The 54,115-nt window shown below is 30.6% G+C and overlaps 3 protein-coding genes across 3 annotated transcripts; 2 read left to right on the plus strand and 1 right to left on the minus strand.

The window, feature by feature from the left end:
• Positions 1-5,684: 5,684 nt before the first annotated feature.
• LOC130946056 (uncharacterized) lies at positions 5,685-7,429 on the plus strand. Its single transcript, XM_057874736.1, has 2 exons — positions 5,685-5,754; positions 7,104-7,429. The coding sequence occupies exons 1-2, from the start codon at positions 5,685-5,687 to the stop codon at positions 7,427-7,429; spliced, it is 396 nt and encodes a 131-aa protein (XP_057730719.1).
• Positions 7,430-13,621: 6,192 nt separating this feature from the next.
• On the minus strand, positions 13,622-17,742 carry LOC130943703 (WAT1-related protein At5g07050-like). The gene is made up of 7 exons (XM_057871703.1): positions 17,402-17,742; positions 17,042-17,104; positions 16,826-16,942; positions 16,231-16,495; positions 15,440-15,601; positions 14,743-14,894; positions 13,622-14,147 (listed from the first exon to the last, which is right to left on the minus strand). Exons 1-7 carry the CDS (start codon positions 17,608-17,610, stop codon positions 13,865-13,867), a joined length of 1,251 nt encoding a protein of 416 aa, XP_057727686.1. The 5' UTR covers positions 17,611-17,742; the 3' UTR covers positions 13,622-13,864.
• An 8,492-nt stretch (positions 17,743-26,234) lies between these two features.
• On the plus strand, positions 26,235-27,923 carry LOC130946057 (uncharacterized). The gene is made up of 3 exons (XM_057874737.1): positions 26,235-26,746; positions 26,922-27,435; positions 27,756-27,923. Exons 1-3 carry the CDS (start codon positions 26,235-26,237, stop codon positions 27,921-27,923), a joined length of 1,194 nt encoding a protein of 397 aa, XP_057730720.1.
• Positions 27,924-54,115: the final 26,192 nt, after the last annotated feature.

Raw genomic sequence — 54,115 nt, forward strand, 5'->3', positions numbered from 1 at the left:
AAAGCTACAATCAAATGTGATTCCATATAATATTTAAGTTCTAGGCATTAACATTTACAATGATATAAAATCTATTACCGAATTTCAGCTAAGAATAATGATAGAAAAACATGTTGTTTTCACTCTTCAAATTTTTTCGTGGAGAAATTCTTGATCAAAGTGCTACGCATAAGCAAGAAGTTTTTTATTATCAATATGACAACAATGACTAAAGACTTTACTAAATAGAAAAGTACAATTTCAAAGGCCAGTTGGTATTGGTCCATAGCCACTATTAACATAACTTGGTAATAAATACAATAATGTCAAATAAAAAATTTATTTGCATAAAAAAATTTTATTTGACATCTTGAGGTATAGATGACCGGATAAAAACAAACTTACATAAAATTTGTCTCAAAATCCTGTTAATTTTTTTTCATCAATTTTATTTCTTTCTCATGTTTCTTTTATAACACCTTAATTTCTTGTTATAATTTTTGAGCAACTTCATTAGTTAAAGTATCTGAAGTAAATTTACCAAAATATGATTTATTACCCCACAATCATTAAAATGTTGGATCAAGTCCTAAACTAAGTATATAACCACTTCTGTATGTCACTTCCGAACACTTAGAATAAATATCTCCTTCCGAAGCAACATCAACATTATTAGATTGTTTATTAGATATTTGGCCATTATTCAACTTCTTTTCAATTAGTTTCCATACAAGACCAATTTATTGCTCCCTTAAAATCCATTGTGATCTATTTTTCAATAAAACATCTTTAGTCTTGTATTGTCCTAAATACATACCTCTATGTCACATTTATGATTTATGATTTTTTTATTTTTTTTCAGTTAATCTTTTTACCAATCTTCTTCACAAATTGAGATAGAAATTTTCTTTTACAAAATACTCAAGCAATTTTTTAGTAAATCATATTAAATTAAATTATAATCTATTAAGAGCAATAAATTCTTACTCTCATAATTTTAGCTATTTATTTTTTTCTCTTTGTAATAACATCTTCAGTTATTTATGTTTAACGGCATTATTAAAAGAGTTCTAGTTAAAATACCACAAAAACTAACAAATTTTATGCCTTCTTTTTTAATAAGTTGGCTGGATTATTGAATTGCACATCGATTCTCTTCTCACTATGTATGTTCCAAATGTCGTTAAGATAGGTCCGCGAACTCTCTTTCTTTTTCGGTAACCTAACAAAAAATACAATTTTTCAGCAAAAAGAAATCTAAAAATATAATAATATTAAAATTAGAACTATAATAATATCACCTAATATAATAATATTAAAAATCTAAATCTACACAAAATAATATAAAAGTTTAGTCCACAAAATAATATTAAAAATACAAATAGTTTGACAAGGAGAGCAGTACAACAACAATGCATGCACCTAGAAAAAGGAAAAATCTTTATCATTTTCTTCCATTGAAGCACTTTCTAGATAAATTAAATCCTCCAAAACAAATAGTTTTTTAATTTGTTACTATTTTTTTCATTGCTTGTTATCATTCAATTTATACATTCTCAGCTAAATTGAAAAAGGCTAATTGTAAAGTGGTAATGCACTGATAAAAATAAACGAGCAAATAAGTAAAGTATTCAAATACAATATCATCTCTAGATAACAAGATCAGTAACTTTATTAAGCAAAATTTAGAAATTTATTACATAAAAAATGTTGAGTATCGCCAAAAAAAGAAATATATTTACCGTCCAAAAAATCAGGTGGTATAAACTTTGTCGGTAATCGGTTATCATCAGATGTTTTCATCCGACGATAATTACTGTTGAATTGTATAGCAGATTACTGACCTGAAAAATTATTTGGTTATCGACGAATATTTTCGACAATAATATTGGTGCCACAATATCTTATTTTCTGCATTATTACTATCTAATTACTCTCTCGGTAAATCCGACGATAATATCAATTTTTTTTAAAAAAAATATTGTGACGCAATCTTTTAATATTTTCTTTTCAATTTTAATTTTTTATTTAAATTTATTTTTCACATAATTAGTGGTCAATTTATAAATAATAGAAACCAATTATGTAATATTAGATATCAAATGTTCAAATAAATTAAAAGTCAAATAAATCTAATAAATACAATGAAACAGTAAAACAAAACCCTAATCACTAAAGATCTCGGTAGTCGTCGTTGTCATTCCCGTGGTCCTATTGAGGCGGCGGAGAAGACGGTGATGTCTATGTCCCACCAGCAGGGTTGATGCCAGCAGCGTGCATCTGAGCCTGATACACTTCCATCTGAGCCTCCATCCGCTGAAGCCGCTCCAGCTATTCCCTCTACTCAGGGACGGACCTAGCCACTGAAGAAGGGGGGCACTTGCCCCCACTAGGTTTAAAAAAATTATATAAATTAATATATTTATTTTAATGTAATTTAGTTTTGTCCCACAAAAATTTATAAAATTTTATTTTGAGATTTATGTTAAAAGTATTTTTTATTAAATTTAACGTATAACAATATTTATTTTGTTAAATTTGATTTAATATCAAAATTAAAAATAAATAAATAAATTAACTAAATAAAAAAATTAATAAACAGTGATAATATAATTTTTTAAATTCAATCAACTCGTTAATTACTAAACTAAATCTCTATTTTTTTAAATATAAATAAAAATTATCAATATTTTTTGTCTTAAAAATTAGTTGAGATAAGAAAAAATAATATTTATCTATTAATTAATATTCTTTATTTTAAAATGATATAATATTTTTTAATTTTATCTTTTAAATAATCTTGCTTATAATAATTATTTTAGATTAAAAAGTATCTTATGTTATAAATATTATAAAAAATAAACTTCCTAATTCAATGTGAGGTAATTAATATTTAAAAATTATAATGAGTAATAGAACAATTGTTTAAAAGCATGAAAGTTAATTTTAATATATTAAAATATGTATATTTTTTACATAGTTATTTGATTATATTTATTCTTTTAGATAATTATTTACGCGATGATGAATGTAAAAGATATTTTTAAATTACAATACATAATTAAATAGTTGTATAAATTTTTTAATCTAACAGTATATAAAAATTAAATTAAAAAATATATAAAAAAATTAATTATTTCAAAAAGAAAGAGAGAAAAATAATTGTAAATTAAGTTTTCATTATTTGATATAAACTTATTTTTCATATATAGGTTTTTTTATGGTATTTATATATAATTATAGTTTCAAATTATAAATGCTAGTGTATTAATAGGCGCTAATGTGTCAATTGGTTCAATCTTTTATTATTAAATGTATATAAAAATACACAAAAATAAAATTAGTTATGATGAAAAATTATTTATAATTTAATTAAAATATTTTAAGTTTAAATTTTAGAAATAAAAATATTTTTTTATAAATTATATATAATAAATAGTATTTTAAGAATGAAAGTATTCACTAACTCTTTTTAAATTTTATATCTCTATTATATTTTTAATATAATTAATAATGTTCGACGAAAGTTATTTTAAGATATATATTTTTGCCCCCACTCTTAAAATTTTCTGGGTCCGTCACTGCCTCTACTCCAGCCTAAGGTCATTTGTGTCTGTCACGCATGTGAGAATCTCCTAATACCTCTCCCGAGTCACAGTCAACTCTTGAGCCTGTTCGTGAAGGCTGCGGGCCTCAAATAAATGCCTTCCTCGAGATCGACAGCTCGACTGGTGGTAGAGCGGACAATGGCCTCAACGTGGAAGTATGGAGGCTGCTGGCAAAAAATGAAGCCAGCCCGTATACGCTGTTCTTGTGTAGCCCTGAGATGGTCTCGTGCCAAACCGCATCGGGATTAACGACTGAAGTCGCAGATCCATTGGTGTTCTTCCCACTTTGTTGAGAGTGTTGAGTCGCGACGTCTAGTCTCTGCATGTAGGACTCTTGTAATTATGGTTAGGATGATAGCTGTATAGTTAATCTCTAATTTTATATCACAAGATCAGATGTTTACTCACATAATGATCCTGAGACCGTTGATCAACAAATCTCTCTTTGTTCTCCTTCAAAGTGTGGGTGTACTTGAAGGTCTCTGCCAATATTGCATCGCGATCCAACGACTTCAACTACATATGTTAGACTAAAACAAGTTATTAAGTTGCCTACTAATGATATGTCAAACAAATTAACTAAGTTAATAACAAAATTAGAGAAGTTACATACCAGCCTGGCCTTAGTTTTCATGAAGGTTGCTGAGCTGCCAGTATACTTAAACGACTTGGCTGATACCCTCAATACTAATTTATACTATACTAGTGGGATGATGAAGAATCAATTCTAGACGCTCAAAATTAGTTGTATCATTCTGGATTATGGTTTGTTTTCTATATTACGAAAATTTTATAAATTGATTTATGCTTTCAAAATCAAATATACTAGAAGCGAAAAATAAATAAATACCATCTGTATTTTTGTCAGAGGTTATATTGATTTGAATTATTTATAATATAAATAACTTTATTTCAAAATTTCAAAGTCAGTTGTAATTTGAGTCACTTTGAACTACTAAAACTTTTCAATACTCTTTTTTTAATAAGGGTATTTTGTTCCACAATATGAGAGAGTACACAAATAATGAGTTTTTGTATTTAACCAAGGTTTAAAAAATTTGGACAATTCTTAAAAGAAGAAATTATTTTGAAAAAAAACTAAAAAAAAACAACAGAGAAGAAGAAGAAAAAAATCTTATCGAACACTCTGAAAATACGAAATAGCAGTGAAGAAGAGAGATTTCAATCTCAGCTCAGGTCAGCTACCAACATAATAAGTAAGAAAATATATTTTAAAATATATTTATGTATAATAGAAACTTGATAGCTGAATAGATTTGATGAACTATTAATCTATTGGTGATAAAGTTAGTGTCCTTGGAGGTCTTGCTCAACACGAACACAACATCATCAAATTTCAAAACAAAATCTAATTACGTAACAGAATTGATTTCATCCACTGGCTTAGAAGGATTATGTAACAGAATTGATTTCATCACTAGTAAAAGTGAAGGTTAGAGTTAATCATCATAAAAACTTTTTCAAGAATGAACAGAGCATTTCACTATTGTAGAGGTACCATCAGTGCCAACTAGAAAAAAATATACAATATATTAGTTAGCCATAGTTATTTGATAATGATATATAAATGGCATACCTTGTTTTGTTCCTTAATAGTTGGTATAGCAAAATAAAAATGATACTAAAACTACAGAAGAAAAATTGTAGCAATCTTAACAATAAATAAGGGCCTTCAAAAAAGTACAATAATTTGCTACAGAAAAAGATAAAACCAAAAATGAAAATTCGGGTTTCTGAATATTCAAACCAAACAATTAATTGAGAAAAAAAATTCAACTGCTGTAATTAAAATTATAGGAATCGACAATGTACAAATTACAAACTAAGTCATTGTTACCTACAATTCGACAAGTACCAGTACAAATAAAAAAAAAATATGTTGAAAGGGAAAAGTAGCGATTGTTACCTACTTCAAATGACGGCCATGGAGGGCAAGTTGAGTGATGGCAACAACAACAAAATTTTGCTGAATTTCAGAATTAGCAAAAATATAAAATAAAAAAAATAAAGGGAGAACATCTACCGGCGGCGGTGTAAGCAACAGAAGTGTAGTGTTGCGAAGGTGAGAAATTGCCAATGGCAGAGCGAAAAAGAAAAGAGCCAAATGCAGTGACAGCGTCGTTCGCGAAGGAGGCGTTGCTACCAGGTTTGGAGATACGTTGGTGGAGGAGGTGCCTTTGCTCGATCTGAACTGCGGTGGTGAGGGAGGCAGCAACGGCTACGGTTAGCTGTTTCAGCGGTGAGCTTAAGCTTTCTTTGAATCTTCGAGACCTAGCTTTCTCTGAATCCCTTATGACATGTGGTTTAGGTTACACTCCCTCCTTATCTCACTTGACAATTGTTATAAAAAAAATTATTTTAATAAAAATAATACTAACCATAACTCTATGGCCACTAAAAATTTTTCACTAAAAAAGATTTTTCTTGTCTTTATTAGAGGCAATAATAACAATTGCCACTATAATATAATTTTAATAAGAATAATACTAGGCATAATTTTATGGCCATTAAAAATTTTTTACTAAAAAGAAATTTTCTTGTATTTATTAGTGACAATAATAATAATTACCATTATAATATATAATAATAATAACAAATATATAATTGCCGCAAAAACATAACTTTAATTAAGAAATTAGTGACCATTATGTTATTGCCATTAAAATTTGTTGCTAAAACATATTTTTCTTGTAGTGGATAAGGATTGAACTTATTCAGTTGGACGTGACTGAAAGAATGAAATATCTCTGTGTTGCCGTCCATAAGTCACACCCGCAACAAGTTCTCCGTTTTGAATTGATGGATTAAATATGAGAACACAATAGGAAAGAGAAGGAAGCTTGAAAACAATGAGAGCAAGCACGAGAAACACAGAATGTGGCATGCTCGGAGCCCAGAGGTGGAGGTCGAAACGGAAGACGAGGACTGTAGTAATGATGATGAAGAATGAAACTTGGTAAGTATGGTTTTGGTCCCTAACATTGAGGATCAGAATCGAAACCGTTCCCGATGTAATTTTTTATTTAGAATCATCCTTAACGTTTTTTTCGTATTAAAATCGTCTTTTTTAATAAAATTTTTTCTAAATGACAAAAATGCCCCTTTTTTCCTAATTCACTCCACCAGTTCAGTCTTCTTCTTCTTCTCCACCGGGTCACTCTTCTTCTCCATTAACAAAATTCAAAACTACAAATCTTTTTTCTTTCATTAACAAAATTTAAAACTACAAATCATTAAATACAATTAACAACAATAACAACAATCACAAATCCTTACAAAATTAGAAATTGCGATAAACAACATCAAATTCTTCAAATCCAACCACAACAACCACATTCAGAATTAAAGAAAAAACAAAAAGAATAAAAAAGCAACAGCATCCAGAAGCAATCCAGAAACAACATCTGAAGCAATCCAACAACAACAACAATAGATTCAGATTAAAAAAAATAGAAAATGAAAAAGCAACAACAATCCAAAACAAATCAAATTCAGAAATTAAAACAAGAACTCAAGCAGAAGCAGATGCAGAAAGTACTCAAGCAGAAGCAAAAAGTAGAAGACGAAGCAGAAGATGCAGAAGCAGAGCAGACCCAGAAGATGCAGAAGCAAACCCAGAAGATGTAGAAGCAGAAGAAGCAGAAACAGAGATTGAAGCAAGAAGTAGAGACGGCGAGGAGCAGCGGCGAGGTGGCGTGAAGCAGTGGCGAGAACGTGTCAGTGAGGAGCAGCGGAGCGGAAGCCGAGGCTCTCTCCCTGGCAGAACCACCGTACCGGAGCAGCGGAGTGGTCGAATCGGCGGCGACGGCTCAGCGGCGTAGTCTCCCAAGGACGACGCGACAGTGGCGGCGGCGAGCCCTAGCGGCGTGGTCTCCTTTTCCTCTTCTCTTCTCCCCCGTCGCAGCCCCTCTCTCCTTTCTTTCGGCGACGGCGACGACAGCTCCAAGTTTCGCCGGCGCTCCCCCCTTCCCCTTCCCCCTCCCCCTCTTCCCTTCCCCTTTCCCCTTTCCCTGCCTTCCCCTCCCCTCCCCCTTCGTATACCCTTTTCTTCCCCTTCCCCCCACGCGTTTTCTTTTTTTCTTTTTTTAAATTTTATAACTTTTATTATTAAAATAGGAATAGGGGTAGTTTAGGAATAACATAAAAATTTTTATTAAAAAGGACAATTTTAATACGAAAAAAAATGTTAAGGATGATTCTAAATAAAAAATTACATCGAGGACGGTTTCAATTCTGAGCCTCAACATTAGGAACCAAAACCATACTTACCCCTTTTATTTTGCTTGTGGTTAGTTATTTTCTTTCTTTTTCTTCTTTTTATTTGGTTCTTTTTTCTTTCTTTCTTTTTCTTTGTACCTGGTTTTCTATTTTTTTTTTTATTTATCTTAGTTGTTTAAAACTTGTGTACTTGTTCCTCCAGTAATTTGCTTGTTTAAAGAGAGTTTTCTAAATGAAAGAAATTGAAAAAAAAATCAACATGAAAGTAGTGGTTCTTAGAAGTGTGGTCACATTTAATAGACCGAAGGTATATGAGTGAATCTTGCAAAAAAAGGAGATAGAATCCCCAAAAACTAAGTTCTAAAGGAATATTATGAGAATCCAACCTCCAACCCTTTAAAGAGAAAAGAAGGTGAAAAGATCGAAAAAATAGAAAAGCAATAAGGCTCTAAGTATCGACGACTAGAGCCCAATTATGTGTCTGTGATGCTTATGTATCAAGGAGAGACTTAGGTAAGTAAATCTGAGGGGTGCATCATTACCCGATAACTTGAGCCAACTGACTTGGAATTATCGATTGAAAATCTATATTAAGAGTTTCCTTCAGACAAAACATTTAGAGTCCAAAGAGGCTCTGAATATCTATGTCTGGATGAATGATTTTCTAATTATGTGCTTGTGATGTTGATTGTGTCGAGGAGAGGCTTGAATGATTAGATTCGATGGGTGTTTTATCACATGATAACCGAGCTAACTGACTCGAGATTATCGATTGAAAACCTATATTAAAAAGTCGCCTTGAGACAAAATACTTAGAGTAAAAACTTCAAGTGTCTTCTCCGGATAAAAGAAATTGCTATGCCTTTTTAAAAAAGTGAACTGCTTCAAAGGTCATAAAATAAAAGATTCTCATAATATAATCTAGATTTGAATTTTTGAATATTCTTAATTCTTGCATCAAGATTCATCAAGATAATAAATGTGTACATGTGATCATAAAGATGATTATAAACCCCACTTACTTTCACTTGGATTTAAATTCACAAACTCTTCAATTCTTATCATTAAGATCATCTTTGTTTACTTTTCTTTTTGCTTGAGGACAAGTCAAATTTTAAATTTGATGTTGTGATGCCGTGACATTTTTAGTAGCTTTTGGATATCTTTTTAGTAGTTTTTTTATATTTTAATCAAAATTCTTATGTTTTCGATGAAATTTTCGTATCTAATCATATGTTTGGAGTTGTTTTAAAATTATTGTATTTTCAGGATTTGTTTTTAAAATAATTAGAATAAAAAAATTAACAAAAAAAATATAAAGTGAACTCCCAGGAAAAAAAGAGAAGTTCACACTAGACTTTAAAGATCTGAAGTCTAGCACTATCCATCCAAGCCTAGCGCCCAAAGCTGGTGCCAAGCGCCTTCGACAAGGCTGAAGGTTGTGGTAGGCTTAGAGAAGGGGGGGTTGAATCTATACCTTCCTTTTAAGTTGCTGTTATGACCCTTTTAAAACAAATTTGCAATTTTGATTCTGTTTGAACTCAGCAGCGGAAATTTATGAGACAATTTATTTTTGTCTCATGAATATCAGAAAACAGAACACAGCAGAGAAAAGAAAAGCTAACACCAGCAAGTATCCTGGTTCGGTTGCCTTGTGCTATGCAACCTACATCCAGTCTCCTCCACAACTATGGAAGAATTTCACTATAGTTAAAAGTATTACATACACCAATAACACAGGATTGACCCAATCCTTTCATACTCAAGTTCTAACCTAACTTGACATTGGCTATGCTAATACCTAACTATACCTCTTAGTGCTAACCCAACTAAGAAAGGGATACCTTTCAGGTACAAGATACAAGACACTTAACCAACCTAAAGAAATCAGAAAATAACTCTAGGCTTTTCTCTCAAGTGTATCTCTCAGCCTTTTTTCACTCATGGCTTTTTCTCAAGCTTTCTCACAATGCCTTTTCTCTCAAGAAATTACAGAAAGATAAGCTTAGAAAATTACATTTCAATCAGTAAAACATGAAGGAGATTGACTTCATCAACAGCCTCTGTGCTATGCGAAAAACCAGATTAGCAAGCCTCTGATTCAGTTCTTCATACTGGCGGAATGCACCTTTGATTAGGTTACACTGTCCAGTTAGTTGAACTTCTTCAAAGTGCTCTCTCAGAACAAACACCTCAGGTTCACTGGTTTTCTCTCCTTGATTCAGGATGAACAACAAGCTACTCTTTATCTCCTAGCATGTTCCTTGGTTCTTCCTCCAAGGTCAACATCTTGAGCCTTGAGCTTCACCAACCACAGATTCACTTTTTCTCCTTAATCATCAAAGTATAACCTTTCCTTCTGACTTTTCCAACTTGACCGAAAGCCACAAAGGAGTAACCGAAATTGTTTTCCAATGGTCAACCAAATCTGAACCCTTGAACACCAACTTGGTCCCCAAGTTTTGATTAAGACCGTAGATACACAGCAGAATAGGGCAGAGAGCAACTTTCCCTTCAAAGCCATTTTCGGATAGAGCAGAGAGTAGGGAAGAAAGGATGAAGATCTGATGCATGCAAGATGATATGGTTTACCTTTCTTAAGCTTGATTTAGCTTGGGATTTCTGTTTTAGCTTCTGTGCTTCAAGCTTCAACTCTCTCTCTCTTGCTTCTTTGGTTAATGGCTTATGGAAGAAGCTTTTCTTCTCTTTCTCTTTCTTGCTTTTTCTGAAATCTTGATGTGACTTGATTAGAAGGAAGAAGAACGTTGCTTTTAGTTAAGCAAGAAAGAGGGAATTTCAATTCTGAAACTAGTTCGGGCTTGGATCGGGTATTATTATGCATGGCCCGATTTAATTTCTTTGGTTTCTTCCTTTGCTTTTGCTTGGGCTCTTTATTTTGCTTTCAGCCCAATATTCTTTGCTGAATGCCTTTTATTCTATTTGGGCTATTAACATTTGGCCTGCAACAATAAACAATTAGTTAATAAGTAGATATAATTAATCAACACTAATTATTTATTTTGCTCAAAAATAATGTTTGTCATCATTAATTAATTTAGTTAATTTCTTAACTCAACAAAGGCCTAAGGCCAAGTACCCAATTTCCTAAGCTGGCACCCAACCCCAGAAAAGTCCAATACATTGGGCGCCCAACGCTAAATTCCAGAGTCCAACTTCAAGTAATTTTTCACTCCCAGTGGCCCAAAATTACATTCAAATTAGGCGCCAATCACTCAAGCCCAGCGCCAAGACCATGAGCCTCTCTCAGAAAGCTCTAATTCAACCCGAATACTCAAGATTCGAATGATTAGTTAGTATTAACTTCGTCTAGAAAGATGAGATTTGGTTTTAAGATTTAGTTTTGGATTAAATTTGAATTATTGTTTTAGCTATCTTATCATTTCAAAGATAAAATTAGACTTTGTTTTTTAATTTGAATTCTAGATAGGACTTAAGATATAAATAAGTGAACACATGGTTCACTGGGACGAAAAACTAGATTCATCTAACATCTCATTAGTTTTAGTTTGCTTTCTTCTTTATCAAGAGTAACTAAACCTAGCTCTTTTATTAAGGGTTTAGGAGCTTTGTTTGATTTTTTATGGATTGGTAATCTAATTGTTTCGATTTATGCATTTATAACTTTTTCAAGTTTGGGTCTCATTCTTCATCTTTAATGGTTAGAAGTATTGAAAAATATTCTAATTCTGTCTTGGATTCTATTATTACTTTAGAAAATTTAATATCAGAATTAGTTTGAAACTCTTTCTCAAAATTTTTAATTTGACTAGGAATAATATTTTAAAAGTTGTGCGGCGTTAAATCGAAATTGTGCTTAACCTCTTTTCTTGGTTAGTTAACCAAGAAATTGGCGATTAACTAAGTTAAGAGAAATTGAATTGCCAAGAAATTGGAATTCGATTATATATGATTTGTTGTGAAAATATTTTTGCATGAATCAAAGTGAAGAAACATGAGAATTTTCTTTTCTGAAAGTTAAACATCTCTAAAACCTTTAACATTCTTTGTTCACGATTTTCTTTCTTCAAATTTATAAACATTCATTCACACAAAACACTCTTTTTTATTGTTCTCCATCTACTCAAGATTCACATCCTTCTTCTTCTTGCAAAGATTCAATCGATCTAATTAAAAGATTCAATTAAAAATTGCTTGATTCAATCCTTTAATCCTTACGAGAACGATATCCACTCACCTTAGTATTACTTGGTTCGAGCTATCAAGTTTTTGGCTCATCACTCCTCACCAATAGTTGTCCCCAACAACCATCATTGTCCTTCCAAACATTATTGTGCACTGTGCCACTGCCAATTAGAGCATCTCCAATAGGTGATTCCCATTCAACTTTTTTCTGACACTTTGAGAAACTTACCGTTGAAGAAGCAGAAAAACAAGTTTTCTCATGGAGTTCAAAGTAGAGGAGTCCTTGCTCAGAGGGACTCAAGGACAACCAATGATAACTTGCCACATGGCAAGTTACCTTTTAAATAAATAATTAAATGAAATTATAATTAAATAAATAATTATATTAAATAATTAAATTATAATAAATATTATATTAAATAATTAAATAATATTTAAGTTAATAATAATTATAATAATTAATTAAATTAAATAATTATAATTTTATTTAATTAATAATTTATAATAATTATTTAAATAATAATTAATTAAGTAATTAAATTATAATTAATTTATTAATAATTATAATAATTAATTAGATTAAATAATTAATTTTTTAATTAATAATTTATATTAATTATTTATATCATAATTAATATTTATATTATTATATTAAATTAGTCGTTGTAAAACTAACCGTTATAAAATTAGCCATTATTATGTGTAACTCCGCATTATATATTGTATATTATTATTATATATGAATTTATTTAATATTAATCTCTTTTAATAGTGAATTATTTTTAAATTTATAAATTTAAATTATATTATTGAAAAAATTAATTACATTAATTTCAAATATTTTAATTAATTAATTAAGTGGGACCACAATAGGAACTAAAGTTAGTTCCTCCTAATGAAAAAGAAAGAGATGTTTTGAGTTCCTATTTACTGTTTATGACGCAAAAATTAATGTGGAGTTACTTTTTATGATAGGTGGACCATAAACAAAAACTAGGATGAGTTTTCTATTAGAAATGGTCTTAGGTTCTCTACATTCCATCTCTCTTCTGTCGTCAACTTCTCCTCACTGTTCTCTTTTTCCCTCTGTTGTCACCGTTGCTGCCACCACTGTGCCACCGTGTCCAAGTTGTCGTCTCCACCATTGCATGCTCTTTTTACTCTACTTGCCAAGTACGTCATCCTTTTCCTTATTTTCCTTCCTCTTCCTTTTTTTTTTAATGAAAATTCTAAACCTAAATCCTTTTTATGGTGGTAGCCACCTCTATCGCTATTCTCATCATTGTCACTGACAGTAAATTCGACGAAAATAATATTACTGTCATATTCTAATAAGAAATTCAATGATTTTGAGTGGATCTTTTGAAGTGTATATATACTAAGTTACTCACATTTCCAATAACATTTAATTTATAATAATTACATATTCTCAAAAAACTTAAAATGAATGGAATGTCACATACGAGTATATACCGGGAAAAGTGGTACCACTAACTATAATGGACTCTGAATCAGGGTTCAGCTATTGTGCCACAATAATCACATAATCAAAGAGTAGATAGATAATTAAAGGTGGAAATTAACTAAAAAATAAACAAAGATCGAGAAGGAGAAATTAAAAACATGATTCTCTTATACATATCGATTAGTTGGAATCTCACAAGAGTCATATAATTATTTGTTGATACAAATAATAACAAAACCAACAACGTAACATCCTTTTTACATACAATAATCCTTGGTAAAAGGAAAATTAAAATTGCTACAAGTAAGGTAACAAAGTTGTTGGTAATTTTTTCCTGGGCTGATGAGAAATAAAAAAAAAGGGTTAACATTTCCTACTCAACATTTTTTTTAACTTTAATTTTAAGCCTTTATTTATTTGTCTCTTGGTTAGTCATGCTTATTACAACCGAAGAGGAGTGCTTCTCCTTGTTGACTTCTTCTTTGTGATCAAAATTTTCTTGGGTGCAATGATCTACTGTGGCATCATTATTTTTTGAGTCTTCATTTCCAAAATTTTGAGCACTACCTTTTGTAACAGGCAAATGTATATCATTATCATCATGATGTCCCATTTTGGTTTCTATTTGTTCTTTGTGCTTTCCCCATAGAACAGAGTATAAGCCTATTACAATCAAGATGGAACCAACCACACTGCATCCATAAAATAATTAAATAAATAAATAAATGATGACAAATTCAAAGGCTGCAATGAGAGAAATTGTTGTTGTTTTGATTTTGATATATAAAGCAAAAGGTTGATTACTAAATACTAAAATTATCTTTTCAATGAATTAGTATGATTTATATACTAGAATACATTTTTTAAAAAGTACTGACAATGAACCATGTTAGAGTTCTTCCTTTTTTTTCTCTTTATTTAAAAAAAAAAAGTTTAATTATATTGGGAATACCGTTGATATACTATATGCATGCATTGAATATAAGTTTTATTAGAAAAATAATAAATTTCCATATATTAAAAGCGTTTGGAAAAAGTTTAACTATTGGTAATATTTTAAAAACACTCACAAATTATATTAAATTTTTAATTGTGTATATTTATGCAATGAGCTAATAATCTAGAAAGCATAGTGCATATGTACTTTGCATATATGCTTATATGAACTAGCTAGTGCATGCATATATAATAAGCTAGAAGATTATATTCAAGAATAGAATTTCTTTTTATTATTTTATTATATGTTTCAATCAGCAATTAATATAATTCAATTAATTAATTAATTACCCTCCAAGATAAATTTGCTCAGCAAGGATGAAGGAGCCCATGATGGCAACAATGATCATCATAAGAGGGCTAAAGGCAGTTGCAAAGACGGGTCCCTTCTTCTTAATTACCAACCCTTGTACATAGTATGATATACTTGATGTCACAATACCCTAATAAATATATTCAAAGAATAAAAGATATATATTAGGCCTTTCAGGAAACCCATTAATCTTTTATAATATAGTTGATGATGAGAATGAATATGCCTAAAATAAAAAAAAATAAAAATCCATATATAATTAATCAATTCATTATATATTAGTATAATATTTTGTAAGCCAATTAACAAACTCAACCATCAATTCACAGATATTAATTTAAATAAAATATATTTTTTGTCTTTAATATTTATAATATTTTTAAAATTATTCTTAATATTTAATTTTTTTAGTTTTGTCTTAAACGTATTTAATTTGTATCAAAATTATTTTTGAATATTAATTTTATTTAAAATTTTAAAAATAAAATTAAAAACATTCAAAGATAATTTTAATATAAATTAAAAATATTAAAAATAAAATTAAATAAATCGAAAATATTAAGAATAAAATTGAAAAAAATTAAACGTGCAAGTATTAATTTTATCTTCTAAATGGCTAAATCTTAAGTTTATGAAATTTAAATTGAAAATAAGATTTGCGCTTATTATTCTTACAGCATATGCTGCAGCAAGTAAGTTCATGTCCCAGCCAATTCTCCAAACAGAAGGATTGTGTTCCATAACAAAAGTAACTGCAGTAGCTTGAAGAGTTCCTATGAAGCAGATAAGTGATGTTAGGCTTAGTTGGTGATTCTTGTACGTTTGTATAGCTTTGGCCTGTCCAATAACATCCAACATAAATGTTAATAAATATGCATGTGCACCAAAAAAAAAAAAAACCTTTAAAAAGTATTATTGGTACATTATTTTCCATTTTAAAGTTATGTTTAGGTGACTCTCATGACTCATTTATAATATTCACTTTTTTTTTTTAAATTGTGTCTTTTATTTAAAAGTTGCGTTTATATTCATCTTCTATCTCAATAGAGATGGATATTTTTTTTTTCACTTTCAATAAATAAAAAAAATACAGAAATTCTAAATTAAGTTTTTATATCTGTTGTTTTTGTATTTCTATTGACAATATTTATATTAACTCAATTCTTTTAGTTTAGTAATTTAATAACATACCATAAATGTTTGATAACAAAAATAAATTAATTAAAATTTATCGTAGTTAGTATTTATTAATTATTATAACAATTAATGAATGGTAAATAAAATAAATTTTGACTATTTTTTTGTCTTTCTAATATTACTAACAACTTATTTTATTCTATACTTTTAAGTTTTAAACATTGACGACTATATAATTGATGACTAAAAATAATAAATTCTGATAATTCTCTAACATTTCTCTTTTTATAAAAATGAGTATAATATTTTTTATTTCAATGACGTCTTACTTGTAGAACAAAGAGGGAAGCCCAGGCAAGGGTAGCAATGATGAGGAAAGTGCATCCTAAGAACCAATCTCTTTCGGAGGAACCTTTGGAGGTTGTTGATGATGAAGAATTGGCGTTGTTGTGATGAGTTTCTCTATGTTTGGCCCATACCAATTCCATGATAGGTCCTTTGTATAATGTCATCAACATCGCCCCACCAACTGTCACTAATGTTCCCACTACCTTAGCTTGACATCTCACTTTCTTCATGTCTATCTTTTCCATCCTTTAATTCATTTTCATATACATAATCAATAATATATAACACAATCCAAAGCAATACTCAGTATTAAGCACAATTTAATTTTGATGTATTGGTACTATAAATGGTTGTTATGTTATTAAAGATATAATTATTTATATTTTTTTATCAATTTAAATTTTTAAGAAGAGTAAATTATAACAGTAAAATTATATTTATTTGTTTAGATGATTATTTATATAATTAAATAATTATTTTTAATAATATAATATTATATAATTGAATATATACGTGCAAAATTGTTAATAATTAAGAAACAAATAAATAAAAGGTTTTGGTTAATTTAATTATTACCGGCATATAACTGCCATAACGAAAGTCATGGCCGGAAGCATGTTGCTCATTGCACATGAAAAGGTTGGGGATGTAAGCTTCAACCCAGCATAGTAAAAATTTTGATCAATCACTGGCCTGTTATGTTGTTAAACAAATACAATTATAAATTCATGATCTAATAGAAAATAATATTTGTCATGATACATATATAGACATTAAAATTAATGGACTAACCCAAGCAGAGCTAGAATGAAAAGTTGCATGAAAACTGAGAATGTTATCTTTGGTTGACCTTTCCTGAAAAATTGAAACAATAATAACGACTAACAACAATTAGTAATAATTAAGAAATAACACACATATATATTATTTTTATTATAATAAAAAAAAAATCATTTTGATTATTGAAAGATGGCGATTTTGACAAAATAAAACTAGAAAATATAAATAATAAAATAATTTTAAAAATATGTTCTGTTTGACGAACTGAACCAAATATCTAGTTAATTTATCTAATAATAATAATAATAATAATAATAATAATAATAATAATAATAATAATAATAAAGAAGGTAGGAATTAAGATATTATTACCTTTCAAAAATAAAGGCAAATGGGGCAATGCTAGCAGCTGCAAAGGCATGGCGATAAGCAACAAGAACATAGTGGCTCATGCCTTGATTAAGAGAAAGCTTAGTAATAACATTCATGCCAGCATATCCAAATTGTAATGACATCATTGCAAAATACGGTTTTGAGCTCTCTATCAATTTTCCACAACTTCCAACCTTTTCACTCCCCATTTTTCTTCTTCTTTCTTCTTAATTACAAGAATAATAAGAAGAGAAATAAAAGGAGTAGTGTTAGGAAGAACACACGATTACTATTGAACAAGAATATAACAAGTTTTGGTGTTTCTTCCTAAGACTTAACATGCCATGCCTCCTACTATTTATATATGCCTTTGGATTGAATAGTCCACGTCATATGCATGTTCACGTCTCTCAACCTTTGGTGGGGTGATTAGGGACATCTTTTTAATGGGGGGCACCTCAACATGTTAATGTTTACTTAGAAAAATACGAAACGAGGTTATTAAAGGTTATAACATTGGAATGGAAGGTGATATCTAATAATTAAGCATTATTAAATAATAATCTTTTTGCTAGAGAATAAAACAGCCAAATCAATAATAATAATGATCATCATGCTTTAGCTAAATGATGCCTTGTCAGCATTAAATAATATATGTTGCTACCTATATATATATAATTATACTTAAGAGATCAAATATTCTTCACTACCATATAAATAATGCATAATCATGCATCCTTATTGAAATATCATATATGAACTCAAATTATATATATTCTTGTCTTGTTATTAGTGTGATACATCACTTGGACATGAGAGACATTATAACTTTAGAAAAAATTGATATATTATATATATATCAACTGATATATATATATATATATATATATATATATATATATAAACATTTCAAGTGCACCGGAAATACCGGTGCATCAATTGTTTTAACCGTTGATCTGAATTATAAAAAATATATATAATATATATTAATTAAAATCAACGATTAAAACAACTGGTATACAAGTACTCCCCGATACACTTAAAATATTTCCTATACGATGAACTAAACAATCAACTACATTTAATATTTTCTCAGTATAATTTTTAATATTCATAAGAATTCTTTTCTGTCTTATCATGCATCTAAAGAGATCCCACTTCTTTGACTGAGGATTGATCTCATAATGCAAGTTGATTTCAAAACATAAAAAATATTTTGTTAATAATTGTAAGAGATATATTTTTTAAATAATTATAAGAGATATAATCGTTTAATTGTTCCTTTAGCTACTTATTAATTTAAGTTTTCAGAACAAATAATTTCATAATAGATTATTAAAATTTTATGACTAAAAAATTTAGAGTTTATTTTTTTATTTTAATAAAAAAATAAATTAAGTATAATACAGATAAAAAGAAAAAATTTTATACAAAATTTAGATAAATCCTTAAAAAAGAGGTTCTTGTGTTAAAAAATATATTAAGATATATAATTTATTTTTTTAAATATATTTTATCTTTTAACTTAAATATTTGAAATAAATAATTTCATAAAAAAATAATGGATATAACTTTTAAAGTAAACATGATTATATTGGTCCGAAGATCCTCCAATGAATTGTCCCTCTTTGGGATAACAACAATGGCGAGGTAATCACATAGAACAAATTGTTGATATGGATTCCAAATTTCCATTATTATATTGATCTCAAATCGCCATCAAACGGCCAAATGAAGTTTTAGTATTTAATTATTGAGAAAGGATTGGAAGTGCTAAATAATTTTCTCAATTATTTTTTTATTTTAAAATATTTTTTTTAATTTTATACTTTTAAAAATATTTTTTATTTTTGTTTCTTTTAAGTATTAAGAGCATTATATTTTAGGCACACCATTATTAAGACTCTCAGTCATTTAATTATATGTTAAATTGGTACGCTTAGCTTGGTTTCTATATAAAGAAATATAAAAAACGGTAATATTAGGGAGATAAAAAAAAAGTCAAAATTTGCCTTATTTTAAATTTATTAATTGTCGCGTCATTAATTGTTGCGACAATTAATGAATGTAAAATAAAGTAAATTCTAATTGTTTTTGGTTGATTTTCTTTTTGTTACTAAACATTTCTATATCAAAAATATAGACATGGCAATTGTGACAATAAAAAAAGAAAGATAATAATTATTTTAATAAAATATTTTGTATGAAAATTAATTAAATTGTCAAAAAATATATTTAGAGGTATTCTCATTGACATTTGGTAATTATTAAACTAATTGCTCAATGGTAAAGTAATTATTAAAAAGCATTATTTACAATATATTTTGATATTTAGTAATTACGTTGGTAAAAAATATAATATATGAACAAAAGTATTGACAAATAGTTTTTGATAATTAATGACCTACAGTATAATATTGCTTAATAATTTTTTGGTATTGTAATAAGAATGGGACGGAGATGTCCATTCTCATGCAGTATTCATATTTTTAAAAAAGGAATAATAATTAATGAATGTTAAAATTGATTCCCCTCATACATATATAAATAGAGGTATTTGCCTCTGAAAAAAAAAACAAATAATAAATCAAAAATCAATTCTCTCTTTTCTTTAAGCAATATTTCTCTTTCTCATTTTATATATATATATATATATATATTCCTCTCTTATATTATATATTACATCATATAATATTAAGTGAATAGATAAATTTCTTATATTATAATGAAATACGAACATATTTATATTTTTATATTTATATTTATTTCTCTTATTTATTTATTTATTTTACAACATTTGGCAATAATATACAGAATTATTCTTTGTCAATACTAAATATACTCTTTTTCTTTAAGAATTAATAAACATACTAAATATTCCACTAGAATAGTAATTTGTAGTAATCATTAGAGTTTTTGTTACTTGTGATTAGATATATGGAAAAGTAATCATTAGAATTTCATTATTTTAGTAATCTTTTTTTTTTTTTAATTCAGCAGAATTCTCTGACTCAAAATCATGTTAAAATGATTTGAAATCATCAGTTTGGACTTTGTACTTTACAACCGATGGCGTGATTTTTTGCCTAACTATAAACATGCACTTAAAATAGCTTTTTTTAGATATTATAGGTTAAAAAAAAAAAGTGTTAATACCCTAATTCACCAAGATATCCGATCCTTCATCATTATTGTCCTTAAAATATTAGTATGAAAGAGAATACTCAATCTATCCTTTCACAAGTCAAGTCGTAGGTTGTTTGTATGTAAATTTTGTATAATTTTTTATTTATTTTATGTTAATTTTTTATAAAAAGAAAAAATAAATTAATAAAAATCTAATTCTAAATATCGTGATCATAAAAATTTAGATATAATGTTATATATAAAATTACATATTTTAAAAAGAATAAATAATAAAAGAGAATCTTGAATAGTATAAATATTTATATATCTAACAAGTATAATTATGAGTTTATTAGTTATTATTTTCTATAAAAAGAGTTTTTTTTTTAGCTAAATATATATTTAATAAAGCGTATACAGGGGCAAACCTAGGTAGTAAAGTCTCGGTGAATTTGCCCCATTAAATTTTGGAAAATAATAATAATAAGTATATAAGTATATATTTATGTATATAATATCCTCATAATAATAATAATAATAATAATAATAATAATAATAATAATAATAATAATAATAATAATAATAATGTATTTTTTCACATTTAAAGGAATTTTTATTTATGTGTAATAAAAATTATGTTATTTCATATCAATGCGATGATAAAAACTTTTGTATTATATAAATTTAATTTATTGACATTAAAAAAATCAAATATGCTCAAATAAAAAACAAAACAAATAAATAATATAGTTCAATTACTAATTATCTAAAACTAATCATTGTTTCTCAAATATAAATAAGACTATTAGTATATTTAGTAATTTTTAAAACTTATTTAATTTAATTTAATTTTGGTTTTACATATAATAATTATTTTTTATCGAAAATTTTTTACCATAAATATTATAGTGCGTTACAACTTTGTAATTAAACAGCAGAAAGTTGTTGACTATTTTTTTAATAGAAAGAGATCAGAGATATTATCTATACCTATATATAAACAGCATTATAATAATTATTTGATTTAAAATTTTGTATATTTTTTTTGTTTCTTTCATATAATTATATAGTTAAAGAATAAAAGTTGGTCCATTTATTAAATTATATTCTTAATATTTTTTACTGTATTATAATTTTTTTATATTATATAAAAAAAATCAATAAAATGTAATTTAATCAATACAGAATACGTGTTTGATAAAATGCTAGTATTAATAATAAATATATTATGTAACATTGCTAAATCTCAAAACATACAAGAAGTAAATATTTTTAAAATAATATATTTTTTATATGTTAATTAAATTACTAAAAATTTTATTAATATATTTTAAATTATAGATATCTAAATATATTTATGTTAATTTTTTATTAATGTTTTTTATTATTTTTGTTTTTATTAAAATTTTTTTGGATTTGTCAACGTATGTATAATTCTCTTATAATTATTACACGGCATAAGAATTAAACTTCATTACATTATTATGAGATAAAAAGGATTGGTGCTAACCATTTGATGAAATAATAGATGGAAATAGAGTGAGGAAAGAGTAGTAGATAGTGAAATAATAAGAGAGATAATAGAGCATGGAATAATGGAGTGCGCTCTACGGTGTCTCTGTAGAGGCATCTGACTCATCCCAATTGTGCAAATTGAAAGTGGATTTAGTAATCACCCAAATCCTATAAAACACACCAACTTTGTTCTACATGATAAGGGGAAAAAAAAGAGTCTAAAAGGAAAAAGAAAATGAAAAATGAAAAAGGAAAAATTAAAAGACGTTGATGGACTGTCGGGTAGAGATATTTTAAAAAGCATTGATTTAAAAGAAATAGCAAATACAATTTGAAATTTTCTATTGCTTTTGATCGTTATTTATAGTATACCAAAGCATTTTTCCAATCATCACCAGTTCAATAATATGTAATTAAAGTAGTCCATGCCTAATTTACGTGTTTCATTGTTTCTCTTCTAACAAATAAATACATCTAGTTCCACGGAAACTGTGTTTGCAGGATGAAATTAATTAGCACCCTAAAATAACATACTATTAGAGATAGATATAACCATTTATATATTTTTTATGGGAAAGTATGAGGAGCCAATAAAATATTTATACAATGTGTACAATGGAGGTTTATAGAGTATTAGAGATATAATCATTAGTGTTACATTTTCCCATCAGCTGAACCTTTTGGGATGAGTGGTATCATGACATGGTATTAAAACGCTAGATCCGAAAGGTCAAGAGTTCGATCTTTGGTTAATTTTTCGAGAAGATGTTTATTATCCCTTGTACTCGGATAGTTATTCTAAATAGTATAGGATCTATTTTTTATTAATTTAAAATTTTTAAAATGTAATTTCATGACACATACAATTTTATTTTTGTTATATCTACCTGCATTGTTAAATATCTCCATGATACAAATAATTATTATTCATAATCTAGAAAAATTTAGTTGACAACAATTGCTTTAAATTGCATTGCATTTGAAGATAGATCAAACCATTATTTATATATTGGAGATCTAGGCACTTTTCTTTATTGAAAATTAAAATAAAACCTTAAAAAGGTATCTAAATGTGTCGACGTATGTCAATTCCCAAATTCCAAACAAGTGAAATTGGCCTCAAGATCAGTTGAGGTGGTTTGAATACTCACTTTCTGTAACAGACTTTTTACTATGAGTTTTGCTGGGATTTTTACACAAGAAAAAGATCTGAAAAAGAAAAATACTAAGAAAGTCAAAAAACGCAAAGAAGTTTATCTCAATCAACCCAGTGATATTATGGAGATAGCTCCAAGTGATCAGGAGGGAGTGGAAATCACTCCCAAGGTCTCCTACAGAGACTCCTTACTCAGTTTATTCGGTATCGATATAAATATCGTTAATGAGCCTATTGCGATAATTGATGATGAAGATGAATTCGATCCGGAAGACAGGTGGTACAAGGACGAAATTGGTTCCTTAAAAAAGGAGAAACCTTTCTATCCATGCTCGGTGATCCCAGTGACCCAAGAAGAATTCGCAGAATGATGCAAAGCGTGCATGGAAAGCTGCGCTCATTGTGAGAGTTTTGGGCAAAAGAATCAGCTTAGGATTCATGGAGCAAAGAGTGAGAAAAGACTGGTTAAAAAAGATAAGTTAAATGTTATTGATATGGATTGTGACTATTTTTTCGTTTATTTTTTTTTTAATAGGATTACTACTCTCATATGCTTTTAGAAGGACCCTGGATGATTGCGGGACACTATCTTATTGTTCAGAGATGGAGACCTTTCTTCCTTAAATCGGAGAAAGAAGTTAGAACGATTGCTGCTTGAATAAGAATTCCAAATCTTCCGATTGGGCTCTATAATCCTAAATTTCTTTAGAGGGTAGAATCTACTATTGGTTCTATGTTGAAGATTGATAAAACAATATCGATGCATTCTCGTGGCAAATTCGTCCGAAATTTTATAGAAATTAATCTGTCTAAACAGCTTGTTCTCCGTATATCCGTGTTAGAATGCATTCTGAAAATCGAATACAAAAGTCTCCATATGATATGCTTTAGATGTGAAAAATATGGTCATAAGTCAGAAGTTTGTTCTGAGATGCTGGATTCCAATGAGAACTACCGCGTTAAGGAGGTCACCAGAGGAGGTGGAAGCGTGAACCAGAACGTTAGCCAAGTCACAGGAGGGGCACATCACGAGTTAAGAAAATCAGGAAAGATACCATAATCAGCAAAATAATCAAGATCCACCTAATTTTGGGTCTTGGATGATAGTGAGAAGACAGACTAGAAGAAAAATAGATAAGGAAGAAGCCAATACTAAGGGATTCTCCAACGAAAAATATATCGAGGCTAATATGGAAAAGAAAGATCCTGATCTTGATCACGCTTTAGAGAAAGGATCCCTCTTCAGCATCCTCCAGGAGGACCAAATTATGAATGTCACGGAAGTTACGTCACATGTGTCTAATGGTTCAAGACCTCAAGTGAACCCATGCAAGATGGGCCTGAGATTACTCAGTAGCGAGATGCCCAGGAAAAGCCCATTTATAAAAAGAGAGTACTAAGAATTGGTGCTAGGAAGAATCCTCAAGGCAGCAAAAAGGCTACACAATTAAACTGGGCCCAAATGTGCAAGGTAGAATTAACAAACAAAAAAACAAACAGATTTTAGAGCCCATATCCATCGTTGGGAGGCAAAATCATATCCAGTCCCAAACTAGACGCTCAAAGGAGAAGAACGAGGAGGATACAACGATGGAAAGTGTAGTGATGGATATGATGCGGAAGATGCAACGAACAGTATGATGCCTTCAAAGCCGGGAACGTTAGCTACTACCTTGCGTGATGTTAGCGATGGTCAATTTATGCTTGGCGTAGGCTCCTTCTCTAATTTTGTCTTCGCTAAAACGAGCAAGAGAGCTACAGCTCCTGCGGACAAGCCACTGGACTCGGGCATAGTTGACAGCAATAGTGGGAGATGGGTACTAGTCATGTTCGGTCTGAGCAAGGTTTGGGTTCCTCGGGAGAGAAAGCCTTGTGTTGAGCTCAGTTCCATTTGGATGTTTATCCGCCCCCTTTTTTTATTTTTCCTTATGAATCTTATATCATAGAATTATCGGAGAGCTGGTAGAAGGACGTTTTTGGCACTGACTAGGGATTTAAAGAAAGAATATAATCTTGGGATGCTTATACTTCTTGAAACACATTGAAGTGGTGATAGAGGTAGAAACATTTGGGACAGGTTAGGGTTTGATAGCTACTACTCTAAAGAAGATAGAGGTCATTCAGGAGGGATCTGGTGCTTATGGGATTCAAATTTCTGGAAGGTTGAGGTTATCAGCCATAACTTTCAACTTGTGCATCTCAAAGTTGCTTTTCAGGATTCCAACCCCTAGTATATTATTGCTATTTATGGTAGTCCTAATAAGATTAATAGGAGAAGTCTCTAGAACAATCTTCGAGGGCTCAGTGCTCAAAGATAATTGCCTTGGTGTGTTCTCGAAGATTTTAATGCTATCCTTCATGATGTTAAGAGAAAAGGGGGTAGCACTAGCCAGAATAGAGGTGCTTGTAAGGATTTTTAGTCTTGTATCTCTGAGCAATCTTGTTGAAAGAATAGATAGGGCCTTGAGCAATTTAAACTGGTAGATCTCCTTCCCAGAGGCTTGTGTTAGTCACCTGGCCATGATGAAATTTGATCATACATCCTTGTACTTTTAGTTGCGGCCTAACCAACCCATTAATAGAAGAAGATGTCTGTTTAGATTCACTACTGATTGGCTTACCCACCCAAAGTTTGGTGATCTAGTCAATAATAATTGGAAGATGGTGAGCTCATGGTCAAATTGTCTTAATGAGTTTACAAACTCCCTCATAATCTAGAACTATGCGGTGTTTGATAATATTATGAAATAGAAAAATAGAATTTTGAGAAGACTTCAAGGTATTGCTCTGTTCTTGAACAATAACATTAATCTCTTGAAAAATAGCCAAATTCAGCTGTGGGGTGAGTATGAAGAGATTCTCACTCAAGAAAAACAACTCTGGTACCGAAAATCTCGACGCAAAAGAATTGAGTTCGGGAATAAAAACACTAAATATTTTCACGGGACGACCTTGGCTAGAAGAAGAAGAAATAAAGTTCATGTTCTTTAAAATGACGTTGGTATTTGGGTTTTTGACTCTAATCTGTTACATGATATGGCTAATTCCTTCTATTATAATTTATATCATAATGACCTTCCTGATATTCCTTATGTTATTAATCAAATGTTTTCTCCCTTAAGTCTTGATGAGCTAAATTTGATTGGGTGTAATGTGAGCCCCATGAAAGTCAGAGAGTCTCTGCTTAGTATGTATGGGCTAAAAGCCCCAAAAAAGGATGACATCCAAGCTATCTCTTATCAGAATCAATGGGATAGAGTCGGCCCTGATTTGTGCAACTTGGTAGAAAAGATTTTTATGAACCCTGAAGAGATCGGTAAGGTTAATGAAACTCTGATATCCAAAGTTGAACCTATTACATCCTTGACACATATGCGTCCCATCAGTTTATGTAACATTTCTTATAAAGTGGTTACTAAGGATTTGGCTAGGAGATTGAGGAGGGTTATGGAAAAACTTGTTGCACCAACTCAATGTAACTTTGTTTCTGGAAGACAGACTTCTGATAATATTATTATAACTCAAGAAAGTTATCCACTTGATGAGAAGTAAGAAAGGAAAAAAGGGGTGGATGGCTATTAAGATCGATTTGGAAAAGACTTACGACAGACTAAAATGGAGCTTCATCAAAGATACCCTCCAGGATATTGGTATACCGCCCCCCATTATTGACCTGATCATGTGTGCCATTTCCACTGTGAAGATGTGTATTCTTTGAAACAGAGATATGTTAGATGAGTTCTCTCTGTCTAGAGGTATCCAACAAGGTGATCCTATCTCTCCTTATATTTTTGTTTTATGCATGGAACTCCTTTCACAGCTCATTGGTGCTGTGCTGAAAAACAACTATTGGAAACCTATCAATCTTAGCAAGGATGGTCCTCAACTCTCCCACCTCTCCTTTGCTAATGATCTGATCCTTTTCTCTGAAGCTAGTATGGAACAAGCTGAGATTATTAGCATGGTTTTGGATGCTTTTTGCCAAAGTCCTGGAAAGAAGGTAAATAATGAGAAGACCCGTATCTTTTTCTTTACAAATGTGGGGAATATTGTGAGGTATGAGATTAGTGAAGCCCTCTGGTTCACCCATACCGATGATCTTGAAAAATATCTTGGTATCCCCCTGATTCACTCCAAAGTTTCGAAAGAGGCATATAGTGGTATTATAAACAATCTCAACTCTCGGCTGAATGGGTGGAAGGCTGCCACCTTATTGCTAGCAGGAAGACCAACCTTGGTGAGATCTATCCTTTCTTTTATTCTGAGTTATACTATACAAATTGCTTTTTTTTCCTGTTTCTACTTGCAATTTGATTAATAAAAAATACAGGAATTTTCTTTGAGGAGAGACAGAGTAAGTTAAAAAGATCCACCTCATCAGTTAGAGGCGTATTGGGAACAACAAAGAATAAGGAGGCCTATGCATTAGATATGCTAGAGATACTAACCATGCATTTATGATGAAGATGGGATGGGTACTCATTGAAAAGAAAGATTTCCTTTGGGCTAGAGTTCTCCAGGCTAAATATAACTATAAAAGTGACATTTTGCCTACAGTTACATGAAGAAGGGAAGATTCCAACATGTGAAAAGGAATATGCTCCTCTTGGGATGATGTGGAACACAATTCTTTTTGGAACATTGATGCTGGCTCCAAAATCAGATTTTGGGTTCACCAGTGTGTACCTAAAGCTGGCCAGCTTGAGAATTCTGCTACCTAGGTAATTAATAAAGATGAAAATGAGTCATTTCTAACAGACTTCTTATTGGTTTTAGGTGAGTGAGACAAGAAAAACCGTTGGAAAAACTCCCTGAAACATTGGTTAAACAAATTATGGTGATTTTCCTTCCCTTTCCTTGAAAAGAAACGGACAGAATTGGATAGGCCTGCTATTCTAATGAAGCCTTAAATCTCAAATCCGCTTATGAAGCCACAAGAATTAACCAGGAGCCACTTGAGCACATCTTCAATATTAGCCTGAGATGTCGTGGTCCAGAAAGAATTTGATCCTTTATTTGGTTAGTAGCTCAAGAAGACATTGTCACTAATGTTAAGAGACACAGGAGAAACCTTTTAAATGATGTTTGTTGCCCCTGGTGTAATAATATGGATGAAACAGTGTTGTATGTGCTTTAAGATTTCTAATTTGCCAAGACGGTTTGGAACCACCTTTTGTATCAAGCCCATGTCAGAGATTTTTTTAGCCTCAGCCTCAATTGGTTATGTGAAAATCTTTTTGCAAATTTAAACTGGCCTTGTTGGTTTGGTGTGACGATTTTGTCTCTTTGGTTTTGCAGGAATACTGTTATTTTTTAATGAAAATTCACTCACCCAAGCGCTGTGCTCTCAAACATCAAAATCAGAAGCATTGAGATTGATAAAGTGAATAAGAGGAATTTATTGAGGACAAAGAAACACGCACCTGACAAGCTGATTTCTTGGGTTCCTCCGTCCTAAAACTACATCAAGTTGAATGTGGATGGTAATTTTTTCATGCAAATAGATAGGGCAGCTTGTGGGGGGATGTTCAAAAGCAATGTTGGTAGATTTATGAAGGAATATTCTTGCAATCTTAGAAGTTGAACCATTATGCATGCTGAGCTATGGAGTATTGTTAAAGGCCTTCAGATAGCTGTTGAAAATGACTATAAAAGGCTTATCCTTGAAACAGATTCTGCTACGGCTATCCGCTTTATCAAGGAAGGAGTCCTTATATCACAACCTTGTAAAAGTCTATTGGATGATATCAGAATTCTTGAAAGAAGACTTGAGCAAATTGAGTTGACTCACACCCATTGAAAAGCAAATTTCATTGTTGATTCTCTGGAGAAAAAGGGTCAGAATCTTCCTCTTGGTTCCCACATCTTTGATATGTCAATACTTGATATAAGGACTATTCTTGTTGAAGATTGTAGAGGATTACTTAGAAGAAGAGGCTTTTCATAGCCTTGTTTTGTTGTCTTTGGTTCTTTTTATTTCTGGTTTGTGTTTTTTTTGTTGCTTTGGGGTCCTTGAACCCCTTCATTCACCAAAAAAAAAACTCACTTTCTATTTTGAGGGAGGAAGAAATTAAAGAGGAAGAGAATTAAAGCTCAAAGATTGATTACTAGATAAATAAGGGAAGATGTTTTTTTTCCAAAGGTAAAATGATATTTATTTATTAAAGGAAAATAAAAAAAATTGTGGCTTCACATTAGACAACCATACATTAGTGTAAAAAGAGTTTTCTAAGCAATTTACAAATCTTTAACGAAACATAACTAAACACACATATTTAGTTACATTTCTCTTCTGGACCTCCTCCATCAATTCATGCGCTGAAGTGATAATCAAATATGGTGAAGTGCTTTTGTTCTCAAAGACAAAAAGGTTTCTCATGGTCCAAATTTTTCATAGAATAATCGCTGCAAGTGGAGAACTTTTTCTCCAATGATGGCTTTGTCGAGCTCCTTCCATGAACTGGTTCCATCGCACCTGGAATTTCTCTGAGCTGTTTTACGCCAGGTAAGCTCCCAGATATGACTTTTTGTCAAGTTTCTTGTGACCTTGGACAATCAATTAAATAGTGATTTACGTTTTTCTCCAAATTGTTGCATCTAGGGCAGATTTCTAGGATTGCTGGCAGCCTTTCATGAAGTCGACGACGAATTAGGATGCCGTCATGAAGGGATTTCCACAGGAATATCTTAATCTTCGGTGGACATTGAAGTTCCCACAACAAATTACAGAGCCTCTTTTTCTTGTACAGTTCGGGTAATTGGCTAATTGGAGAATGCACCATTTGAAAAGCTATTTTGTAGCCAAAAACCACCATGAACCTGCCATCCCTCTCACTTCCCTAGGTAATCCAATCTTCTCCGACTTCCATAATAGCAATTTGTAAGGTTTCTGATGCAATTTCTGGATTAAAATGACTTCTAATTATATCCTCTTTTCACTGTCTATTATGAATGAGATGATTAACCCAAATCAAATTTGAGTTTGTAATTATTTGTTGTTGTTCGGATATTGACTTCATATTTTTGGCCACCAATCCTCTACAATTCTAATTTGACCGCCTCACCCCACTTGCCAATGAATACCTTGTTTGATAATTTTTCTTTCTTTTAGTAGGCTTCTCCAAGCCCAAGAAGAAAATTTAAAATATTTACTTCTGTAAATTCTGCTGATTAGAGAATTAGGTTTTATGATAATTCTCCAGTCTTGTTTAACCAACATGGCTAAATTAAAGACTTTCAAGTCTTTAAAGCCTAAGACTACATACTTCTTTTCTCTATAAATTATATCCCATCTAATCCATTGTAATTTTCTTTCCGAGCCCCTTTGCCTCCACTAAAACTTTATCATATTTTTCTAAATCTCGTCTAGTAGTGTATTCGAGAGCTTAAAATAGCTCAAAATGTAGATTGGAACTGCCGCAACTACTGCTTTAATTAATACTTCTCTTCGACTAACGAATAATAATGATTGCTTCTAAGCCTACAGTTTCTTATCAACTTTCTCCTTTATAAAATTAAAGGTCTGAGTTATCGATCTATTAATCACTACTGGCAGTCCTAAATACTTAGTTTGTCTGCCCACGTGCGAAATCTGAAGCAAATGAGAAAAAAAATCTCTGGTCAAACTAGGAATGTTCTTACTATAAAAAATAGACAACTTAGAGGAATTAATTGTCTGTTCACTAATATTACCATAGCACTCCAGAATCTCTATCAACTTGTGGCATTCTACCTCATTTGCCTTGTAAAAGAGAATGGAATCACCTGCAAAGAATAAGTGGCTGACTATAGGACATCTACCATTGAGTATTTAACTTGAGGTTTCTCTCCCCTATTCTCCTCTATGGAGCAGATGGAAAAGTCTTTCTGCACAAAGTAGAAAAAGGTTGGGGAAGAGAAGATCACCTTGTCGCAATCCCCTATATGGTTTGAAAAAATCATATGATTGTCTATCTACAAGAACAGGGTAGGACACCGTGGTAACACACTACTTAATCCAGTATACCCATTTATTGCAAAAATCAAGCTTCTTCATAATCTTCCAAATAAAAGACCATTCAACTCTGTTGTAATCCTTACTCATATCGAGCTTTACTGCCGTCTCGTAGTCTCCATAATTCTTGCTTTTCAGAAAATGCATAAATTCATGAACAATTAGGATGTTATCATTAATCAGGTACCCTTTAATAAAGGCGCTCTGATTATTACTAATAATTTTATCCAACATATCCTGCATTCTATGAACAAGAATCTTAGAAATAATTTTGTAGAAAATACTACTAAGGCTATTCGGACAACCCTGGGATATGGATTTTATATTTGGCACCTTTTGGATTAGGCACATATGAGTATGATCATTGCTCATAGCATCCTTCCTCCTACGAAAAATATCTTTAAGGCAGTATTAAGATCATCTTTAATTATCTCCTAAAAGTATTAGTAAAATCTAGCAGTGAATCCATCATCACCTGGAGGCTGAGAATGCATTGATAGAAAATATTGCTTTTTTTATTTCTTTCTCTGTAACTCTTTTAGTAAGTCTTTGATATATTTTTTCATCCACCTTCGCCTCCAAATCCTCTAGTCCGATCGTGGCTGGTCTGGGGTTTGAAGTTGTGAACAAATTTCGGAAGTACTCAATAGCAATTTGAGCTCTACCCTCAGTGTCTGATCTGAAATTTTCATCACTATCTTGCAGCCTATAAATTTTATTTTTTCAATTCCGAGTTTGAGTTTTGGCATGGAAAATTTTGAAATTTTGGTCATCCCATTTCAACCATTTAATTCTAGATTTTTCTCTTCAATATCTCTTCTCTTTTAAATAGGCCTCGAATAACTCCTCCTCTAATTGAAGAATTTTTGTTCTGTCCGCTCCTGTACCTTTCAGTTTCTCTTGGTCTACTTGACTTTTCAATTCTGAAATTTTCTTTTGAGAGTTGCTAGAACTGGATTTTTGTCATTTTACTAGTCTATGTCTACATTTCTTCAATTTTAAAAAGAATTTGAACATTGGAGAGCCTTCAAATTATGAGTGCCATGCTTCTTCCACAATATGCCGAACCTCCTCACTATCACACCACCTTTCTTGGAATCGAAACTTTCTCTTAGTTTTATGTACCTCTCTATCTGCCATTAATAATAGCAGACAGTGATCAAATCCAGAGTCTTCTAGGTAAAGAATTGATGCTCTCGAGTAATCTGATTGAAATTGGAGAGAAGAGAGGCATCCATCTATCCTTTCCAGAATGAGATTCTTCCCATATTGTCGATTACTCCAAGTGAACTTCTTTCTTTCATATCCCAAATCCACTAACTTTTCATCATTAATAAAATTGTTAAAAGTCTCAATTGATGCAGCTGATTTCGGGCATCCCCCTTCCTTTTCAAGATAAACGGATATGGTATTAAAATCTCCTATCACGAGAAAGTAGAGAATTGCTTACCTCTTAATATCTATGATTATTTGATACTTATCTGAGCGAATGCTTTCGGCGCAGTGTAAATGAACTGCCATTACTTTCCATCATTTTTTATTGGCAATGTCTAACCAATCAAAATGGATAAAAAGATTCATCACTGAACCGCACTGAAATTCTTCTATCCTCCTTCCAAGTCAGTGCTAAGTCTCTAAAAATTTCTCTTGGATTGACACAGTAAACCTACTGATATCCAACTTTGGTACATTGACTAGTTACATTTAAGATAATATTTTTGTTTCGCATAAAACATTATCTCGAAAAAATGGGATCTACAGATCTCTTATATCTTGTGAACTGTCAAAAAATTTTTTATATCCTAACAGTTTCTCATCATTATATTCATAATTTATGAATTCTTGAGTGCTAATGGTAAGGTAACACCCTATTTTTTTAGCAGTGCTACCTTCACCCTCTTTTAAACATATCTTCTTTTTTATTAGAAATTTAATTGATGATATTATCATATAATATATATACACTACAACAATAGTGGCATATATAGTGGCGGTTTTTTTACCGTAACATAAATTAATATAACATAATTCAATTGAGGATATTATCGCAACAAAAGATTAATTTTAGGCATGACTAATTCAGAGATAAAATTGAGAGATAAAACCAGAATAAGAAACTTTAAATAATTGATGTGTAATCATACATACTTAAATTTCATTTATAAAAGATTTCATAATAATTATCCCCAAGCTAAGCATACTGTGTGTTAAACTTAAATATATCTTCTTCATTTTAAATATATATGGAATTTATGTTACATATACAACAAAAAAAATAACATCAATTAGTAATATATAGAAGTAATAACAGATAAGGATGAAAATATTTTGGATGTCACTGCTACCACCACTTTTGTTTTCTTTTCAAATTAAACATATGCTAACATTTTTATGGGTTTAACTAATATATATTTTAAAAATATATAATAAATTTATTATTAGTAAAAAAAATTAAATATTTTTATTTAATAAATATAAAATAAATATATTAAAATTTAAATTTTTTATATTTTTAATAATTTTTTTTTAATTTGTAAACTTAAAATATACTTTTAGAATATAAGATAGATTAACCTAACCTTTTATAATATCAATGATTGATGGTGTTCTTTCATGCACCAAACATATAAAGCAGTTTTTTTTTTCTATCTTGTGATTCTAAAGAAAAATGCTGATAAAGATGTGCTTAATTAGGACCTCTTAAAGAAGAAAGAAGACAGTTTCTTCTGAGTAATGCTATACAACATAGAAAAAGTATTAAATTAACAAAAAGGATTGTTAGCTAAAGCCTATAGATCAGAGGAACGTTTGGCACAAGTACACTACCTTAAATTAAAAAATAAATCTTTACTTAGTTGTTTTTTTTTTTGTGAACTGATCAGAGCAGAGATGTTTATGTGTTTGCATATGCCAAAAAGAAATATAAAAAATAAAAAAATAGAATTCCCAAAAGAAATTAAACTCGTGGAACCCTAATAAGATAATTTCAAGTGAAAAACGCCATGAATAAATGGGTATCTAATCAGTAATCATAATCACCGGCCATTATTTATTATTTGTCCCATGATAAAAAAGCTGGATTAATATTTATCTACCAAAGAATTAAGAGAATATGCGTGCGTGCAAGACACGGATGATTATTCTCTTTAAGTTTGGCAAATGAAGAAGAAAAGAGAGAAAAGGAAAGAAAAACTACAGTCTGAAAGCACAAGCTAGATCAGCATGAAATTCCAAATAAATTGTAAGAATAAGAGTGATATAGATGCTCTTTTTGGGTACCCATCATCATGCTTCATCACGTGTTATTGGAAACTGTATATATTGGGAATAGGTAGTTTGACTATGACCTAATCTTTTAATCCACCTTACTGGATTAATAAATAAATCGGTTCCGCTACGTTACCAACAGCATATCTGCCAACTTCTACCAACTCTTATTTATAATTGTGTTTTATGGAAGTATGTTCGTGGATGTGTCTAATAAAAATGTCTTTTTTATAACTGTGTTTAATAGAAGTATCTTTATAGATATATTTTCTGGATGTGTCTCTTTATATATGTATTTAAAATATATTAATTATTAGACACATCTACGAATACACTTCTATAAAACAAAAATATAAATAAGAGTTGGCAGAAGTTGGAAGATAACATGTTGGTACCCTATACTTTTCCTAAATAAATAGACATTACTGGATTTTAATCCACCTGTTACCTCATTACTATCAAGAATGAACCAAAGCTAATGTTACAAAACAATACAAATGTTCCAACAGAAACGAGACAAGCAAAGATAAAAATTAGAAGCTACTATCTATTACAAAGTCATCATTCACATTGATAGCAATTTACTTTCAATAATATAAAAAAATTATATTATTTTCATTGAATATTTTTAGACTATTATTCTAATTTAGATTGCAACTCCGCCTATCTTACACTTGCGGTACATAGCCGGTCCCAAACCCGGATAAAGGAGGAGGGTTGTGTTAGGTCTTCGGCAACCAACATAAAAACATAGCCGAACCCCCATGACATGAACCAAAGACATTATTGCGTTAAAGCTAGGTCGTTGCCCGGAAGCAACGCGTCGTATGGCTCGAGTACGGTGTCAAAGCAAGAGCCGCTGCATCGGTACCCGGATGTAGTGTTAAATGAGCAAGGGTTCTCGCGTTTTCGTGAACGGACGAGGGTAAATAAGCTAGTTCACAAAGTAAAAGGTAAAGGTCGAAGCGACAGAAGGTTGAGATTTGGGACATGGAACATAGGCACTCTAACAGGAAAGTCCATGGAGGTGGGACACCATGACAAGGAGGAAGATTAACATTATGTGCCTACAAGAAACGAAATGGGTTGGTGCAAAGGCTAGGGAGTTGGATACTTCTGGTTTCAAACTTTGGTATATAGGAAAGGTGAAGAATAGGAATGGAGTTGGAATAATTGTGGATAAGCAGTGGAAGAGGGACGTAGTGGATGTCAAGAGGGTGGGAGATCGGATCATCTCTATCAAACTTGTGGTGGAGGGAGGTGCTTTCCATGTGATTAGCGCCTATGCACCGCAAGTGGGTTCGGACGAACAACACAAGATAAGGTTTTGGGAGGAACTAGAGAGTTTGGTTCAAGGCATACCTTTGGGAGATAAGATTTTCTTAGGAGGAGATTTAAATGGCCATGTTGGGAGAGAAGTGACTGGATATGGGAGTATTCACGGAGGCCATGGTTCGGGGTGATCAATGCCGAGGGTAAAACTATTTTGGACTTTTCTTCAACATTTGATCTTCTCATCGCAAATACATGTTTTAAAAAGAGAGACGAACATCTTATAACCTATAAGAGTGGCATGACAAGCTCTCAAATCGACTTCTTCTTGTTGAGGAGAGTTGACCGGAAATTTTGCATTAACTGTAAAATCATTCCGAGAGAGAGTTTGACAACACAACATAGGGTGCTCGTCATGGATTTTCGCGTTGAGCAAAAGTTGAAGAAAATATATTATACGAAGAACCCAAGGACGAGGTGGTGGCGGATGAAAGGTGAGGAACAGAGAAACTTCCTAAGACAGGTAGGAGAAGAGGCAAAGTGGGAGGGGAACGGAAGCGCGAAAGAGATGTGGAGGGAGATGGCAGAAGTTATTAGAAGAACAGCAAAAGAAAGTTTTGGTGAATCTAAAGGAATAGGACCAAGAGACAAGGAGTCCTTGTGGTGGAATGCGAGTATACAAGAAAAGATAAAGATAAAAAGGGAATGCTTTAAAGAGTGGTCTTTATGCCGCAATGCAGATAATTGGGAAAAATATAAGGCGGCTAAGAAAGAGACAAAAGTGGCTGTAAGTGAAGCAAAAACAAGAGCATATGAGGGTCTCTACCAGTCTTTGGGCACAAAGAATATAGAATCGCAAAAGTATAAGAATCGCAAAGGTAAGAAAGAGAAAGATGGAGAGGTTGGCTAAAGGATAAGGTGGAAGAGTTACTTCTACGAGTTATTTAATGAGGGACAGAAGACTCTTCCGAGCCTTGGTCGATTATGCACATGGGAAGAAGATCAAAACTTTGACTACTATCGAAGGATTCGAGACTTCGAGGTAAAAGAGGCTTTAAAGCAGATGAAAAATGGCAGGACAGTAGGACCTGATAATATCCCGATTGAGGTTTGGAAAGGTCTTGGAGAAAAATGCATCAACTGGTTAACCAAGCTTTTTAATGAGATTTTAAGGTCAAAGAAGATGCCTGATGAGTGGAGAAAGAGCACATTGGTACCTATCTACAAGAATAAAGGGGATATACAAAGTTGTGGAAATTATAGAGGGATTAAGCTTATGAGTCATACTATGAAGTTATGGGAAAGGGTGATAGAAAGGAGGTTGAGAAAAGAGACACAAGTAACAGAGAATCAATTTGGATTTATGCCAGGAAGATCTACCACTGAAGCGATATACCAATTAAGAAGGATGATGGAGAGGTATCGTAGTAGTAAAAGGGACCTACATATGGTGTTTATTGATTTGGAAAAAGCGTATGATAGGGTACCAAGGGAGGTCTTATGGAAGGTTTTAGAAAAGAGGAGAGTAAGGATCGCATATATTCGGGCAATTAAGGACATGTATGATGGGGCCACAACTAGTGTGAAGACTCAAGGTGGTGTGACGGAAGAATTCCCTATTGGTATAGGATTACACCAGGGATCATCCTTAAGCCCATACCTTTTCACATTAGTCCTGGAAGTACTCACAGAGCACATCCAAGAGCCTGTGCCATGGTGCATGCTTTTTGCCGATGATATCGTCCTTATGGGAGAGTCAAGGGAAGACCTAAATAAGAAGTTGGAATTATGGAGAGAAGCCTTAGAAGTGTATGGTCTGCGCATAAGACGTAGCAAGACGGCATATATGGAATGCAAGTTCAGTTCGGGAAGGGAAAACCCCAATATAGAGGTGAAGGTTGGAGAAAACATCCTAGAAAAGGTTAAGAGTTTTAAGTATCTTGGGTGCATCATACAGGATAATGGAGAGATTGAACAGGATGTAAATCATAGGATCCAAGCAGGTTGGTCAAAATGGCGGAGTGCATCTGGTTTTATATGCGACAAAAAGTGCCTTTAAAACTTAAAGGTAAATTCTATCGCACCGCTATAAGACCGGCTATGCTGTATGGTACGGAGTGTTGGGCGGCTAAAGGGGAGCACGAATATAAGCTGAGTGTGGCAGAGATGAAGATGTTGAGATGGATGAGTGGTCACACGCGATTGGATAAAATAAGGAATGAAGATATAAGGGAGAGAGTTGGAGTAGCACCCATTGTGGAAAAGATGGTTGAATCGCGTCTCAGGTGGTTTGGACATGTGAGAAGAAGACCGATAGAACATCCAGTCAGGAGGGTGGATGAGATGGAAGATGGACAAAGGGCGAAAGGCAGAGGAAGACCTAAGAAGACTATCCATGAGGTGGTCAAACGAGATCTACATGTAAACGGTCTCTCTGTAGACATGATACATGACAGAGCACAATGGCATCATTTGATTCATGTAGCCGACCCCACTTAGTGGGACAAGGCTTTATTGTTGTTGTTGTATTCTAATTTAGATTGCATTACAATACAATCTAAACACTTTAAATATTATCTTTTTAAAATTTTTGAGGATTACAAGGTGATTCAAATTGAATTCCAACTCAATCTAATAACTTTACATATTGTATTGACTTTCTTAAACAAGATTCAAATTTGATACTCCACTAATTTAAGAATTTTAGATATTATCTCAAATCTTCTCAAGCTAAAATTAAACGTGACTCAATTGGACATTCCATCAATCAAGAACTTTAGATATTTTAATGAATTTATTAGACAAGACTCAGATTAGACAATAACCTAACCTAAAAATCTTTAATATTATTTTCTCAAGCCTTTTTAGATTAAATTTTAACTCAAATTAGATACTTACAAACTTAAGAATTTTAGATACTCTTCTAACATTCTAAGGTAAGACTATGATTAAATTGCAGTTGAACTTAAAAATATTAGATATTCTTTCTTAATTTTTCTCAGACTAAGGATCACTAAATGATTAAATAATTGTGGAGTTTAAAGACTCACAATATAAACTAGCAAGAAAGAGGTTTCCAACTCCTATAGCTAAGATGAAAAAATTTAAGTAAATAGACAAAATTACATATGAAAGAGTTTAGATTGGACAAATGTACACTCCAATCATTTAAAGTACTCAATGTCCACACAAAAGATTGATATCAATAAACAGAAATGACATGCCATTAGTGGGGCTCTAGTTCCATTAAATTTAGTGCTTATGGTAATGTAGTGTGATAAGGTGAACTCTTTAGTGAGATTTAAATAAAAATAAGCTAATTTAAGAAATTAAAAAAGAAAATTAAAAACCCTAAAGAGTATTAATTAGGTGTTTTAATTTTTGAAGAAATTCTATCTTTTATCCTAAACTGTAGTGGATTATAAATCCGAGGGATGAAAGATGAAACTCAGTCTAAGTCTGAGATAAATCGAAACTATCCTATCGAAAGAATAACTTTAGTGATATTGGTGGATCTTTCATTGGAGGTGCGACGAAGAGACACAAGAAGAAACACTTTTAATGGTAGCAAATGCTACCATGGCATGGATATTGTGCTGTTAAAGTCACGAATGATGGAAAATCCAAATAGATGGTTCTTATAGTACCTACATTATAAGGTATGTGTACACTAATTATTGTGTCTCTGCTGTTAATAGAAGTCTTGGTTAATGCTGATTCATTCTTCTCTTTTCCAATCTTATATAGAGCAGAAATCAAAGATGAGATGTGACTATTTTATTTGGATTGATAAATTTGAAAAAGAGTATAAAAAGAAGGCCATTTTTTATAAGGACTTATTACACCAGTCATAATCATGGGAAGACAATGTAAATATCAGTGAAGGGAGGAACATGGATGACTTCAATATAAAAGTGATGTGGAAATTGATTGTTAGGATGAATTTAGAAATTAGTAACCTAAGGACATTGATAATTAGTTTGTACATTGGTGTTGGAATGTTGGTTTTGATGAGTGTATATAACTTGTTAAAGTGATGTATTATGATTGTTGTTATATAACTCGATTTACTCTCAGATTTAGACTGAGCTTCACCTCTCATCTCGCAATTTTGCAAGCCACTGTAATTGGGAGGTAAGAGATAGAATTCTTTCAAAAACTATGACACCCAATACTCTTTAAGTTTTTTATTATTTTTTTCAATTTCTTAAATTGGTTTATTTCCACCTAAATCTCACTAAAGAGTCCAATTTGTCATGCTACATAACTATAAAACTCTGAATTTTCAAAAATTAAATAACAAGTTATTTTACGATTTATTATATTTTTCAAGATTATATTTTCAGAAATTTTATATATAAGTCAGATAATTTTTTATTTATAATTTGAAGTTTTGGTAATTAAAAAATAATGAAAATTCTATATAGTATATTTTGAATATTTAAATTTTGAATTCTATTTTATGAATAAAATAAAATTAATTTCATTATTTTTAATTCTTGAATTAGAGTATTTATTTGAGAATAAATTATCATTTGATGAATAGATAGTATTTTTTTAAAGATAATTTTGTTAAATTAAAATTGATTTTCAATTTCTACTCTATATTCTAATTTTATTAAAAATATCTACACTGCGATTATCCCTAATTTTATTACCAAACAAACCCTAATTTGACACTACCCTAATCCTAACCCATTCCCTAATCGCCACCCCCTTACCCTCATCCTCTTACGAACACAACACACACACGCACGTTAAGATGGAGAAGATGAAGAAAAAAGGGAGAAGAGAAAGGAGAGGGAGATGGCCCCGATGGGTGTCACTGCCACCGACGCCGCCGTCGTGTTACCGAGAGGAGGAGATCCGTGGGCCTAGATCGCTGAAAGGGGAGAATTGTTGTCGAGCACTGCCGTCGCCTGTGGGGCAGTCCCTGTCAAGCCCAAGTCTAGAGGAGAGAAATACCGTTGTCGCCGTCAGACCAATAGAGAAGGAGAGAGAGCTCTCGCAGTGAGAAAGGGAGGCCGTTTGCGTCCCGTTGATGCCGCTGTAGGGTCGCCGTCGTCGACGCCTCGTCCCCATCGCCGAGCTGCATGTCGTCATCACCGTCATAAGCCGTTGCCATCGCCGGCGAACCCGAGAAGAGAGAGAGAACGCAATGGTGAAGAGGGAAATGTGTGGTGGTTTCTCTCACCATTGTTGCAGTCGCCGGAGCCATCAGGAGCCGTTGCCATTGTTATTTGAGGTTAACCGGAAGAGTGGAGGTGACGGTGGCGCTGATGCATGCGATAACAAGCAACTGTGTTGGAGCCGAAGTTTTCTGCAGCTGTTTTGCTCGTCGGAAGTCATCAACGAGGCTGCAGCTGCTCGGTTCCTTGGTTCTTCTCTAAGTATAGTAAGTTGTTTTGTTATGAAAATCCTTTTATTTGCTGTTCTGTTATATGTTGCTGAGATTTTTGTGGCGTTATTGTAATAGGGTTGAGTTTCAGTTATGTGAAAATAGATTAAGTGAAAAAATATTAAGATGAGAGATTAAGGGTAAGTAAACTTGTGAGAAAAATACTTCTATTAATGACAAATTAGCAATACAAAAACTAAAGATAAGAAATAGATGTGGAAAACAAGTGTTGAGACCTTTACTCATGTCACAAGAGGATGAATTAGCTCTTTTAGAGTGAATAATGGTTAATTAATCTTGTTGTCGGGTTCTTTGGTGGAACACCCAAATGCCAATTTTATGAATTTTTGTTTGAAGTTGATGAACAAAATAAAGAATAATAAAAAAAATAAGAGGAGAGAAAAAAAAGGTAGGAGCTCTTTGATTTTTCAGGAAAAAAAAAAGTTTCACGAGAGAAGTGAGTTGAGCTCCTTTTATAGTGTAAAGCCATTTTGAGGGGAGTACATTGTCTAATGGTTATAATGTAATATTTAGTTTATCCCTTTTATCCCAAAGCTTGTTACTAAATAGAGTAGTTAGTAAAAAATATTTTTAGATGTTCTTATCATTTCAAGCCTTTTTCACCAAGAATTGGTGTAAAGAGGAAGTTGATCCCCAAAAATTAAGTTAAAATTCTGAACACTGTTCTAGGTGTCCGTGGCGAGGAAGTTTCGGGTAAAAGGGTGCTAATGACATGTGATATTAGTAAAGGAACATCTATTTTAGTTTCTTTTTAATTAAATGACATTCTCTACATTTCAAATTTAATCAATCTACTTTCACCAATTTAGTTCCCAATTAAAAAAAATTCAACTACTCAAAATACTTTTTAGATTTTATCTTTTTACCAACATCTCTAAAAAAATTTTGACTCTTTTTTTACCATGTTTTTCAATCATATTAAAATTATTTTTATATAAAAATTCATATTTTTAGGCACAATAAAAAAAACAAGCATTATAGATATACCTACATTTTAAGAATGAATGATATCAAAAGATAAAAGGTGAAAAGTACAAGATACAAAATAATAATAATAATAATAATAATAATAATAATAATAATAATAATAATATATATTATTATTATTATTATTATTATTATTATTATTATTATTATTATTATTTTATTCTTCAGATAGTATTTTAAAAAAATGTGAAAATATTTTAAAATTGGATCCGATTTCTCTAAAATTATATATTGTCATTTTATAGAAAAAAAAAATATATATTATTAATCACTTTTGGATTAAGATAGTGGAACTCACAAATAATAAATATTACAAATTTAAAAATGATTAAAATATCATGTTACTACTTTACTAGTATTGTTACTTTAGAGGATCTTTTTTCTTTGAAATCACCTCCTAAATTAAATTTATCTTGTTTTGATAAAAAAATCTCTCTAATATCATAAATAAAATTTTTATAAAATTAATTTTTGTTATTATTTAATATATTTTTTAACAAAAATTGTATTATTCTAAAATAATTTTATTAGGGATCAAAATGTTTTTTTTTTATAATAATCACCTTATCCTTAAAAAAAAATACACAAAAATTGAATTACTAGGTGTTTACCCATTATTTGGACCTACTTGCCACTCTTAGTAATTTTTGTACGTACACATTTCACACGCGAAAATGCGAAAACATATAGTATGTTTATATAATTCTCGTATACTTTAATACAAAACAATAAGATACAAATCTCTACTCCAAAAAGAAAAGTAATGTACACAAATAAAGTGCTATGGAAACGGAGTTAATCCTCGAGCAAAACCTTTAGTTGGCTAATATTATTGAAGGACAATATATATAAAATTCTGTTGCTATATATAAAACAACAACAATATTTAAAAAATAATAAAAAATTTTAAAAAGTTAAAATTATTTTATTTAATATTATTAATAATATATAATTTTAAATATAATAAATATATAATTATAAATATTAAATTAAATAAGATAATTTTAATTATAATCTCTCTAACAATATCTTAAAATAATATAGGACAAAAGAATTAATATTTAAGTGGTCAATGATAAGAAATATTGGGTTGTATGCAGGGAGCCAGGGACGGATTTAAAAAAAGACAAGTAGTGGCCTTAGTGCTCCCCAAAAATTTTAAAATCTTGTAATAATGAATGTGATGTATAAAATGAAGCTCATAATAATGTAGTGACATTAAAGGGGCTTAATTAGTATATAATATGATAGAACTTCGTTGCGGAGATAATAAAAAATTTTGACAATGTGTATAATAAATTTTAAATTTGGTTCAATATAAGAAAAAAAATTCAATTAATTATTTTAAAAAATTAACCATCCTAACCCTAATTTACTAATAGAATTTATCCAAACATTCTCTCCTTTAACGTCTATTACCCCATCTTCATCAATCATTTTACCTTTTCGGCGTTATTAAACAACTGTCAACGTAATTATTAAAATAATCATCCCACTAGTGAAATGACCATCCAACATTTATTAATTGTATTTATTTAAACTGAATCAAATAAAATAACTATCCAATTAAAAATTAAAATAACCATCTATATATCTAGTGAATTGAATATCCAACATCTAAATTTGTCGGTTGATGTATATACTTTAAAGACATAAGAAAAGTGAAATCCAAAATAGCCAAGTTAGCCGCGCAAGAAAGGGCATTTTTGAAGTGGGCTACGTTTACATGTACAAAAACGGGAGCATCATGGACTAAACTAATAATTGCTTGCACAATTATTGTTGTGCTATCCTACGTTGATCTTGGACCTATACTTATGTAGGAGGAGACGACGTGGTTGAAGGCGGCGGCGGCCATGGCGGTCTTGGGCTGCGTGACGGACGCAACTTGTGCGAAGAGAGTGTCTCTATTTACGATCTTGCATGGACGTATGAAAACAACGCACTTGTGTGTCCCCTCTACGCATTGAGAGGGAGAAACCGCTGGCGCAGGGAGGGGCTGCACGACTGGCGCGATGTGGGACTGCGAGAACGACGCAAACTGCTGGGCGTTCATAGTGCATACGACGGCGTGAACTATGGGCAACGACGGCTGGTGGTTGTGACGGCGTGGCACCGATGAGAGAGGAAGAGATTGGACGAGAAGGCAGTCACATCAGATGGGAGAGAAAGAGGCCATTTTGAGATTTACGTAACTGTTGCAAATTTTTATTTATTTTGAAATTCAAATTGATAATTATTAAAAATTAATGATTTGTTTATCATTTGATATTAATTTTAATTTTACTCCTATTATACATATTGTACACTAAATTTATTGGTTTCATACATTATCTAATATAATAGGGTTCAAATCTATACCCATGCATTTGTATTATTTATTTTATTTTATTTGATTGTTTATATTTTTATTATTTTTTCTCTTAATTTTTATATTTATTATATAAAAATAATTTATTTATAAGAACATCAATATCTAATTGAATGTTAAAAAATCTATATATATGATAGTACATAAAAGTAAATCTATTAAAATAGTATATTTTATATATTTATTTAAGAATATATTTTAAATTCATATAATAAAATTATTAGAGAAATTGATCATATTATTTATCCCGTATTTTTTACGATATAAAATATAAAAATATAATTTTCTATCACTTTAATATTTAATAAAATAAATTAATTAATAAAAAATTTTAAACATAAATATTTTTATATTTTATTAAATTCAAAATATAAAAAATTATAAAGATTGAAAATGAAATCTTTTTTTTATTTAACAAGTACTTATTAATATTTTTTAATCAATAATTATGATTATATGTATTACCAAATATATGGTATTATATTTTATTACATAAGATTTTAATTTTTGACTTTTTTTTCCCTAAATTTTTGGATGTGTCCCTAGTTGTATAAAATGATGACCTCAATCCGTGGATGTGTTGGAATCCATGGTGACATTTCTCAAAGAAATAAAACAAACTATACCCTAGCAATTCTCTGACTTTTTCCACTTCAATGAACCAAATCATGGATATAACACTGAATATCTATGTGGTTTCCATCTACACATTAAAGGAAGTGTAATTGGACATCCCATTATTTGCTAACAAACAGTCATCAGATTAAAGTTTGAAAGGTAATAAATTTTTATTTAAGAAAATAAAATAATCTATTTTTTCTTAAAGGTTTCTTAAAACATTAAAATTTTGTGAACTCTTTCATTTTTAAATTGTGGATTTTCTTAAGCAATCACCATAATTGCATTATTATTTAAGGTTTTTCTTTTTATGTATTAAAGAAGTAAAATTTTAAGTCATCATATATTTAATGTGATCATTTTTTACGCTACTTCTGGAGGGAAAAAATACATTTTATTTTGAAAATAAGTATTTATTTTATTTTTTAACCATTCGTTTAATTTGTATTTCTGAAAAATGCTAGGACAGGAAATGCGTCATTTTTCTACTTTTTTTTTTTAAGCATGCAGTTGAAACGAAAAAAATATGTTAGAATATGTGTTACAACTTACAAATTTAACCATATGTTTTAAGAAGTAGATCAGACAAATATATCCCTTTTAAAAAACATAAAAAATCTTAAGTGCATATAATGCTTAGATTTTAATTTTTCTTAAAGTCATTAAGAAATCCTAAATTTTGAATTGACATGTTTATATCAATTTAAATGATTTTTATATTAGTTTCATTATCTAGTAAATGTAATATTATACTAATTCAAATACTTTTTATGGAATTATTCTGTAATTGAGGTTAAGTTATTTTGTAGTTATTGATTGTTATTAGATATAAAAAATTAATTTTAGCTAAAAATAAACAAAATCGTTTAAGTGTATATATACACAAACAAGTAAGTAAGTAAGTGTATATATATATTATTTAAATTAACTGTTTTGAACTAATAAAAACAACTTAAATGCTTCTATTTCTAATCAAATGTACTTTTGTAAATATATCCAAACACAACTTTTTCTACTTTAGTTTTTGAAAAAAGTACTTTTCTCAATTGAACAAACAAACAAATACAAAATGTATTAAAGTAAAAAGAACTACAAAAAAATGCCAAAATATAAATTAACATTTTTCTGTCATTGTATTTTAAAATTCGAGTCCACCATCATAGAATTAATCAAAATGCTAAATATTTTAACTTGATTCAAATCTTAAAAATGTAAAAAGATAAAAAAAATAAAAATAAAAAATTGATAAACTAAACCATACTCTCTTTGAGAATAGGTTTAGTTATTCCATTGATCCTATATTTTTATCAAATTTTTAATTAGATTTTTATATTTTTTTCTTTTCAATTGAATTTTTATATTATTTTTAATTTTAGATTCTTTCTAGTGTAAAAAATATTATATTTAACTGAATATTTTTCACAAATTAAAGACATCTATAATTAAGAATATAAATAAATCTTTAATCATTATTTTAGAAAATATTATGATTTTAATAGTTTTAATATAAAAAAATCTAATTATAAAATTAAAAATAATATAAAAATTTAATTAAAAAATAAAAATTTAATTATAAATTTAATAAAATTATAGGAAACAATAAAAACAATTAAACGTTAATAAGTTCACTAACCTAAATTAACCGATTTATGGAGTTAAAAAAAAGAAAAAGATCAGAGAGTAGTTTTAGCCCATTCCAATCCTCAGCTCTTGGGCTCATGATGTGATAATAGCAATAAATATTGTAGTCCTATCAAGTCCATATAAAAGTAAAAGTAAAATCAATCTATCGTGCACGAAAACAAAAAAAGGGGCAATCTATCTTGATTCTTGTCTCATTCTTTTCCACATATGACTAATCATTTTAACTTGAAAGAAAAAATTTGCTTATTGCTTTTAATTAGTCTTGCATATCTGCTACTCTATTCATGCATTATTATTATCACCTTTCATATAAGTCCAAATTAAAGCAAAATAACTCCCCTTTTTTTTTGTCAACGTTTAATTGGTATTTTATAACTTTCTTTCCGATATGATGTGTTTAAAGATTACAAGGGAAATTATTAAGATCTTATCTTGAACCTGCCATGGTTATTTTGTGCTATTTCATTCTACTTTATTTTATTTCTCTCAAATAGCTTACTTATTTTTCTTGATCATAAAGCCCTTCCATTAGTGAGAGACTATCCATTTCAAGAAATTCAACAGTTTTGGTCAAAGATTCATGCTTCCACGCCTATTTGAGGGTACCAACAAGCCTATAGCATTGCATTTCCATGCTTTATTTGCATATCTTTAATTTGTGTCTTCATTTTGGCTTTTAACATAGAAGAACAAGTGTGCTCAATTGCTACATAAGTAAACGTCAATCGCTTGCATGTAAAGTGCAAATAAAGTATATAAAGGAAAACGTGAATCGCTTGCTAAATAATGTTTATTTTAATGTTTTATTTATTACATATCAAGTTTTATTCAATTAGAGAAATATTCAAATATTAGAATTTATTATTTTTGACCATTATTTTTAGTCATTATCTTAATTTTTTTAATCTAATAATTTAATAATATTTTTATCCCATACTTTTAAATATTGATGTCTAACTTTTGACGGTCTAGTATTTCTCATTGAATTATATGCAACGCAAAAATTCTTATTGATGTGATAATATTGAGTAAAAGAAAAGAAGATGTTTCTTATTTTATTATTAAGATGTCATAGCAATTTAATATATACTAGAATACAATATTTTTTTTTGATAACTAAATACATTATTATTTTGTTCCTAATATTTGGAGTAAATTTTTATTTCGACCCAGAGTCTAATAAGGGCTGGAGGTCCATTTCACGGACCGACGATCCGTACGTAAAGGTGACTTGCGCGTCACCTGACGTCTTGCTGAAGACCTGGATAACTGGTAGAAGCTTCTAGGTGAATGGGCCTAAGAAAAAGGATCTACTCGAGTACAGAATATAAATGAGCAGGGACTTACTTCTCTCCAAAGGTATGTCACTCTTACTCTAATTAACCATCTCATTGTACGGACACTGACTTTAACATCATAGTGTCCTTACAGGTGGCTCCACCCGCCGACCCACCGATGACCCAAACAATCTCTCTTCTCGTGGAGCTCGCACTCAAGTCCAGATTCCCCTCCTTCCAACTCATTGCTCACGACCTATCTTCCATCCGATTCATCTCCCCTATGAGCAACCGAACATTAGCGTCATCTGTAAAGACCTGGTACTACCATGGAACTCTTTTTTCGTGCGAAAGAAGTATAAGAGAATGGTGGAGCCCGCCTCCGAAGTAAGGTGAGCTTGAAATCTCTCAAAAACGTTCAAGATTCTTCTTTTGCCAATGTGACTTCCATGCCTGATCTCACGTCCAATCTTTCGTAACATTAAATAATTACATCTAAAATAAATCATAAAATTATTTTTTGAAAATTGTCATAATATTTTTTTTAAAATGAATAAAACATGTGTATGAATTTTTGTGTTAAATAAATTTAAATTAAGTGATCTAAATAGAATTTATAACTAATTTAACTTAGTTTATATATATATTTTTATAGTTAGTACATATTATACATCTATATATATATATATATATATATATATATATATATATCACGTGTTATTTTATGTAAATTATGTTTAAATTTTTTATTTTATTTATCTTAAATTTTATTTAGATAAAAAAAATTAAACTTTAAATTTTTTATTATAAAAAATTTAATATAAAATTATAAAATTATTTAACTTAAAAAAAATTAATTTATTCAAAAAAATTTAATACATGAGCAAAGGTTTATAAGGATGCATGATCGTCTTTAGCGGATTATGCTTCACCACTGTTTGTGCATTGTTATTTTCATTCATCATTCACGATATAGAATGTAGCGGATTATGACTTAGTGTGTTTTGACTATAATCCGGGAGACTCTGTAGCGGATTACATATCATTTGTAAACTATGGTAGAATGTACATAGAGTATGTTTAAGACATGAATGTATCTATTTTTAAAAATTGTATTTGCATAAATTTAAACTCTAAATAATTTATTTATATAACTTGCCCTAAATATTATTCTTGTGAAATTATTGATGAATTTGTGCTAACTTAAAAATTTGGTTGTTATTAAGATACATTTTATATAAATTAAAAATTTCTAAAATAAAATTAATTTAAAATAAAATTTAATTTATAATTTTTTTAAAATTTTTAACAAATTTTAAAGACAATAAATACACTTTATTCAAAATTTAAAAATTAACTTAAAACTAAATTTTATATTGAGTGCATATTCTTATCTTCTTTGCCTTGTGACCTTTTTTCCTTTTAACTATAATTCTTATTAGGGGAACTAAAGATGTTTAAAAATAGTAATTCACATGCTAAGTTAATGGGATTTGCAAAACTTAATTTGCGTATGTGAAGTTATATATTCTCACTGTTATATGTGACACATAGATAAGGATTTTTTTTTTTTTTTTTTGTGAGAGACACACATAGATAGTTCGAAACTCTATGTTAAATAAGAAATATATCGTATAAATTTTTTTGTACTATAATCTGGTGTTTTGTACGTGTGTTAATTATATAATTTTATCCTGTATAATTTTTATTGTGTCAATATACGAGCTCATGTAGGATAAAATTAATAAATTTTTTTTTCTTTTTCGGAATACTAGCTAATAGTTTATTACTATTACGTATGTCTTATATGAAATACCAAAAAGGCATAAAATTTGTATGATGAAAAATGTATCAATAAAATTTGGGATCTTAGCAGAAATAGTGGGATTAAATTGTTATGGCATTATAAGGTTTTTTTTTTCCTTACTCGTAAAAATTTACGAGTTGGTATATATTATTGGTGCAAATAAAATTGAGAAATAAAAAGCTAACAATGTGAGTAGATTATGGGCAACTATGTGATAGGTTCAGTTTCTGGCCCAAACAAATTAAATAAGTCCACTTCGGGTAAGCTACAAAAAAAGTTTATGAGATGCTGAAAGACTATACTAAAATAACCACTTGTCATAATCAAGTTCTAAGAGAAATTCTGAATTTGATTAGAAGACCGTGGAAGATCTCCTTCAATCACGTGGGAAGAGAAACGAATAGATGCGCCCATTGGTTAGCTCAAACCAGCATTAAGTATAAGAAAGATTTTTGCTTCTTAGATTCATCACCTTTTAAATTTCTTCCGTTACTGAGTGATGATGCTATTGCCTTGCTCCAAAATCATTGAGTAATATTTTGTTTTTGTTTTATTGGGCTTAGGCCCCATTACCATACCAAAAAAAAAACTGCTTGTAAAAGTATTTTAAAAAATAAAAATGACAAAAATAATTTAAAAATTAAAAAATATAATAAAATAACAAAAAAATATCTTTTATAAATGTCAAATAATTTTTGTGTTGTCAAACAGTTTGTGGATTTTATCTAAATTTTTATAAAAATATTTAAATAATTATTTATAAATTACAGACAAAATATTAGAGCAAAAATCAATTTATAAACCTCTCTTTTAAACGGCAAGTGAAGTTACTAAAATAATATTGAATTTTAATTGAAATTTACGCACGACAGCGCCTACTAAGACTTCTCTAGTACTCTATTAGGGTTTATAATAGCGCCTACTAAGGCTTCTGATAGTTTCAGTGGCTAAGAGAAGGGGGGTTGAATCTTAGCCCCTTTTTGCTTGCTGATACTTGCTGGACTTAGAGGAAGCTTTTCTGTTTTTAGCTCGTCCCTAGGCACGAGACATTTTCATTTTGTCTCGTCATTTGACACGAGACATTTTTGATTTTTCATCTTGAACAGTAAAAACAGAATTGAAGTAGGAAGAGAGAGAAGATAACACCCAGATATATCCTGGTTCAGCTGCTAAGTGCAGTGCAGCCTACATCCAGTCTCCATCACAACAATGATGGAATTTCACTATAATCATACAGATTACAACTTGTAAAGTGCTAACCCAACTTACAAGGGGATTCCCACAGAATCATGAAACACAACACAGATGTACAAAGGAACTCTAAGACATCTATGGCTTTTTCTTTTAATTTTGCACTCTCTGCCTTTTTCCGCTCTATGGCTTTTTCTTACAAACCTCACTGTTTGCCTTTTTCCATGAGACTCAAGACATGACAAAATTAAACAGAAAAATACAAAATAGAAAACATTGAAGGAGAAGAGAACTGCTAGCTTAGGTAGCTCTGAGAACTCTGTGCCTTGCACTCTCAAATCTTACTCCTTGAATCAAACCATGACTGTTCACCTCTTTTATAGAGAAGTGAAGCCTTCACAGTTGAAACCCAAAACCTGAGCTCAATTTCTTCCCTTCAACAAAAACCGGTTCGGCCACACAGAGAGAAGAGGTAACTCATGCAAAAACCAACATGCAAATACCTCTAGTCCTTTCTTGGTCACCACTCTTCATCAATCCGAGCTCTCCATCCTTGGCTTCCTCTCCAAGATGGATTTCTGGCCCTTGATGCTTCATGATGATGATGACTTCATCTGCTTCAATCTCTGCCTTCAACCATCACTTCGCCACTCTAGCTACTCCCTGTGGTGGTTGATCAGAAACGAAGACAAGTCATGCCTCCAAGATCTTTCTGCTGGCCGAATCTTCTTCTTTCTTTTTGGGTATGGAGGATCCGAGATTAACTCACCAAATCTAACCATATTTGGTGATTATCTCAGCCACTACATACTTTTTGTTTTCTTGCCATCATTGTGATGGACTTGTAGCTTGTCCTTCCTTCCTTTCGGTAGCCTACATTTGCTTCCATGGAGGCCATTGTTTCCTGTGTATTAACCGAAGAGAAGGAGGAAAGAGATGAGAGAGAAGATAGAGGATGAAGAAAAGCAATAAAGTGAGTTTGAGTGAATTAATCAAAATGAGTTGCTTTTACTTCCCTTTGCATTGAGTAGCGTATACTCATAATGATTCCCATCAAATCAAAGTCAATTTCTCTCTCATAGTTCCAAAGCTAGCATATTAAATTTGAAATCCATTCTTAGCAAGCAATGGAATCCGTTGGAAGCTTCATGGACTTCATGAATGCATGGAAGCATTAATAATTTTGGGCTTGGTTGCAATAAGGATTGTTCTTGGCCCAAATAAAAGCATTTGCTTTCCTGATGCATATTGGATTCGGATCATGCATGGAAACAACTTTGGGCTTATATCAATAATGAGTAAAGCTGGCCCAGATAAACTCAACAAATAATTCAGCCTCATAGTGTGGGAAATATTCAACAAGGCTGAGATAAAATTATTCCAATGGGCTTGCAACATGTTATTTAATTTTCGGCCCAAATAAAACCTGCATTACAAAATTAAATTAATCAATATTAGATCAAAAATTAATTTTGCAATTAATCAAATTAATAATGTTTAGTCATCACAAATATTAATTTAGAGTTTTCCAAACTCATCAATCTCCCCCTTGATGACAAACATTATTAAAATTGAAATGGAAAGAAATTAAAGATTAGAGTACAAGTACTCCCTTTGAGGATTGAATTTCTTCCCTTTCAAAGTGTCACATGGCTCCCCCTTAATATGTGCTACTATACCAAGGGAAGCATAAAACCTGTAACATTTTAATCAAGCTTCAAAATAACAATGTTATTCAACATATTTATTTGAAAATGTTGAATGCTTGGTCTATGAGCAGAGTTTGGTGATAATCAAAACTTATTTGTTATCATAATTGATTTTCTGCTCAAAATTTCAACAAAAATCCAAACACTTTCCTGTTCAACATATCAGAGCAAAATAGTTATGGTAGGAGAAATATTTTTAATCATGGTATGATCATTCCAAACCCAGCAACTTTCATCATTAAAAAAAACTAAAGGAACTGCCAAAAATAACTTATTCAGCAAACAAGTTTTCCAAGATGAATCAAGATATTCCTATTCCAATAGCATCAAACATATTCATCAAGATAAATCATTTGCTTCCTCACAAGTGTGCATGTTATCAACCAGGCAGCCACAAATACATCACAGATGCATCACAAGTATTGTTTCAACACAGTAAATATTTTACCAAGATAAAATTAAATTTCAAACTTCAAAGCTTCAATCATCAACTCAAAACAGCAAGCATCAATCAGATGCGTTATTAACATCAAACATATAACAAAATATTGAAACTTCTTCCAAACAAGGATTTCATCCCTGTTTTGTTAAATTCACTTTTCAGCACTTCCTTTCTCAATTTCAATTTTCAGCACCATTTCTCCCCCTTTTGGCATCAAGGGGCACTGCAAAATAAATGAATACAACATACAAAAGGCAGAATATTTGTTTTTCACCAAAACATAATGGTCCAGTCAGCACACATGCATTTGAGCACATGACAATCAAAGCTCAACTCAAAATCAATCTACTAACACAAAGTGCTCAAAACAGAGCCAGATCAGAGCATAAAATAGAGCAAAACAGGTCTGCAAAATAATGCAACATAACAGTTTCAATTCAGCCTCCTTCTCTTTTTTTTTTTTTGCAAAAAATGAGGAAAAAATAATGCAGTCCATACTAATTCAAGACAAGTGAAAATAGTTCCTAAGGGATGAGAAAAGGATAAAGATTTGATTTGACAACTTCCAAAAAAAATGAGGAACGGATCAGAGTGATGTCAAAGAGATTTGGTGGGGCCCAAAATAATTAACTTCAGTTCAGTCTCCCCCTGTATCATGGCCCGTTCAACACATCCTGAAATTTGTCTCCTGCTTTCCTACGAGACAAAACCAAACAGAATCAAAAAGTTCACAAATTTTCAACAGAACTTAATTCTATCATTCCCAAACTGTTTCTTAAGGTGCAGAATCTGTCTTCACATAAGGGCTTAGTGAAAATATCCGCAAGTTGATCTTCGGATTTTACAAATTGAATATCAATAGTTCCCTTTTACACATGTTCTCTAATGAAATGATATTTAATTTCAATGTGCTTTGTTCT

The sequence above is a fragment of the Arachis stenosperma genome, chromosome 8, assembly GCF_014773155.1.
Source record: "Arachis stenosperma cultivar V10309 chromosome 8, arast.V10309.gnm1.PFL2, whole genome shotgun sequence".
NCBI classification, from domain to species: domain Eukaryota; kingdom Viridiplantae; phylum Streptophyta; class Magnoliopsida; order Fabales; family Fabaceae; genus Arachis; species Arachis stenosperma.

Excerpts from the sequence above, each read along its gene's own strand:
- LOC130946056 (XM_057874736.1), top strand. The coding sequence starts at position 5,685 with ATGGCAGAGCGAAAAAGAAAAGAGCCAAATGCAGTGACAGCGTCGTTC. Across the intron at positions 5,755-7,103 it reads GAAGGAGGCGTTGCTACCAG|AAATTAAAACAAGAACTCAA; the intron begins GTTTGGAGATAC and ends AATCAAATTCAG.
- LOC130943703 (XM_057871703.1), bottom strand. The coding sequence starts at position 17,610 with ATGGGGAGTGAAAAGGTTGGAAGTTGTGGAAAATTGATAGAGAGCTCA. Across the intron at positions 16,943-17,041 it reads TTCATTCTAGCTCTGCTTGG|GCCAGTGATTGATCAAAATT; the intron begins GTTAGTCCATTA and ends ACAACATAACAG. Across the intron at positions 14,148-14,742 it reads GAGCAAATTTATCTTGGAGG|TGTGGTTGGTTCCATCTTGA; the intron begins GTAATTAATTAA and ends TTATGGATGCAG.
- LOC130946057 (XM_057874737.1), top strand. The coding sequence starts at position 26,235 with ATGGCTAATTCCTTCTATTATAATTTATATCATAATGACCTTCCTGAT. Across the intron at positions 26,747-26,921 it reads AGTTATCCACTTGATGAGAA|AGATATGTTAGATGAGTTCT; the intron begins GTAAGAAAGGAA and ends TCTTTGAAACAG. Across the intron at positions 27,436-27,755 it reads TAGCAGGAAGACCAACCTTG|TTACATGAAGAAGGGAAGAT; the intron begins GTGAGATCTATC and ends TTTTGCCTACAG.